The 72,089-nt window shown below is 38.3% G+C and overlaps 1 protein-coding gene, 1 non-coding gene and 1 pseudogene across 2 annotated transcripts; 2 read left to right on the top strand and 1 right to left on the bottom strand.

Annotated features, from left to right (window-relative positions):
- Positions 1-15,867: 15,867 nt before the first annotated feature.
- Positions 15,868-15,974, top strand: LOC122044629. Its single transcript, XR_006129660.1, has one exon. It is a non-coding gene; the product is annotated as a small nucleolar RNA R71 (small nucleolar RNA).
- Positions 15,975-20,476: 4,502 nt separating this feature from the next.
- Positions 20,477-49,170, top strand: LOC122043681 (annotated as a pseudogene).
- A 3,788-nt stretch (positions 49,171-52,958) lies between these two features.
- On the bottom strand, positions 52,959-55,105 carry LOC122039672 (protein NEDD1-like). The gene is made up of 5 exons (XM_042599166.1): positions 54,912-55,105; positions 53,729-53,986; positions 53,528-53,632; positions 53,355-53,420; positions 52,959-53,213 (listed from the first exon to the last, which is right to left on the bottom strand). Exons 1-5 carry the CDS (start codon positions 55,083-55,085, stop codon positions 52,965-52,967), a joined length of 852 nt encoding a protein of 283 aa, XP_042455100.1. The 5' UTR covers positions 55,086-55,105; the 3' UTR covers positions 52,959-52,964.
- Between the last annotated feature and the right edge of the window lie 16,984 nt (positions 55,106-72,089).

Genomic DNA, 72,089 nt, shown 5'->3' with positions numbered 1-72,089 from the left:
AGTTTGCCTCTCACTGAAGCATTTGGACTTCTGTAGTTCCTTGTAGAGTTCACCTTTAGCTGCATATTCCAGTATCAAGTAAACTCGAGTCTGTGATACAAAGGAGAATCTAGGTCAACTGAGGTGGCATAAACAAAATTCAGGTTCAATATGCCTACAATCTTTATAAGTCAAGATAGAGCCGAACCTGATCATAGAAGTAACCATAAAAGATATTTCAAATTTAATCAATAATGTAATTCTCTTACCCAGTTTAATCAATAATTTAATCAATAATGTAATTTAATCAATAATCTTTGGACCAGTATGGCTTTGGGTTTCAATTTTTACCGGTTGAACCTGACAATCTGGACAAATTTTGCAAACACGGGCATATGATCATGTACACAAATGTGGCATGGTATTGACTAATTCAGCAGTGTTTCCTAGAATAGATTAATTATGCTTGAAGCATGCCCCATTTCTAGATGAATTTATCATTCTAATACTCATCATCTAAAATAGAAGGGAAAAAAAAGGCCACATGCAGAAAGTCCACATAAGGAAAAAAAACCTAGCTAGAAAATATCAATACAACAGTTATAACTTTTCAATAGTTTAGAAACATTATAGACTAAACCCTGTTATGTCTAATTGAAACAAGTTGATCGGGAAGGTTAAAATAAGTTAATCAACTTTTCATATATGTTGGATTTACTATAGAAAACTTGCTGCATTATGCAGAAAAGACATTCAATTGCACTTTACAGTATCTTAAAGTTTTTCAAGAATAACAAAATACTCAACAAAAGACTATTGTATACATCATAAGTAACTCATATCATACACATACTAAGTGCATAATGAAAGTTGTTAAATTGTAGTTAGTCCAACAGAAATGGCTTCATAATTAGCATCAAGAAGTTCACCAAAACACAAATGATTAGGAAGACTAGCATATGAGGAATAGATTTAAATCATGAAACTTCTGACGCAGAAGGTACATGTTGGTTAGTTGTTAAAATAAGTGAGATGAAACGTAAAGCAAAAAAATAGTTATGTGCAGAAATACATGTAATAATAAAATCGCTGCATAATTGAACATGCCCAAGATACACAGGATGATGACTCACTAAAACGTTGATGTTGTTGCTCAAATGTTATAACACGAGGAGGAAGGAACCCAAAGCCATACATGATAAATATATAGAGCCGAACCTGATCATAGAAGTAACCCAAAGCCATACTATGCAATCTTAAACACTTAAAAGAGAAACATTTTATCACCTGTTTGAGACCAATAATGTAATTCTCTTCCATGACTTTATCCCAATCAAACCTCTCTGCCAAACCATTTAGCAAGTCTGTGATCTGCTCATAATTCATTGGGCGCAAAGTATCAACTTCAAAACCAAACTTTTCATGTTCAGTACCAATTCGGTTTCAGCAAAAAAAACATACAAGTCATCATAACAATATGACCAACGAGAGTGAAACGTCTCTTTAAACTTCAAAGATAAACAAAGAGGCATCCCTTCCATATGGATTAGAAAAAATGAAACAATTCAATAAGTACAAGGAAATTAATTTTCATAAGAAACAACATCGATAAACTATTGATTCCTAGAGGCCAGCTCCATGGATCTTTTCTCAACATTGAGCTCTATGCAAGGAAATGAATGGAAAAAAAACAAATTCATAAACAAGGAGCCTTAAATAAGGAAATAAAGCAGTTTATTCAGGGTACAATAAATGGACAAGATTAATTTGCAATATTAATACGAAGGAAAAAATCTTCTTTGTTCCTGTACTTCACAAGGATACTAGGACAATAACTAATACAACCAGCCAAGTCTTCCTCGACTTAGAAAATTAACAGGATATGTATTTAGTTCCTACAGAATTCCATATACTAATCATTCAAAGAAAACTTAAAAAAAAACATAATAATTGGAAAGGAGAAACAAAATCACATCAATAGAGATCCTGTATAAACTTCTGTACACCAAATGCATGATCAGAGGCAATCCATATTTATCCACCAACGATCCTAGGAAGGACTAGCAGGCATAGAAGAAAAGCCAGATGAAGAGTATATACCTCCATTTCTCCTTGGCCTTGCAACCCGAAGCGAGATACCTCACGAGATCGGAGTAGAAACCGACACCAAATTGACCAATCATGCTCACATCCACACCGGCTTGGAGTGCCTCCATGAACTCCTTGGTGCCAGACCGTGCGATAGTGCCCAAATTGTTCACCAGATCTCCTTGGTGACAGACCGTGCGATAGTGTCCGGTTTTAGTATTGTTCTTGATGAACACTTTCCATGGGCGGGTAGGGTGAGAGGAGGCCTACATTTTCAGTCACGAAAAGGTAAGGTTTGACTTCATTGAAAGCACAGAGGCGGAGGAGACGTCGAGAGGAGATGGGTGTTCAGGTCGCTGGGACGTGGACCGCCTCCACGACGCCGTCGCAGGCCGCCGTCTTCGCTGCCGTTGTCTCCACCGTTGGGTCCGGCAAGCGGAAGGGCATCGTGGGCTGCACGTTCCTTGGGGCTGGCGAATCGGCCATGCTACTGCGGACTCGGTCGATGGAGGTTGGGGGAGGCAAAGGAAGGCAGCCGCTTGGACATGGCTTTTTACGCCGCCGCGCCTTTGGCGCATGGACCGAGTGCTTCCCTTCTGGCGGCGTCGATGATGGTCGGGCGGAGGAGGATAATGTGGAGGAGTTTGCTCAGAGGTTGGAGGAATCGATTCTCGAGCTTCAGCAGCAACAAGGAAATGGAGGAGACGCATCCTTGTTCTTGCTTCCTTTTGCCTCAACACGAGCTCGCTGCCGTCGTTGAGCAAGCAAGAGCCTTCAACGGAGCCCCCGTGGGTGCCGATGAGGTCGGAGTCGCCGGACTAGCCCCGCCAGATCGTGCCGGCGAGCGTGGAGAAGAAGCAGGTGGTTTTGATCCTAATCGGGAGAGGAAGGGGCATCGATCCAAGAAGGGGAAGAGATCCAGGAAGGGGAAGAGGGAGATGAGGCTGAGAGAGATGGTCAGGAGGTTTAGGTTTAGGTTTAGGCTGAGAGAAGCGGCGCGATATTGGTTTAAGTTTGGAGGAACTTTGTGAAGTGTTGTAAATTTTAGCTGGTGGAAAAATTAAATTATTATTTTTGGTTCATTAACACCGGGTTTTAAAAACCGCTGTTAAAACCGGTGTCTATTAACAAAAAAAAATGCGCTCATAGACATCGGCTAAAAAATCGATGTCTATGAGCGAAAATCTGCGCTCATAGACATCGGTTTTTGGAAAAACCGGTGTAAAATACTCAAAGACATCGGTTTTTGCTTAAAACTGTTGTTGTTCCACCGATGTCTATGAGGGTTTTTCTTGTAGTGCATGCTACCATGGTTGTAGGCCAGCAGCCATGGGCTACCATCGTTCGCCGTTCATTGTTTGTTGTCCATTCGCCATCATCAGCAAGCTTTACAGGGACTTGAAAGGGGATCATTGGCTCGTCACCTCCAACGCCTTTACTACCTCACCTTTGCTACCATTGTTACGTCTTCGCAAGTGTACGGATACGTCGTCAGTAATACAAAAAGATATCGTATCCACAGGGACTGGTTATAATCACTAAAGATGTATCAAAATGAATTAGCTAAACAATCGAACAAGAATTACACGGACTAAAACCAAAACTAGAAAATAGAAATAGAAAGGTAATGCAGGAAACTAGGTCTTATGGAAGTTCTAGGAGATTTGGTTTCTTTGTGATACTTATCAATGTAATATGGTCTACCAACCTTATCCTCAATTGTCATGCGTTTGCAAGAAGTTGTCGGTTATCTTTTGCAGAAAACACCTTAAGAAACTAAATAGAATGATCCCTATGAAGTTTGTTAACGGGGCAACCCTATCATGACGCCTCTTGGTCATACAACATAGAAACTCATCACTAATCAATTCACATCAAGATATAGAGTACAGCGCATTCATCTATCCCTCTTCTTTGTAGATTCTTGCATCACCCTTCAAGGTGGTCCCCTAAATGTCCGTTAACGGGGCATCCCTGTCACAACACCCCTCGGTCATATAATCAAGAGAATTCCTCTACAAGATCCACAAGAATTACAAACAACCAATCAAGAATGGTAATTGATCCAAACACAACAATCCATATAAGATTGAATTGATACAAAACAAAACAACATCATTGAAATAAGAAGTTGACAAATCCATGAATTCATACATCAATTCACATCACAAATACTCCCTCCATCCTAGAACAAGGAGATCTACTCCATGAAACAAGAGAAAAGAACCGAAGACAAGATGATCGTAAACATTTCGATCTCAATCAAGAAGACAAAGAAGAAATGCTTATCTAAAGACGACGAGTGATCTTCGGAACCAATCCGTGCTACCGGAGTCGAATCTTGGATGAAAAACTCCTTGAAATCGCCAGATCAACACCCAAAAGGTGAAGGAAAGCCTCAAGGTTCCATCTCCCCAAAGGCAGAGTCTCCTCCTTTTCAAAAGAGGAGAAACCCTTATATAGAGTAGGGGTTTGGGCGCCACATGGCCCGTGGCATGGCCGTGTGAATCTCACATGGCCTTGCCTACTTCCCTCTCGACCAGAGTCACATGGATGTGTGACTCTCACATGGTCGTGCCATACTTTTAATTTGTCACTGGATGTCTTGCACAGCCGTGCAGATCCACACGACCTAGCAATGTTCTGCCTCTGGAAATATCACACGACAGTGTGGCACACGGGCAGGCAATGCTTGGTCTCTGGAAGGCTTACACGACAATGTAGATCCACACGACCGTGTTCTGGATTAGCTTCAAAAGTGACACGACTGTGTGGCTCTCATACGACCGTGCCATTCTCCTTCTCTGCTGAAGCTGCATGGCTAGCCAACTTCACATGGCCAAGGTCATTTTCCTTTGGCATGGCTGTGTGGCACTCATGGCTAGTGTCTTCTTCCTCCATTTGATTATTGAATTGTCCATAAACATCAATTCTTCTCCTAATTCGACCCCTGTTGATAAAGAAACCTTGTAAATGGATCGCCTTGAAATTCAGCTTGGGGAAGGGTATTGACGCCACACTCAAGCAAGATGAGAAGGTGAGTGATAAGTCATGGAGTTTTGATCGCCACAAGTTGCCTTGATAAGATCGAAATTAGTTCTTTGCCTAAGAACAAGAAGGAAGCTCTCACAAAAGAGGAACTCAAATTTTCATTCAAACTTACATGATTTGTCATACAAGAGTTCTCCTATTTAACATCCCTTAAGATCCCCTATGCACTAATTATGCAATAAATATCATGCTTGCATGCATGAGTTTTATTATCCACTAATGCAACCGCTAATCCCTAATACTATCTTAATGCAATCATGCATGCATGGTATTTGTTATACTAGCTTAGGAACTCTCAAAATTGCATTAAAAACCCACAAAGGACATCAAAAGTCACTTTAGAAAAACCCCCCCATGCATGCACACGAAAATGGTCCTCATGTTGGTCCAATTTCACTTTCAAATTGAAGGAATGTGATCCACTTAGTTGTTGCCTCCATTGTGTATTGATCCTCCTTTTCCTTGAGCCTCATTATTAAGCCTTCCAAAGCTTGCTTCATTCTCTTAGTCTTGGACCTTGTCATGGGTCTCCCAATTCCCTTCAATGCCTCTTCTTGGCTCACATCATTCCCTCCTTCTTTAGGTGAATTCGTCCTCGAATTTAGGTCATCATCACCTACATCAAAAGGACTCAAATCAGCCACATTAAATGTTGCACTAACACCATACTCACCGGGCAAATCAATTTTGTAAGCATTGTCATTAATTCTTTCCAACACTTGGAATGGTCCATCTCCTCTTGGTTGAAGCTTTGATTTCCTTTGGGTAGGAAACCGTTCCTTCCTCATATGAACCCACACCCAATCACTGGGTTCAGGGACAACTCTTTTTCTCCCTTTATTGGCTTGATTTGCATATTGCTCCATTATCTTCTCAATTTGAGCTTTAACTTGCTCATGAAGCTTCTTCACATATTCTGTCTTTGTTTTGCCATCCTTGTGAACTAAAGAAGAAGTGTTAGGTAAAGGAAGCAAATCAAGAGGTGTTAGTTGATTGAACCCATAAACAATACCAAAAGGAGAAAATTGAGTAGTAGAATGGACCGCCCTATTATAAGCAAATTCAACATGAGGTAAACATTCTTCCCAAGATTTAATGTTCTTCTTAATAATTGCTCTAAGAAGAGTAGAAAGTGTCCTATTTACCACCTCAGTCTAGCCTTCAGTTTGTGGGTGGCATGTGGTGGAGAAAAGAAACTTTGTTCCCAGCTTGTTCCATAAGGTCCTCAAAAAATGGCTTAAAAATTTGGTGTCACGATCTGAAACAATGCTCCTAGGCATGCCATGAAGTCTTACCACCTCTTTGAAAAACAAATCTGCCACATGAGTTGCATCATCCACTTTGTGGCAAGGTATGAAGTGTGCCATCTTGGCGAATCTATCAACTACCACAAAAATGGATTCCTTCACAAACCTCCTATAGAAACTTGCCAACCCATGGAAGCTCCTAACCTCACTCACAGTTTTAGGAGTTGGCCAATCTCTAATGACCTTAACTTTCCCTTCATCAACCTGCACTCCTTTAGAACTTATGACAAAACCAAGAAAAACCACATGAGTAGTGCAAAAAGAACACTTTTCCAAGTTAGCATATAGTTTTTCCTTTCTAAGGACATGCAAGACAGATTGGAGATGTGCAAGATGCTCAACAAAACTCTTGGAATATACCAAAATATCATCAAAGTATACTACCACAAATTTTCCAAGAAATTCTTGTAAGACATGGTTCATAAGCCTCATAAAAGTGCTTGGTGCATTAGTTAACCCAAAAGGCATTACCAACCATTCATACAATCCATATTTGGTTTTGAAAGTGTTTTTCATTCATCCCCTTCCCTTATCCTAATTTGATGGTACCCACTTTTCAAATCAATTTTAGAAAAGAAGCAAGCACCATGCAATTCATCAAGCAAATCATCAAATCTAGGGATAGGATGTCTATACTGAATTGTGATGTTGTTGATGGCTCTACAGTAAGTGCACATCCTCCATGTTCCATCCTTTTTAGGCACCAAAATTACGGGTACAACACAAGGACTTAAACTTTCTCTAACCCATCCTTTTTGCAATAACTCCTCCACTTGATTTTGTATCTCCTTTGTTTCTTGAGGGTTGCTCCTATAAGCTGGCCTATTAGGCAGAGAAGCGCCAGGAATAAGGTCTATTTGGTGTTTAATTCCCCTCATTGGTGGCAATCCGTGAGGTACTTCCTTGGGAAACACATCTTCAAAATCCTGCAAAATAACAACAACTTCACTAGGCAAAGAGTTAGTATTAGATTCCAAGCAAGTTTCCTTACACAAAAGAAGAAATATTGGTTGCCTTGTCAAATAAGCTTTCTTCACCTCACTTACTCTTGTAAACAAATTTTCTATTTTTCTCTCTTTCTTTTCCTCATTCTCTCTTTACTTTTGAATTTTGTCCTCAAAATCAAGTATTTTCTTTTTCACACACTCTTTCTTTTTCTTAAGCTCTCGCTCTTCTTTTTCTCTTTTCTCTCTTATTTTTATTTGATCCTCACAAACCTCCCTCGGTGATAACGGTACAAGTGTGACTTTGCGAGAATTGTGGACAAAAGAGAACTTGTTGGAGAATCCATCATGGTGAGCTCGCCTATCAAACTGCCAAGGTCTTCCAAGAAGAATGTGGCTTGCCTCCATAGGCACAATATCACATAGAACTTGATCTTCATATTTGCCAATGGAGAAATTAATCAACACTTGCTGGTTCACTACCAATTCACCACTATTACTTAGCCATTGGAGTTTATATGGTCTTGCATGTGGTGTAGTCTTGAGGTTGAGTTTGGTGACCAACCTAGTGCTTGCCACATTGGTACAACTTCCACCATCAATGATCATAGAGCATGTTTTACCTTGAATAAGGCAACGGGTATGAAAAATATTTTCTCTTTGGTCCTCCTCATGCTCCTTGGCTTGACTTCCCAATAATCTCCTAACCACCAAGAGATCTTCATCTTGTGCATAGGCTGCTCCATCATTTTCCTCATCGCTTGAGGAAGAGGATTGAGAAGTAATTTCTTCACTAGAGATACTCCCATTATCTCTCACCACCATAGTCTTCTTATTTGGGCATTCAGATGTAATATGACCTTTTCCCAAACACCTAAAACACTTGATATCCCTACTCTTAGAAGTGGAAGAAGAGGTAGTAGGAATAGGCTTCTTAGTGCTTGCTGCCTCCTTAGAATTTGAAGAAGAACCCTCCTTCTTTGGCTTGTCCTTCCAACTTGAAGAGTAGTTTGGAGAAGATGATTTCTTCATAATGCCCTTTCTCTTTAATTGTTGCTCTACTTTCATTGCTTGATGCACTAAGTCGTCAAGCTCCACATAATGTTGTAACTCCACAATGTCTCCAATATCTCGGTTTAGGCCATGGAGAAACCGAGCCATGGTAGCTTCCCTATCCTCCACAATATTGGCTCTAATCAAAGCCACCTCCATCTCCTTGTAATAATCATCCACGCTCCTACTCTCTTGGGTGAGTCTTTGCAATTTGTTGTGCAATTCCCTATGGTAGTGGGAAGGCACAAATCTCCTTCTCATCAAAGTCTTCATTTCATCCCAAGTGTTAATAGGATGCTCTCCATACCTTCTTCTCTCCTTTTGCAATTGATCCCACCAAATTAAGGCATAATCGGTGAACTCAAGGGCATCCACCTTTACTTTCTTTGCATCATTGTAATTGTGGCATGAGAAAATTTGTTCTATTTTCATCTCCCATGCAAGATATGTTTCAGGATCATTCCTCCCTTGGAAGGAAGGTATCTGGACTTTCACACCTCCTAGATCATCTTCTCGTCTATGGTCTCTACCTCCTCTTTCATATCTTATTCCCCCTTCATGCCTCCTTCTTTCTCTTGGTGAATCATAGAATGGTTCACTTTGATGAAATTCTTCATGATTAGAATTGCCCCCACGGTTGGAAACTTTTTCTCCTTCAAGTCGGTCCATCCTTTCATGTATTTCTTCAAGTTGTCTTTGAAATATTCTCTCAAATTGTTGAGTAAGTGCCTCCATTTGAAGCCTATTAACATCTCGCCTAGGGGAATTAGGTGATTTTTCCCCACTCATACTTGCAACAAAAGAAGATGACAAGGAAAATTATAAAAGAAATGTTATACGGACCTCACCACTCTACTCATGCGGTTGCTCTCAGATTTATCCACTCAGCTTCCTTTATAAGTTCTTAAGGAAAGAACCTTATCAATGTCTTTCTCAAGACAGCAAGTAGACAATCAAGTGAACAAGAAACCAACAAGAGAAATATGAGTAGAACAAGAGAAATAAACGGATAAAACGAGAAATTCAGCAACGATCAAGAGCAATGAAAGGAATATCTTTTGAATTTAGATTTCACAAAAAAAGAATATTGAGTCCTTTAAATTCACAAATCCTCCTATTTTTTTTATATATTATTTTTATTTTTTTTTTCAATCAGAAACCAATGACTAATGGTTCCTTTTTTTTTCTTTTTTTTTTTTTCGAATTTTCCTTTTCCTTTTTTTTTTTTAAGTTGAGGACCCAAATAGTGAATAGAAATTTGCGACAGATAGGGATGGATAGATCAACAAAGATGGACAAGAACGAAGATGAAAACAAAACACAAACCTGAAAATCAAGGAGCCAAGGCTCTGATACCAAATGATAAAGAAACCTTGTAAATGGATCGCCTTGAAATTCAGCTTGGGGAAGGGTATTGACGCCACACTCAAGCAAGATGAGAAGGTGAGTGATAAGTCATGGAGTTTTGATCGACACAAGTTGCCTTGATAAGATCGAAATTAATTCTTTGCCTAAGAACAAGAAGGAAGCTCTCACAAAAGAGGAACTCAAATTTTCATTCAAACTTACATGATTTGTCATACAAGAGTTCTCCTATTTAACATCCCTTAAGATCCCCTATGCACTAATTATGCAATAAATATCATGCTTGCATGCATGGGTTTTATTATCCACTAATGCAACCGCTAATCCCTAATACTATCTTAATGCAACCATGCATGCATGGTATTTGTTATACTAGCTTAGGAACTCTCAAAATTGCATTAAAAACCCACAAAGGACATCAAAATTCACTTTAGAAAAACCCCCCATGCATGCACACGAAAATGGTCCTCATGTTGGTCCAATTTCACTTTCAAATTGAAGGAATGTGATCCACTTAGTTGTTGCCTCCATTGTGCATTGATCCTCCTTTTCCTTGAGCCTCATTATTAAGCCTTCCAAAGCTTGCTTCATTCTCTTAGTCTTGGACCTTGTCATGGGTCCCCCAATTCCCTTCAATGCCTCTTCTTGGCTCACATCACCTGTAGATAGAAAACACACAAGAGTAGATCTCCGAACAAACAAGAGTTAATATGCTAAAAGTAAGCAAGGAGCATGATAATGCATAGATAAATCATGCATAAAATATAGTAATGTGCATCAAAACATGCTAAACAAGTGTACACAATCTACGCACATCACACCCCCAGACTAACTTTGGCTTGTCCTTAAGCAAAATGTCGCAATCTAGATTCATATGTTCTATAATGCATCATAATCCCTAATGCACTTTCCTATCTCTATCCAAAAGTTTCATTGATAAGCATGATCACGGAAATAACTCAAGTATGGCTTAAGCATAAGTCTCTTTGTGCACAGTGCAAATAAGTGACCCAAACCCTTCAAGTTTTAATCTTCGTCCTAGTCAAGTCGTCATTCAATTGAGTTCCTATTATTTCCAGTGATAGACACTTACCTTCCACACACTTGATTCATATTTCTCTATCAACCCAAGGTCTCAAAGGCCTACTTGATATCAAGAGAATCATAGAAGTTATTTCCCCAGTAACTTAGCTCAGTATCAAAGGGGTAACTTGCTAGTTTCCACTCATGACAACTATTTTTTATATCCCTTATTCAACATTTTTTTTATTTTCACTTTTTTTCCATTTTTTCTAAGTGATTGCAAGGTGCAACACTTAACACATATTTACATAAACACAAATGTTGGGATATTTTGATTTTTCCAAATGAGCTTACATGATTCGAGCCTCATCCAGTAACCAAAATAAAGTTTGAGAAATCACCATGGAAACCAAGTATTAAACAAATTGGATAAATCATGACTATTTCAATGATATCAACTATTCAAGCTCAAGTAAAGTGAAAGTAAGATCCCTAAGGTTAAGCCAAATCTCAAACTTATCTCCATACGATACTTAGCTCATATCATGCTACTTAAGATAGAGAAAAGCGGTACACTAAATATACTAGCATCATTTACTACATCATGAATCAAGATAAAAACGTGCTAACCATTTTACTTAAAGACAAGAAAGCATAAAAGTGAAGATTGATGTTCTCAATATGTATGCCACAATGTTTCAAAACACAATAAAAAACAAACTCAAGAAACCAAAAAAAAAAATGCATAATGAAATAGAAAAACTGAAAAATGCAAAGAAAAATCAGGTTGTTGCAAACAACCCCCCCAGACTTAAACTTTTCATCGTCCTGATGAAATCAATATGGTGGTGGAGGAGGAGGTGGGGGTCTACGTGAACGACCGATAGGAAAACCTGGAGTCTCACTCAGGAACTTATGATATTCATAGAGGGCATCCACTTGTTGACAAGTAACACTCATGCCCTGCATGAATTCTCTCATCCTAGCTTGATCAATATCATAGTCCTGAACAAACTCGGCCACTTGACTTTGAAAATTTCTCGTAAACTTAAAATGATCTTGCACCTCTCTAAACTAATCATATGATAAAGTAAAGCGACCCTCCAACATTACTCGTTGGGCCTCCAATTTCTCATGAAGTGAGTCTAGAGATCCACGAAAATCAGAAAAATCAAACCTGGTCTGACCCGTACCATAGGCGAAAGAATGCCTAGCAAGTTCCAGATGTCTAGAGGGCTGCGGGTGTCCAGATGACGAGGGCTCAATGTGGGGCTCAGTATCCTCAAATAAAGAAGGAACATTCTCAGGATCTACTTCAGTGATTACCCAATTAGTAGGGTTGTGAACCGAAGTCCGCTCGGGATAAGGAAGGGGTAGTGGAAAACCATCCCTCCTAGGAAAAGCAAAGCCATTCTCATCCCGACAAATCATTTTCATAGCAAGACATGTATCAATATCAATCATATTATTGCCATGAATGATCTCTAGTTCATCTATATCACAACCCAAACTTATAGCTACTTGAGTAATCAAACCACCAAAAACAATCGATCTTGAGGATGCCTTCCCATCTCTCACCAAGGTTTGCAAGAAATGGAAATCGAAATCAAAATCAACCTTATGTAACATAGCCCACAAAGCATAAAGTTCAACTTTTCTAACAACTCCATCGCTTTCCTCTCTACCAAAAATAATTTTATTCATAACTCGATGTAAATACCTAAAAATGGGGGTTTGCATATGGGAAGCTTTAGCTCTAGAAGGCTTATAGGGTTGATCCAATCCAGTAATCGAATTCCAAAAATAATTCCAATTGAATCTAGAGTCAAACCTACGAGAGCTACCGGTGGACAATCCGAAATAATTATTGAATTCACTAAATGTCCACTGAAATTCTTGGTTCATTAATCTAAAAGTTATTTTGCCAACGTAGTCATCCTCATTAGCAAAGTGAACATCTAGTGAACTCAAAAACTCAAGTATAATGTGAGGATATGTAGGTAGATGTGTGTACATGATATCATTCCAATCAAGAGACCCAATCATCCAATCTACATCATCTCTAATTCCTAGAATATTCAAAACAATTGGGTCCATATAATGTGTACACACAATCTTTCTATTGACAAGAATATCAAATCTAGATTTATGATCTTCATTTCTAAAAATAATATTGAATTCATTGTCGTTACCTTCATCGCGTGAAATCCTCTTTCCTTTGCCCTTTGTGACCTTTTCCTTTCCTTTTTCCTTTGTTGGCTCCCTTCCTCCGCTTGATCCACCGCTTCCTTTATGAAGTTTCTTCAAAAGATTAGACATGATGTGAAGTTCAAAGCAGGGAAAGGCTTTGTGATTTGAGAAGTAAGATCTCAAGAGAATAGATCTCAAGAAATGAGATCTTAGGAATGGAGATAATTAGATCTTGAAGATAGGAGAAGAAAATTACTATTTAGATCTAGATCTGAGATAGTTTGTAGAGAAAAATAGAATAGAGATCTAGATCTGGGAGTTTGATGAAGATAGGTTGATGATTAGAAAGGGTTGAGAGAGGGGGTGTGTAGCTGACACGACCCAGACACGGCCTTGTCTTATAGACAAGACTAAGGTAGGGTTGCTCCACACGACCGTGTAGATCTACACGGCCCAAGGTGCCTCCTTCTCGGGTATGTCCACACGGCCGTGCCAAATGGCACGGGCAATGCAGGCTTCCTCTTGGCTTCTTTTGCACGATCGTGTGTGATGCATGTCCGAATTCTTTTCCTTCTTGATTTAGCCTCACACAGCCGTGTCTAAGACACGGACGAATCCTTCTTCTTCTCGGGAATTCTTACATGGCCGTGTATGGGACACGGGCAGTGCATCTTTTTTCATTAGAATCTTCACACGACCGTGTCTGATACACGACCGAGAATGACTCCTCCTTGGGTAAGTTCACACGGCCCGTGTATGGCACACGACCGTGTACTCCTCCTCTTCTGTAGACTTAACACGGCCGTGTCTGAAACACGACCGAGCTCTGTTTAGCTCAACTTAGATGATTTTCTCCATTTCTGACTTCTCCCATGCTTCCATGCCAATGAATTAATCATGGCCAGCTCATGGAAACAAAATACAACCTAAAAACAAATAACAACAACGAAATAAAAATACTAACTAATGAAAAGAAAACATGAATTGAAACTAACTAAAGAAACCCTTGGGTTGCCTCCCAAGAAGAGCTTGTTTAAGGTCTTTAGCTTGACTAATCCCCGTTTTCTTTTCATTTTCTTGCCCTCGAAGGGCAGATGTCTTTTTCATTTTTTGTTGGGAGGCCTTCTCCCAACATCACTTGCTGGATCATGTACCTCGTCCGACAGCCTCCCATGAGGATGGAAATTTCAATCCTCTAGCTCATAAGCGTCCACCCCACTGCAAACACTTACTAAAAGACAAGAGACATGGTTAGAAGAATTAGATAAATCATACTCCAACCTTTCCTTACTAATTACCAATGAAAGCTTTTTTGACATCAATTATTGCTCCAGTTGTTGCAAGAAAAGGTCTTCCTAATATGATTGGGATCTTTGGGTCTTCAACCATGTCGAGTACTACAAAATCTGTGGAAATTATGATCCCACCAACTTCTACTGGCACATCCTCTATAATACCCATAGGATACCTGCAAGAATGGTCAGCTAATTGTAGTGTCATGGTAGTAAGTTTAAAGTTTTTGAGACCTAATTTATTACAAATTGAATATGAAATGAGGCTAACACTTACCCCCAAATCACAAAAAGTTTTTTCTATAAATTCAGCTCCTATATTGCAAGGAATATAAAAGCTCCCTGGAGTTTTAAGCTTTGGGGAAGTGTTCTTTTCAAACAAAGTACTACATTCCTCGATTAGAGCAATGGTCTCAATGTCTCCTCTTCTTCTTTTATTTGACATGATGTCCTTCAGGAATTTGCCAAACTTTGGCATTTGTAAGATTGCATCAATTAAAGGAACTTCAACACAAATCTCCTTAACTTTTTCCAAAAATCTGTCAAACTCTTCATCTTTTTTCAGCATAACTAATCTTTGAGGAAAAGGGACTACTTGATTTTGTGGATTAAGTGGAAGAGTCTCTTCAACCTTATTGGTACTCTCCTCTTCATCTTGAATTTGAATAGGTTCAAGTGCTGAAGGAGAGAGTTTTTCTTCAGTTTTCATCCCTTTTGGAACTGTCACTTGAGGATCCCCCAAGGTCCATCCGCTCCTAAGTTCAATTTGATTGCAGTGCTCTATAGGATTAACATCAGGTTTTCGAGGAAATTATCCTGGTGCTCTTAAAGATGAAGAATCTAACTGGGTAATTTGGCTATCTAAAATTTTCTAATGCTTGTTAGAATTATCCATTCTCTGAGTTAACTTCAAGATATCTTGCTTCATTTCATTTTGGCTGGAAATAATTTCCTCAAGCATTTTCTCAATTATAGAAGATTGATAGCCTTGAGAAGGTAGTTGTTGTTGGAAATTTTTGTTGCCCAGGTTGGAAACTTGGCCTTGCCCCCATAGATGGTCCTTGTTCTTGATTGTTTCTATAGGAAAAATTAGGATGATTCTTCCACCTAGGGTTGTTTGTGTTTAAATATGGATTGTTCTGTCTCTGATTATAGCTCATGATAGTATCACATTGTTCTAATTGATTGATTTGTGCTGAGATAGCTCCTAGAGGACATGAGCCTTGAGCATGATCAGAACTCCCATATGTTTCACAACAACATACAATGGCATTGACTGTACTAGTACTTGTTCCCATATTTTCTAGCTTCTTTGTAAGAGCATCCAGTTTTGCAGACATCATAGTGATTGCATCTACATGAAATTTCCCTGATGCCTTTGTTGGGTTTGAATAAGAATAGCCTCCACTTCTTTCAGCTGCCCATTGATGATGATTCTGTGCTACACTTTCAATTATATCTTCAGCCTCATCTAAACTCTTACTCATAAGTGCCCCTCCAGCAGTTGAATCTAGGGACACCTTAGTATGGTAGTTGATGGCATTATAAAATGTGTGCAACACTAACCACTTCTCTAATCCGTGATGTGGGCATTGTCTGAGCATATTATTGTATCTATCCCATGCTTCAAATAAGGATTCTGAGTCTGACTGTCTAAAGCTTGCAATAAGATTTCTTATATGAGCTGTCTTACTTGGAAGATAGAACTTGTCTAAGAATTGCTGCTCACATTGCTCCCAAGTGGTAATGCTATTTGGAGCTAAAGAATTCAACCATTGTTTAGCTCTATCTCGTAATAATCTCACTGCTTCTGAAGGTACACCATTCATTTTCATGGTACCGCAGATTTCATAGAAAACTTCCAAGTGTTGATTAGGATCTTCATGCGATCCTCCACCAAATTGATTTTGTTGCACCATAGTGATTATTGCAGGCTTTATCTCAAAATTATTGGCTTTAATAGATAGTCTATTAATACTTGAACGAAGCCCTCTAGCATATGGTGCTGCATAATCTTTAAGTGGTTTGTTCGCCATGTTTAAGTGTTCTTGATCTTCTTGTTGTCTTTGTGAGGTTTTCATTCTATGAAAGGTTCTATCAATTTCAGGATCAAGAGGAAATAAATCTCCTGCAAAATTAGATCTTTGCATACACAAGAACAAGATTGCAAAATTTGATTTATAAAGAATAAAGAACCAAAGAATTTGATTCACAACAAAAACAATAAAAGAATGTAATAAAAGAATGCAAAGAAAAATTAAAGAACAGAATTAGAAAACTAGTTACAAGTTAGATGTAAGAAAAACAAAGAAAAGTTTAGTTTAACTTAAATGATAATCTCTAATGTTATAGACGCAGTCCCCGACAATTACGCCAAAAACTTGTTACATCTTTGCAAGTGTACGGATACGTCATCAGTAATACAAAAAGATATTGTATCCACAGGGACTGGTTATAATCACTAAACAACCGAACAAGAATTACACGGACTAAAACCAAAACTAGAAAATAGAAATAGAAAGGTAATATAGGAAACTAGGTCTTATGGAAGTTCTAGGAAATTTGGTTTCTTTGTGATACTTATCAATGTAATATGGTCTACCAACCTTATCCTCAATTGTCATGCGTTTGCAAGAAGTTGTAGGTTATCTTCTGCAGACACCGGCTAGGGACATTAATCTACACCTTAAGAAACTAAATAGAAATGATCACTATGAAGTTCATTAACGGGGCGGCCCTGTCATGACGCCCCTCTGTCATACAACATAGAAACTCATCACTAATCAATTCACATCAAGATATAGACTACGTCACATTCATTATCCTTCTTCTTTGTAGATTCTTGCATCACCCTTCAAGGTGGTCCCTTAAATGTCCATTAACGGGGCAGCCCTATCACGACTCCCCTCGGTCATACAATCTTGAGAATTCCTCTACAAGATCCATAAGAATTACAAACAACCAATCAAGAATGGTAATTAGATCCAACCACAACAATCAACACAAGATTGAATTGATACCAAACATAACAACATCATTGAAACAAGAAGTTGGCAAATCCATGAATTCATACATCAATTCACATCACAAATACTCCCTCCATCCTAGAACAAAGAGATCTACTCCATGAAACAAGAGAAAAGAACCGAAGACAAGATGATCGTAAACATTTCGATCTCAATCAAGAAGATAAAGAAGAAATGCTTATCTAAAGAAGACGAGTGATCTTCGGAACTAATTCGTGCCACCGAAGTCGAATCTTGGATGAAAAACTCCTTGAAATCATCGGATCAACGCCCAAAAGGTGAAGGAAAGCCTCAAGATTCCATCTCCCCAAAGGTAGAGTCTCCTCCTTTTCAAAAGAGGAGAAACCCTTATATAGAGCAGGGGGTTTGGGTGCTACATGGCCCGTGGCATAGCCGTGTGAATCTCACACGACCTTGCCTACTTCCCTCTCGGCCAGAGTCACATGACCGTTTGGCTCTCACAGGGACATGCCATGCTTTGTCACTGGATGTCTTACACGACCGTGTAGATCCACACGATTGTTGTGCATAAATGTTATGATGGTTTATGCATATTTTTACACATATTCACTTGCTTTATATGTATGTATTCTTTGTATGATCGCCTCTTTAATCATGTATTCATCATATATACTCTTTTGTATGGATATCTGGTCTTTATTTGATTTTATGTTGATAGGGACAACTTTCGGAGTGAAAACAACGTTTGTCGACGCACCGGAGCGAGCCAGAGAACACGATCGTGTAAACCTTGCATGGTCGTGTGGCCAAACAGAAGAGAAGAAGTGCATGGTCGTGCGGCTAAACCAGAGACAGATCAGAACACGACCGTGCAAAATTGCACGGCTGTACCCCCCATGACCGAGACCAAGTAGCACACGGCTGTGCAACCCTACACGGCCGTGTCCCCAGAAGCCGAGTCCCAACATCACACGGTCGTGCCAATTGGCACGGCCGTGCAATGCATCTAGAGCCAAGAAATGGCACGGCCGTGCCATCCTTGCACGGGCGTGCTGCCGCGCCGCACCCTAGCCTATAAAAGGGGTTTTAACCCTTTTTCCATGGGCCGGGAGGCGAGCCGTCAAGAGGAGAATCACTCTGGTGCCGTTCCATGCCGTCCAGAACATCGATCCAGCGACCTTTTCATCACCACATCAACTCTAGAAGTAAAGGATTGGATCCAAAGATCACTCATCGTCATTTGATAAGTATACTTCTTCTTTCTCTCTTAGCTTTTGAGGATTGTATGTTTAGATTTACTATGTCTTCGGGTTTTTCTCTAGCGTCTATGGAGTAGAGTCCTTGTTCTAGGACGAGGGAGTAATTATGGATTGGTTTTGATGTAAAACTCATATTATGTTTATATTCATTGGATGATTTCACTTGCTTTGTTTCGACTACTCGATCTCTTTGTCGTGTTGATTGATTGTATAGGAATTGGCAACCTCGTAGAGGGAATACCTTAGATCGTACACCTGAGGGACCCTAGTGACAGGGGTAACCCGTTCACGGACATTTAGGGTACTTCCTTGAAAGGAGAGGCGACTCCTTCAAGGAAGTAAGAGACCAAACTAAGCTTCTTAATTCTATCCTTGATTACATCAGTAAGAGTCATGTCCTTGTGATCTACCGAGGCGCTCTAGTGACAGGGTTAACCGTAACAGGATTTCGTAAGGATCGTCTTTGTCTGGTGCTCAAAGATAGTTGCTTTAGCTTCTGGGATAATGCATGACGATGGACAATGAGTATAGGATAGTATGAGACACATCAATACCACCATAATGAAACTGAACTCCTAGAACTTTTCATTAACCAGGTTGATTTCTTCTCGTTGCTAGTTCTCATTCTCCGCTTTCTAATATATTTTCTTAGATTACTTACAACCATCGATAGTGTAGCAATCCTAAGTGTGCCATCACTAGTGCTTATAATCAATCCCTGTGGGTTCAACAATCTTTTATATTACTGATGATGAATCCGTGCACTTGCAAAATTATAACAAGTTTTTGGTGTCGTTGCCGGTGACTGCGTCTATAACATTGGTGATAGTTATACTAGATTAGACTAGACTTTGTTTTTTTTTCCTTTATCTTTCCTTTAGTTTGCATTTAGAGATAAATAATTTTACTCTTGTTTTTCTTTACATTCTACATTTTATTCCATATATTGTTTTTGCATTCGAAGCTAACTTTGCAGGAGATTCAATTACCCTGCATGTCTGTCTGCTTCGCTCTCCTGGTCTTTTCGGATAGGAAATGATGTTAAAACCCTTAAAGGATTATGGAGCACCGAAGTCTGCTAAAGAGCTGGGCCCATTGTGTTTCCAGAAATCCCGACGAAGAATTTTATGCTCAGACCATCATTTATCTCTAAGGTGCAGGAAAATTAGTTTGGGGGATTAGATTCAAAGAATCCTTACTTGAATCTCCTAGATTTCCACAGCTATTGCAACACACTAAGAGTTGAGGGGGTTCCGGCTGATTCAATACAACTTATAGTTTATCCATTCAGTCTCAAAAGTAATGCAAAGGTTTGGTTCAATACTCTACAGCCGAGAAGCATCAAGATGTGGGATGAATTAGAGAGAAAATTTCTAAATAGATACTTTCCTCCAAAAAGAACTCCTCAGTTGAGAGATCAGATTCTGCACTTCAAGCAATGTGATGAAGAGGCATTGCATTAAGCTTGGGATAAGTACCTATCAATTCTATATCAGTGCCCACATCACGGTATTGAGAGTTGGTTGGTTCTTCACATATTTTACATTGGACTCTTGTTCCAGAATAAGAGCCTCCTGGACACAACAGCTGGGGGGGGGGGGGGGTACTCATGAAAAAAAGTTTGGATGAAGCACAAGAAATAGTTTATATGGTGGTGTCAAATCTCAGCGATTGGTCAGGACAAGACGTGCTAAACTTATCTCTACACCCGATCAAAGCAGAAGAGGATAAGGGAGTGTTGATGGATGAAAATAAATCAAGACACATAAAGAATGAGGTTCAGGTAGAATTAGAGGAGTCCATCAGTATGCAATCCAAGGATGTACAAAAAATGTTTCCTTGGCGTGGAGAGGTCTTACTAAAATCACCGAGAGGTTTGATATCTACCTCAGCATCATGTGTAGAGGAGGACTTGGATGATGACGATAATTTGAGGGAATGACTCAAGAAATCGAGGGAGCATCAGAAGAAGTCGTGGCAAATGAAGAAATACGGTTATTAGAACAGGAACCAGCATTGCCTGAGATTGCACCACCTCAAGTAGAGTTAAAACTTCTGCCGCCTAACCTTAAATATGCGTTCCTTGGTCCAGATTCCACCTTCCCAGTAATAATTAATGCAAATTTGACTAAGATGGAGACACCGAGATTGATCAAGGAGCTAAGAACACACATAAAAATAATCGGATACACCATTGATGACATAAAAGGGATCATCCCTTCAATCTGCATGCACAGAATTATGCTCGAAGAAGGATATAAAAATTCATTTGAGCATCAAAGAAGGTTAAATCCAAATTTGAAAGAGGTGGTGAAGAATGAAGTATTGAAACTTCTTGATGTTGGGATCATTTATCCTATATCAGATAGTGAATGGGTGAGTCCAGTCCATGTGGTCTCCAAGAGGGGGGGAATGACTGTGGTTAGAAATGAAAATAACGAATTGATTCCAACAAGAACAGTCACAGGATGACGGATGTGTATTAATTACAGGAAGGTAGGAAAGATCATTTTCCCCTACCATTCATCGATGAAATGTTGGAAAGATTGGCAAAGCATCCCTATTTTTGTTATCTGGATGGGTATTCTGTTTTTTTTTACAAATTCCAATACATCCCCTAGATCATGAAAAGACCACCTTCACATGCCCTTTTGGTACCTATGCTTATCGATGAATGCCGTTTGGACTCTGCAACGCACCAGCTACATTTCAGAGATGTATGATGGCAATATTCTCAGATTTCACAGAAAAGATTAAGTATTCATGGATGATTTCTCAGTATATGGGAATGACTTCGATTCTTGTCTTCTGAACCTTTCCAAAGTTATTCAGAGATGTGAAGATGTGAATTTAGTTCTAAACTGGGAGAAATGCCACTTCATGGTCAAAGAGGGAATTGTTTTAGGACACAAGATTTCAGAACGAGGAATTGAGGTAGATAAAGCCAAAATAGAGACAATTGAGAAACAACCTCCACCTCTTAACGTAAAAGGGGTTAGGAGCTTTTTAGGGCACATTGGATTTTACAAGCGTTTCATCAAGGACTTCTCAAAAATTTCCAAGCCACTAACCAACTTGTTGATTAAAGATGCTGAATTCTGTTTTGACGATGACTGCAATGAGACTTTTAAGAAAATCAAGAGTGCTCTCATCTCAGCTCCCGTAATTCAAGCTCCAAACTGGGAATTCTCATTCGAAATCATGTGCGACTCTAGTGATTTTGCAGTGGGTGCGATTTTAGGACAAAGAAAGGATAAAGTACTACATGCAATCCACTATACGAGCAAGACATTGGATGCATCCCAAATGAATTATTCTACCACCGAAAAGGAATTATTGGCCATAGTATTTGCAATCGACAAGTTCAGGTCTTATCTAGTAGGCTCAAAAGTGATAGTGTATTCTGATCATGCTGCCATAAGATATCTGCTTAATAAGAAAGATGTCAAACCCGGGTTGATCAGGTGGATCTTGCTTCTTCAATAATTTAATCTGGAAATTAGAGACAAAAAGGGGTTGAGAATGTTGTGGAAGACATCTATCCCAAGTATGGGCGAATGGGCAAAAAGATGTAGATTTTCATCTGGCCATAAATGATGTTTTCGCTGACGAGCATTTGTTGGCAGTAAATTCTGATAGAGTTCCTTGGTATGCGGATTTTGTTAATTACCTTGCAAGTGGAGTACTTCCCCTAAAATTCACCTGGCAGCAGAGGAAAAAGTTTTTCTCAAACATCAAACACTACATATGGGACGAACCACTACTTTTTAGGAAATGAGGAGATACAATTTACCGAAGATGTGTACCAGAAGACGAAATCAAGGACATTTTATTTCACTTCACTCATCATCTTACAACAAAAATTTTACAAGAAGGATTTTTTTGGCCAAGACTATTTAAAGACACAAAGAATTTTTTGCAGTCCTGCTACCAATGTCAGAATACCGGGAACATCACTAGAAGAAATGAGATGCCACTGAATTGTATCCTCGAAGTAGAATTGTTTGATGTATGGGGAGTAGATTTTATGGGACCCTTTCCTTCATCATGTGGAAACAATTATATCTTGGTGGTGGTGGACTATGTGTCGAAATGGGTGGAAGCCATAGCTTCTCCTACTAGTGGTGCCAATGAAGTAATTAAACTGTTTAAAAAGGTGATTTTTCCACGATTTGGTGTACCTAGGGCAATTATTAGCGACGGGGGTTCGCACTTCATTGAAAGAGTTTAAAAATTTGCTAAAGAAATACGGAGTTAGCCACAAAGTAGCAACACTCTACCATCCCCAGACCAATGGACAAGCAGAGATTTCCAACCGGGAGATAAAAGCAATATTAGAAAAGATAGTGTCTAATTCCCGAAAAGACTGGTCATTGAAGTTGGATGATGCTTTATGGGCATACCGTACTGCTTTCAAGACTCCAATTGGTATGACCCCATTCCGACTTGTATACGAAAAGCCGTGTCATCTTCCAGTAGAATTAGAACACAAGACTTACGGGGCAATAAAACAACTTAACATGGATCTAAAGCTAGTAGGAGACAGAAGGAAACTCCAATTAAATGAGCTTGATGAATTGAGGATGGATGCCTATGAACATGCCAAATCCTACAAAGAGAGAACAAAGAGATGACATGATCAACATATCATGTGGAGAGAATTCGAGGAAGGGGACTCAGTGCTGCTATTTAATTCAAGATTGAAACTTTTTCCTGGGAAGTTAAAATCGAGATGAACAGGACCATTCCAAGTCAAAAAGGTCTACCCATTTGGAGTTGTTGACATTTGGAGCATAGGGAATTTAAAGTAAACGAGAAGCATTTAAAAAAATACCTCCACGATGTGCCGGCAGAGGAAGATATGCTGATAGACTTCTCAGATCCACGTCCACCTGAATGAGTTAAAATAGGGTCGAGCTAAAGACCTAAAACAAGCGCTTCTTGGGAGGTAACCCATGGATTTTCTTTAATTTTAGTTCATCATTCCTTTTGTCATTTTATTTCTCTAGTGAGTTTAAGTCGAACACTTTTATTATTTCTTTATTTTTGGGTATTTGCTTTCAGGATGTGCTGAGCCTTCGTGAGCTGGTCGTGAGCATTTTTGGGTATTTGCTCTTTCGGTTCCTCTGACGTCGAAATGCTCACGGCGAGTCACCGTGAGCCTAAAGGAGTCGGCGGTGTGATCCCACAAGGCCATGCGAAGCCAACAGAAGGATGAAGGCCATGGGCCATGTAGCCCTGCACGACCGTGTGGCCTGTGCAGAGAGAGGAAGGACACAAGCCATGCCAATTGGCATGGCCGTGTGAGACTGCCAGAGAAGGAGAAAGCTCAGGCCGTGCCAATTGGGACGGTCGTGAGACAAGACCAGAGAAGGGGAAGGACTGGGTCGTGCCAATTGGCACGACCGTGCAACTTCGGCCGAGTGGAGAAAAGATGGGGTCGTGCCAATTGGCACGGCTGTGCCATGGAGGGGTCGTACAACCCTACACGGCCCGACCCACACCCTTGATTTATTAGAGCACGGGTGTGCGGAGGCTTGTACGTCTGTGCTGCCGTTTTCACCTTCTCCCCCACACCTCCCTTCTCTCCTCTCTTCCTCCAACTTCCCAAGGTGTTACCACTCCGCCCCCATGTTCATCTCATTCCAATCGATCATCCGTGATGTCAAACATCGCAAAATGGAACTCTCGTCAAAGGAAAGGAAAAGAAGTGTTGGTCGTCTCAAAATAGGAGAATGCACGCTTCGAAGGTATATCAAACAACTTTGGTATTACTTTCTCTAATGGTGATCAATTGCATCGTTTTCATTCTTTATCTAAATGTCCCATTCTAAGCACTAGATTTATGGATCGAGAGACCTTACAAGCATTGGGGTTTGGAAATGATATTGATTGGTTGCTTGATAGAATAGGTTGGTCTAGCATAATGACCCTAAGGTACCCAACTTACCCTTGTATTGTCTTGGAAATTTTAAGCTCCATTTCTGTTGATAATGTTCAAGGAGGAGGAAAACTAAAATTTCGTTTATTTAATGATGACTATGAATGAAGTCTTGAAGATTTTAATATATGCTATGATTTGCCTAGGGACGGAGCCTACATAATCCTGCCTGTTTTTGAAAAATTCAAATTTGTGGGAGCAAATTGGTGGAAAGTCTGGGTTTAATCCACATGTTTCTAATGGTAGTAGTATCGTTAACCCAATCTTTTGATATGCCCATATGATGATGAGAAATACGATATTTGGAAGGGGTGGTAAGGATGGAATTGTAAGGCTTTCGGACTTGTATTGTTTATGGGGAATGGTAGAAAATGCTATCTATTAATTCAGGATATTTCTTTTTGAAGCACTTGGTAAAAATAGGGAAAACTTTCTCCCCTACCCCCATTGTTTTAGGTGGATTGCTTACTCACATTGCAGTAGTATTGAGCTATGACTTGAGTGGTCCTGAAATGATTGATGATGTTTCTCGAATGTATCTAAATTTTTGTTTAACCACTCGTTTGATTCGCCAGGAGGAATTTGGGTATAGTCTTGTGATTAAGGATAGTTTTCCCCTTAGATTGCCCAACCCGGCTGTGACTATGATCCATGTTAAGGAGAATTGGCGTTTGATGTTAGCAAGGCAACAGATTAGGCCACCTCCAAACTCCCTTCGTGAAGATGTGCCTTCGGTTAGTCGGGATGTTTTGCGATTTGATTTTCAAGAGTTTAGCCCTATCATTGACTCTCTTCATCATGATCTTGAACAAAATAATGGATTGCTTACTAGGAATTTTACATGGAGGACGAGCAGTTTAAACAACTAAAAGACTATTTTAAGAGTGAGAGAGAGTTATGCACACGAATGCTTGAATTTATGGAGGCTCATAGAAAGAGAATGGTTTGGAACGAAGATTTTAGGTGGTATATGAGGAACTTTCAGAGTAATATTGATGATTTGTTTGCATATCATAAACAGGTAAGGGATCTGAGATGGGTGGTTAAGACTTATCCTGAGCTTCCAGATCTTCCCGACATTCGGCCTCATCGACCATTTTGATTTCATTGGGATGATGAAAAGTCTAAGTCTGGGGGTGTTGTGTCTGTCTGCACAACCTGAGTCGAGTTTTTGAGTTTTCTTTTCTTTTTGCATTTTCTTTCTGCTTTGTATATTTTCATTTTTTAGTCTGTTTTGGTTATCTGCATTTTTCTAGTTTCATGTTTTTATTTGCATCTCATTTGAACTTTGCTTTGTTTTTCGCATTTCTGATTTTGAGGCATATTTGAGAACAACAAACCTTCAACTTTTTCTTCTACTTGTTCGATAGCAAAATGACTAGCATTTTCTTAGTTTATGAGTTGTCAAGATAGGGTTAGTATGTTTAGTGTATCTCCTTTCTCTATCTCTAGTAGCATGAAATAAGCTAAGTATTGTACGGAGTTTGGTATAAGTTTTTGGCCTAACCTTAAGGATCTTATTTACAATACACCTAAGTACTTAAGCTTGAATAGTAGAAATATTTTTGGAATAGTTATGATTCATCCAAATTGTTTAGTACTGTTGTTCCCATGGGGATTTCTTATTTATATTTTGGTTACTGGATGACCTTGGATCATGGAAGCTCATTTGGAAAAATCTAAATCCCAACATATGCATCCCGCATGTGTGATTAGGCTACACAACACCAAATAATAATAATAATAATAAAGGATAAAAAACAGTTGTCGTGAGTGGAAACTAACAATTCACCCCTTTGAGACCGAGTTAGGTTACTGGGGAAATGAATGTTATGTTTCTCTTGATTCAACGTAGTATCCTTTGAGATCTTGTGTAATTTAAGAAAAATGAACCAAGTGTGTGGCAGGTAAGTGTCTATCACCGAGAACATTAGGAACTCAATTGTATGACGACTTAACTTGGACAAAGAATGAAAACTTGAAGAGTTTGAGCTACTTATTGCACCAGCATAAAGGACTTATGCTTAGGCCATACTTAGGTAACTCCACAATCATGCTTATCAATGAAACTAGTTGATAGAGTTAGGCGAATGCACTAGGGATTATGAAACTTTGTCATGCGCTCATGAACATAGTTTGTAGCGTTTTGCCTTAGGACAAGCAAAGGTTCAAGTCTGGGGGTGTGATGTGCATAAATGTTATGATGGTTTATGCATGTTTTTACACACATTCACTTACTTTATACGTACATATTCTTTGTATGATCGCCTCTTTTATCATGTATTTATCATATATACTCTTTTGTACGGATATCTGCTCTTTGTTTGGTTTTGTGTTGACAGGGATAACTTTTAGAGCAAAAACAGTGTTTGTTGATGCACCGGAGCGAGCCAGAGAACACGGGTGTGCAAACCTTGCACGACCGTGTGGCCAAATAGAAGAGAAGAAGTGCACGACCGTGCAACAACCTAGCAATGTTCTGCCTCTGGAAATGTCACACGACCGTGTAGATCCACACGGTCGTGTTCTGGATTAGCTTCAAAAGTGACACAACCGTGTGGCTCTCACACGGCCGTGCCATTCTCTTTCTCTGCTGAAGCTACACGACCAACCAGCTTCACACGGCCAAGGTCATTTTCCTTTGCCATGGCCGTGTGGTACTCATGGCTAGTGTCATTTTCCTCCATTTGATTGTTGAATTGACTACGAACATCAATTCTTCTCCAAATTTGACCCCTGTAGACAGAAAACACACAAGAGCAGCTCTCCGAATAAGAAAGAGTAAATATGCTAAAAGTAAGCAAGGAGCATGAAAATGCATAGATAAATCATGCATAAAATATAGTAATGTGTGTCAAAACATGTTAAACAAGTGTATACAATCTACGCACATGAACCACCACCAGCCGCCAAGAGGCCAACTCTGCTGTTGCCAGAGAAGAAACGATTGATTAGGGTAAACCTTGATTTAATCCATTTAGAATTTTAATTGAGGTAATTTAATTAATCTGAGTTTAACTGATTAATCTCTATTAATTAAGATTATGTTAGAATGTTGAATCTGATAGAGTTGTTTGATTGAATTAACTAAGTTTGATTTAGTGATTCATTGGTAGATTAATAGAATGATTAATATTGATTAAGTTAAGTTGATTAACAAATCTGATAGAGTTTTTCTCCTACACGCTGCTCAATAGACAACTCTATGATGCCCAAACGTTGCTCCGACAACAACTACGCTCATCTCTTCTTCTAAGTCGTTGGTATTTCTTTTATTGTTCAAGTTACTTGTACATAAATTCAATTATATATGTAACTTTCCGATTGATTAATGATTATCTAACGAAAGTACTCTCATGTATGGGCTTTAGAGTAGGAGCCAGCACATACACTGAACCAAGTAAAACTTGGTGTTGTGTTAGCGTTGTTTGTTTTCCTTTGCTTTTAATTTCGTTGAGTTTACTCGATCATTTTATGAAAAACATCAAAATCCACAAGCTCTATTCACCCTCCTCTAGCGCAACGATCCTACAATTAGTATCAGAGCGGGAGCACTTTGAATTGGTATAACTACCATTTGAGCAATCTTTTTTCTTGTTTTTTCATTTGATTTTTGGTAAAATATTCTTATGTATTTTTTTCTATTTTTAAATTTTCTCCAAAAGTAAGAATTAGTCTAGTTGTTAGTATTAGCCCTAAGAGTCAACTATGAAATGATTAGACTTATTGGGTTAATGGTTAATCTAATATAATAATCCAACCCATTAAGAGGAAAACAAAGAGACGTTTAATATGAATTAGACTCATTGAGTTAGACTCAATTAGATCTAATTATTGGATTGAATCTAATTCAAATAAGATTCATGGAGTCAATTGAGATTGATAAGCTTCAATGAGTGAGACTCATTGGGTGAATTTGAATTTACCAAGGAAGAGAAAAGATCTTTTACATGATTTGATCATATAAAAGAAGAAGACTAAAAGAACCTTCATAGAAGATGAAAAGCCTCTTCAAGAAAGATGATTAAGATCAATTCTTGAAGGAAGATCAAAAGACACAAGAGGGTTAATGCCCATTAATAGAGTTTAATGGATCATTAATCAAAGGAAGACAAAAAGCCAAATGACCTTTGATATTCCTTGGATGAGTACACAAGGTTTGTCTCATTCATTTTCATTAAGAGAATTGGTCTTCTTCTCCTTCCTCCTCTTCTTCCTCTTGGCCAATCCTTCCTCATGGCCGAATCACCTTGTGTGGCTAGCACCACAAAGTTGGTTCTTCTCTAGATCGAGAGTTCTTGAGATGAACGGAACATGTTCGTGTGGATACCATAGAGGCGTGGATGCTTGATTGCACTGAGATCTATATCTAAAAAAAGTTGCTGTCAGGATTGCGAAGGGCACGCTACAAAGGTATACTTCTCATGTGAAACTTACTATATGTAATTTTATCCTTTGCATGGATCTTCTAGGAGAGGATCTAGTTAATTTTTTCGCTACACTTTCTGCGTGTTTAGTGCACTAGATCCCTACATTAATAACCTCTCCTAACAAATTTGTTAATTTTGCAAAGTTTCTCAAAATTGGTGCATCACCACTCGAGCGGTTTTTTTTGCCTTTTCTACTCCCGCACTACTAATCCAAGACCAAGTCTTGGAACAAGTTTCATTGGTTTTTTGTGAGATTTTCACTAAATGACCCATCAAAAAGGCTACACTATCACACGCATACTCCTCTTCTTCGGCAAGGATTTCGAGTAATAAAAAAATTAGATAGAGTACCACTTAAGGACCCAGGAGAAAATATGGTCCATAATCCAAATTGGATTCATGCTCCCCACCAAAGATGGAGTACTACTTGCCCGCGACAAATGCGACGAACCAACACAGAGGAAGATTGAGGTCGATGCTAAGGTGACTCTAACATTACTATGTGGTTTGACCAAAGAAGAATTTAATCGGGTCAGACCTTTCAAGAGTGTCAAAGAGATTTGGAAGAAACTAATCGAGCTACATGAAGAGACTTCCAAAACTAAGGCTTTGAAAGTGATGCGATCTGAATCTTCGAAAGAGTTGGATTAAGAAGAACAAGCTTGAGTAAACTACCTTGCACTATCAGTACAAGCACAAGTGGCTGAGACTGAGTCTGAACCCGAATTCGAAGCTAAGCCCAAAGCCGAGATGGCAATAATCAAGGGGGAGAATCCTAACAAGGATTCAAAAGGTAACCTTGTAAGTTTAAAATTTAAAAATCATATAATATGTTTTGAATGCAGTGAAAGAGGGTATTACAAAAGTAAGTATCCTACTTACAAAACTCGATCCACACAACCGGAGGTAAAGGAGAAACCGACACCAAAAGTTTGGAAAGGGAAGGAACACATTAAGTTCTTCAAGTACCAGAAGTTCAAACATTACAAATGATAATGTCCAAAAATAGGACCCAAGGATCCAAGGAAAGCAAACAAGGTAAGTAAGTTTATATTACATGAAAATCCTATCTTTACTACACATGCTAGTAACTTAATCATTATTGGTCTAGCTTTGATTTTCTTGAAAAAATAGATATGCATGCTCAATTAATTAATTCAAGTAATTCAATTAATCAAGTTTGTTCAAGGTTTAAAAATTCAAAGTCAAGTTTTAGAAAATTAGAAAAGTAAAATAATATTTTAAAAAATAAAATTGATAAATTAGAAAAGTTAATTAATAATTTTATCAACTCACAAAATCTAGACTTGGGTTACAAGTCTAAGTTAAATTTGAATAAAAAACTTAAATCCCATAAACCAAGTTAGTATCCTTCAATTATGAAACTAATCAATAAAATTAAAACTTAAATCTTAAAACTTACTATAATATACCTTATAAGTATGGAACAAATTGCTTAACTTGGCTGATCCATGCATAATTGCCATGAACATGCATATGCTTAATTAATCTATATTGATAAATGTCATGTCATTCATGTTTACTAATTGCTTAATCTAGAATGGTTAGATAAGGACTTAGGCTTGAATGACACTTGATTAGTTAGACTAAGGATTCTCAGAAAGAAAGTTAAATATTCAATTTCCTTAAAAGACTTTGTCTAGAAGTGGTTGTTGCTCTAATACTCAAGAAGATCTCGTGTCTCACCATAATTTGGAAGCCAATTATCGAAATAAATATATAACCAACTAACTATTAAACCTAAGTCTAACTTAAATGTAAATCAATCTTAAGATTTTAAATTAAATTAAAAATAAAATTAACCATCTCACAAAATCCATAAGGTTTCATGTTTAAAAATCTAGAAAAGGGTGAGACAAATTTAGTTTAAAATTAAGAATTAATTTAATCAATCTTAAATTAGACTTAACTCAACCCTGATCAAACTCAAATTGAACCAGATCAAACATAAATGAAACTAGATCAAGCTCAAATCAAACCAGATCAAACTTAAATCAAATCTGATCAAGCTCAAATCAAACCAGATCAAACTTATATCAAATCTGATCAAGCTTAAATCAAAATAGATCAAACTTAAATCAAACCAGATCAAACTTAAATCATATTGGATCAGTCTCAAATCAAACCAGATCAAACTTAAATTAAGCCAGATCTAACTTAAATCAAATCTGATCAAACTTAAATCAAATCTGATCGAACTTAAATCAAATCTAATCAAACTTAAATCAAACTAGATGAATCTTAAATCAACTCAAATCAAATTCAAATAAATTGTTCAAATTTAAATCAACTTTAATATAATTCCAACTTAACAATTCTTTAAAATTCAAACATGATTATGTTCCACAAATTTAGAGATAATATTCTTAAACTTAAAATCATCTTTAAAATTAAGATTAATTTAACTCCATCTCACACCAACTCATAAGTTTAACATGTTTCATGTCATTTTGAGCTCACTAGGTACCTCATAGGAACTCATAGAAACTGGTTTCATGTTATTTCGAGCTCACTAGGTACCTCAACTAGCATGAGAAAGTTTATATAAATATATATATAATCTGTGACGAATTTCAAAATTCATTACAGATTATGTGATGAATTTTGAAATTTGTTACAGATTGTATTTTTTTAATAAACTTTCCAATACCGGTTGAGGTACCTAGAGAGCTCGGAATGAGATGGAACCAATTCTTATGGGTTAAAATAAATCCCCTAATCATATAAATACCATCAAATATCAAATTTACCTAATATATTGCGATCATTGATTTTATGAACGCGATTAATATTTTTCAGACACCTTCACTGTAAAAAAATCACCGATTTGGTAGAATTAGTGATTGAGGAGATTTATAAAATCAAAGGATTTATAGGAACCCATAGGAACTGATTTCATATCATTCCAAGCTCTATAGGTACCTCAACCAAACTTGAAAATTTTAAATTTATATATAAAAAAAATCTCAAATCTACGATGAATTTTGAAATTTATCATAGATTCTGCAATGAATTTCAAAATTCATCGCAGATTGTTATTTTTATTTTTTAAAAAATAAATTTTCCGAAGCTGGTTGATGTACCTAGAGAGCTAGGATGACATGAAACAAGTTTGTATGGGTTATAAACTCCCTGATTATAAAAATGCCCTTAAAAATAATTTGACCAACTATTTTTTTTTCTTAAATTGCTAAATCAGTTACGTGCATATAAAACTTAGTTAAATTTCTATAAGAAGTTGTAATTTAATAGGTCACACTTATTTTAAAGTATCTAAAAGATGGTCAAAGTACCTAGAGAGTATGAAATGAGATGAAACCAGTTTCTATGAGTTCCTATAAATCCCTTGATTATATAGGTGCCCTCAAATATTAATTTTACCCAATATATTTAGTTCATTGATTTTATGAAGGTGATTAACATTTTTCGACCGCATTTGTAGTAAAAAAATCACTGGTTGGGTAAAATTAGTGGTTGATGAGATTTATAAAATTAGAGGATTTATAGGAACTGATTTCATATCATTATGAGTTCTATAGGTACCTTAACCGACCTCAAAAAGTTTAAATTTATATATATATAAAATATCAAATATGAGATGAATTTTAAATTTCATCACCGATCTGTAACAAAATTTGAAATTTGTCACAGATTTTGAGATGACTTTTGAAATTTATTGCAGATTCTGCGACAAATTTTGAAATTTATTGCAGATTCTGTGACAAATTTTGAAATTTGTTGCAGATTGTAATCTTTTTTAAAAAATAAAATTTCCAATGCCAGATGAGGTACCTAGATTGCTCAGAATGAGATGAAACCAGTTCCTATAGGTTCTTATAAATCCCTTGATCATATAGATGTCCTCAAATATCAATTTTAACTAATATATTAACATCATTGATTTTATGAAGGCGATTAATATTTTTCGGGCATCTTCATAGTAAAAGAATCACCAGTTGTGTAAAATTAGTGGTTGATTACATTTATAAAATTAGGGTACTTATAGAAACCCATAGGAATTAGTTTTATGAGCTCTCTAGGCAACTCAACCGACCTTCGAAAGTTTAAATTTATATATAAAAAATATCTCAAATCTACGAGGAATTTTGAAATTCATCATAGATTGTTATTTTTATTTTCTTAAAAATAAACTTTTTGAAGTCAGTTAACGTACCTAGAGGGTTCTGAATGACGTGAAACAAGTTCATATGGGTTCCTATAAACCCCCTGATCATTAAAATGTGCTTAAAAAAAATAGTTTAACTAACTGCATTTTTTCTTAAATTACTAACTCAGTTACGTGCATGTAAGACTTAGTTAAATTTCTATAAATCCCTTGCTAAACCCACGTTACAATCACTTTCTTATCCACTAGCTGGCTTGCAGCTCCCTAAACTGCCATCGAACATATAACCAACACTGGTTTTCTTAGCAACCCTCTCCATTCTCTATTCTCCATCGTAATCCTTTCCACTCCATTGTCTATTCTTGCTTTGTACATTAATTTTTAGTCCTGATAGATCCTACAATGCACAAGCCCTAGCTGCTTTCTTACCAGTTTTTTTCTTATGTAATTTGTAGGGAAATTGTCAAACATCAATTTCCACATTGAATAAATAAATGGTAATTCATTTCATTTTAAGTTGTATATTAGAAGGAAGGAAGGATTCATGCTACAATGTACAAGGCTGACGCTTGCTACAAATGCTTGTAGTGGCACCTTTGCTTAGTAGCTACTTCGATAGTTAACTGCTACACCTTTCTAACTATCTATTTTAGCTATTTCATTTTAAGTTGTAATGCCCTCTATTCCTATTATATATCGTTTATACATGATTTCTCTTTATTGGATGTCTCGGATGTTAAATTGTTAATTAATTCCATAGCTAGTTGCTACAACATTGTAACAGTTACTTGGAAGGTTAGCTGCTATAATACTGTAGTAGTTACTTGGAATGTTAGCTACTACAACACTATAATAGCTAATTCGATAGTTAGCTGCTATAATGTTATACCAGTTACTTGGAACGTTAGCTGCTATAATGCTGTAGCAGCTAATTCAACGGTTAGTTGCTACAACATTATAGAAGTTCCTTGGAATGTTAGCTGCTACAAACTGTAGCAGCTAATTCATCGAGATTGTAGCAGCTACTTGGAATGATAACTGCGACAACGCTATAGTAACTACTTGGAATGATAGCTGCTACAACAATGTAGCTGCTAATTCGTCGGTCAGCTGCTACAATATTGTAGCAGTTACTTGGAATGTTAGTTGCTACAATGCTATAGTAGCTAATTCGACGGTTAGCTGCTACAACATTGTAGCAGTTCCTTGGAATGTTAGCTGCTACAACACTGTAGCAGCTAATTCATTGGTTAGTTGCTACAACATTGTAGCAGCTACTTGGAATATTAATTGCTACAATGCTGTAGTAGCTACTTGGAATGATAACTGCTATAACACTATAACAGCTAATTCAATGGTTAGATGCTACAACATTGTAGTAGCTACTTGGAATAATAACTGCTACAATGTTGCAGTAGCTACTTGGAATGATAGCTGCTACAATGTTGCAGTAGTTAATTTAATGGTTATCTACTGCAGCATTGTAACAACTACTTGGAATGTTAGCTGCTACAACATAGTAATAATTACTTGGAATGTAGGTGCTACAATGTTGTAGCAGCTAATTCGATGATTAGCTGCTATAATGTTGTAGCAGTTATTTGGAATGTTAGCTGCTACAATGCTATAGCAACTAATTCATTGGTTAGCTGCTATAACGTTGTAGCATCTACTTGGAATGATAGCTGCTATAATGCTGTAGCAGCTACTTGAAATGATAGCTGCTACAACATTACAATAGCTACTTGGAATGATAGTTGCTACAACATTACAATAGCTACTTGGAATGATAGCTGCTACAACGTTGTATCAGCTAACCGTCGAATTAGCTGCCACAACATTGTATTAGCTACCTTGACACTCCAAACCTCCATTTCTTACAATTTTTTTGTTATAAATTTGCAAGAAACATACCAAACATCATTTTCCATAAACCATTTGATGGTAATTTCAATGTAGCTACTTTGATGATACTATACTAAGTAGGCAGTAGACATTTATATTTGTATGTGTTTTAATTTTTTATGATTTAAGTTGTAACTGCTACAACATATATCAACTTTCAATTAGGTAACTGTAACACCTTATATCAGCTATCCGACAGTAGCTGCTACAAAATATAGCAGCTAGCCTACATTAGCTACTCCATGTTATAGCAGCTACCCTACAATAGCTGCTCCATGTTATAGCAGCTATCATACAATAACTACTACATGTTGTAGCAGCTACTTTGACTCTCCAAACAAACTTGTCTTACAATTGTTTTTATGTAGTTTGTAGGAAACTTGTCAAACATGATTTCCCACAAACCATTCGATGGTAAGTTTTTTCAATATAAGTTGTAAATCCCTCTAATCTTAATAGATATTATCTTGCACGGGCGGAGAAAGAGAAAATATATTGTACAATTACCTTTTTACCCTCATCAGATAAAGTTTTAACCCCTAAACTTGTTGTGTGACAAATATTTTGAAAGAATTTCATTGATAGTAGATCGGTGCCCCACGGTATCTTAGTCAACCAATGATACGAACCCCACCAATAAATGTGATGGAACCCGAAACAAAGGTGGATAAAACCCCAAGAACTAAATGACAAGAGTGTGAGCCTTGACCCGTAACCAAGAATTGACAAGAACCAAGCCTTCGAAGGAAAGAAACGCCACACCTAGGGGTGAAAAGTTTCTATGGGTTGAATGCCACGAGAGTAGACTCGATAAGTTCAGCAAGTTGTTTCAAGAACTAAGAGAGCACGCAATCTCACCAAAAACTAAGTTGCTTCATACTAAGATGTCCCTCCCTTATATAATGGGAGTGAACAAGGAAAAATACAAGATAAGTACATGCACAATTAGAGTCCCAATGTTGCATGCCTCATGCAAGCTATCTAGAAACCCAAAACAAAATAAATGCATGCACAATTAGAGTCCCAAGTCGCATGCTTCATTAAACAATCTAAAATACTTAAGTCTTCATGCATGAACGAGTTCCCATGCTTCACATGCTTATTAGCGTTCTTCCGTTAAGCGCGGCCAGTCATGGATGGTTATACCCGATTACGTGGATTAGGCCACGACTAGTAGTTGAGATTATATTGGTTTCTCCTTGTTCATAGTCCTCCCAATGTTTTTTGATTAGCCCATTTAATGCTTCCTTGAAACACTTTGCCCGTAGTCTTGTAATTGGGCCTTCCGGAAGTGATAACTGATCTCTCCTATCTTCAGCCCTTGGGCATACATCATTCTCCCCTTCTTGAAAAGGATTTGTCCTCAAATCATGACCTGCATCAAACGTGGATAAGTCAGCAACATTAAAAGTGGAATGTACGCCATACTCACCTGGTAGTTCAAGTTTGTTGGCATTATCATTGATGCGCTCTAATACTTGAAATGGGCCGTCCCCTCGAGGTAGAAGTTTAGAACGACGTTTGTCCAGAAATCGCTCCTTTCGGAGGTGCAACCAAACTCATTCTCCTGGTTCAAACATAATTTTCTTGCGCCCCTTGTTAGCTTGTTGCATGTATTGTTGAGTTCTTTTTTCAATATTCAGTTGTGCTTGTTCATGAATCTTCTTTACAAATTCGGCCTTCTGCTTACCATCTAAGTTTATATGCTCACTTATAGCTAAAGGAATCAAATCTAATGGTGACAAGGGATTGAAACCATAAACAATTTCAAATGGAGAAAATTTAGTCACAGAATGTATGCTCCTATTGTAAGCAAATTCAACATGAGGTAGATAATCTTCCCATATTCTCAAATTCTTGTTAATGACCGCACGAAGTAAAAAGGACAAGGTTCGATTGACCATCAGTTTAGGGGTGATAAGTAGTAGAGAACAACAATTTAGCTCCTAATTCCCCCCCACAAAGTCTTCCAAAAATAACTCAAAAATTTTGCATCCCTATCAGAGACAATGATCCTAGGCATGCCATGCAACCTAATAACCTCTTTAAAAAATAATTCAGCTATATGCGATGCATCATCAGTTTTATGACATGGAATGAAATGCGCCATTTTAGAGTATCTGTCTACCACAACAAAAATCTAATCTCTCCCCCTCTTGGTCCAAGGTAATCCCAAAACAAAGTCCATTGAAATATCAGTCCAAGGTTCACTAGGTATAGGCAAAGGAGTATACAAGCCATGGGGTTTCAATTTAGATTTAGCTTGTTTGCAAGTGATGCACTTCTCATAAATTCTTTCCACGTCACGTTTCATATGAGGCCAAAAGAAATGATCCTATAAAACCCCTAAAGTCTTAGTAACGCCAAAATGACCCATCAATCCATCACCATGTGCTTCCCTAGTGAATAATTCACGTAACGAACACATAGGCACACACAATCTATTTTCACGAAATAAAAACCCATCATGCCTATAGAACTTACCAAATGCAACCTTATCGCATGCTTTGAACACATCAGAAAAATCAGTATCGTTAGTATATAAATCCTTGATATATTCAAATCCAAGTAACTTCGTATCTAAAGTGGACAGTAAAGCATACCTTCGAGATAGTGCATCAGCAACTACATTCTCCTTTCCTTGCTTGTATTTGATTACATAAGGAAATGTCTCAATGAATTCTACCCATTTAGCATGGCGTTGGTTCAGATTATGTTGGCTCTTCAAATGCTTTAGAGATTGATGATTTGTGTGAATCACGAATTCTTTTGGCCATAGGTAATGTTGCCATGTCTCCAATGCTCTCACCAATGCATACATTTCCTTGTCATATGTGGGATGTTGAGAGTGGATCCACTCAACTTCTCACTGAAATAAGCAATGGGTCTCATTTCCTGCATTAGCACAGCACCTATACCAACACCAGAAGCATCACATTCGATTTCAAAGGTTTTAGAAAAATCTGGTAGGATTAGTAAAGGAGCAGAACTTAGCTTTTCTTTCAAAGTGTTGAAGGCCCTCTCTTGCTCCTCTCTCTACTTGAATGACTCATTTTTCTTGATGACTTTAGTAAGAGGAGCTGTAATATTGCTAAAATCATGAACAAACCGTCGATAGAAGCTGGGCAAACCATGGAAACTCCTCACTTGGCTAATTGTTGTCGGTGTTGGCCACTCTTGGATTGCTTTCACCTTTTCCTCATCCATCTCAACACCTTTAGTACTAACAACAAAACCAAGAAACACAACTTTCTCTGTACAAAAGGTGCATTTATCGAGGTTAGCAAAAAGCTTTTCTTCTTTTAGCACACTCAAAACTAACCTTAAATGTGTAACATGCTCTTCTAAGCTTCTGCTAAAAATCAAAATATCATCAAAATACACAACTATAAATTTTCCTAAGAAAGCACGCAAAACATGGTTCATCAAAAAAGTGCTAGGAGCATTAGTTAAGTCAAAAGGCATTACTAACCATTCATATAAGCCATGCTTAGTTTTAAAACCAGTTTTCAATTCATCACCTTCCTTCATCCTAATCTGATGATATCCACTCCTAAGATCAATTTTTGTGAACACACAAGAACCATGCAATTCATCAAGTATTTCATCAATTCTAGGAATTGGATGGCGATACTTTACCGTGATGTTGTTGATGGCTCGACAATCCACACACATCCTCCATGTTCCGTCCTTCTTGGGAACTAGTAACACAGGCACGGCGCAAGGACTCATGCTTTCTTGAACATACCCCTTTTCTAATAATTCATTAACTTGTCTCTGAAGTTCCTTTGCTTCCTCCGGATTACTTCTATAGGCAGGTCGATTCGGAATGGATGCACCAGGTATGAAGTCAATTTGGTGCTCAATTCCTCTAATGGGAGGTAAACCATGCAGAACCTCTTCAAGAAAGACCTCCTCGAATTCCTGTAAGGGAGAAACAATAACACTAGGCAAAGAATCGTTAAGGTTGTTAGTGCTCAGGAGTGCCTCCTTATACAAAAGGATAAGGGGCAGCTGATTTGAAAAGAAAGCTCGTTTAATCTCACTTTTTTTTTTCATAAAAACTATTTTTCTTTTTCTCTCCTTTTTTTTCCTTGCCCACTCCTTTTGTCTCTTTCCTCTCATCTTCTTTCCTCTCATTTCTCTTTTCCTCTACTTCTTTTTTCTCAATTTTTTTTCTCTCAATTTCTTTTCCTCTCTTCTTTTCATTTTCTTTTTGTAATCTCAACTGGTCCTCCTTAACTTTTCTTGGAGTCAATGGTACAAGAATAATAGGTTGTCCCTTCATAGTAAAAGTATACCTATTTGTGAGGCCATCATGTGTTACCTTTCGTTCGAATTGCCAAGGTCTCCCTAATAATAGATGGCATGCATGCATGGGAACCACATCACACAACAACTCATCTTCATATTTTCCGATGGAAATTGCTACCAAGACTTGTTTTGTTACCTTGATTTCTCCGCAATCGTTTAGCCACTGGAGGCGATAAGGTCGCGGATGTTTCAGAGTTGGTAGTGACAATTTCTCCACCAAATCAGTACTTGCCACATTGGTGCAACTCCCCCCATCAATAATAACACTGCAAACCTTGTTATTGACAAAGCAACGGGTATAAAACAAGTTTCCCCTTTGATTACCTTCCTCCTCCTTAGCTTGTAAATTGAGAACTCGTCGGGCCACAAATAAGTCTCTGATAGCAGCATGTTGTTCATCATCACTGTCCTCTTTTTGTGGTACTTCTTCAACTATTTCATCCTCATCTTCCGACTCAAGTTCACCTTGGCCGTTTATTACCATCATCCTTTTGGTCACACATTGACTAGCTATATGACCATTCCCTTGACATTTAAAACACTTGATATCACGAGTTTTGGAGGAAATGGGCTCGCGATTACCTTGAGTAGTAGATGGTGTAGGTTTGGGCTTCTTGAAGTGTTCAAACTTTCGCTTATTTTGAGGTTTTCCTCCTTTCTTGGAGCTATCTGCCATGTGGCGTGAGTAGTCATTGGTTGTCCCTTCCTAGCCAATCCTCTCCTCTTGAGTTGTTCTTCCACTTTTTGTTCTTGGTGGACCATGTCCGATAGCTCAACATAATGCTACAATTCAACAATATCAGCAATTTCTGGGTTTAAACCATGTAAAAACCTGGCTATAGTGGCTTGCCGATCTTCATTGACATTAGCTCGGATCATGGACAACTCCATGTTCTTGAAATATTCATCCACACTTTTGGAGCCTTGAGATAACCTTTGAAGCTGCTGATATAATCTTATATAATAATGGCTGGGTACAAACCTCCTTCTCATGAGTACTTTCATCTCCTCCCAAGTGGATACAGGTTGCTCTCTATTCCTTCTCCGAGTCATCACCACTTGATCCCACCAAACAATAGCGTAATCAGTGAATTCAATGGCAGCTAACTTTACCTTTTTAAACTCTGAGAATTCATGATAGTCAAATACCATTTCCATCTTAGTTTCCCATTCCAAGTAAGCTTCTGGGTCATTTCTCCCTTGGAAGGTTGGAATCTTCATCTTAATCCCTCCTAAATCATTATTTCTTCTAGTTCCATTTCTATCTCCTCGATATCCAATCCTGCTCCGATTTTAGTTTTGCTCATCATAGTCTTCCACAATAACCTCTTCATCTTGTTCGACATCAATCCCTTGGGCATGTTTTCGTTGTGGTCTAGTAATACGGTCTTGTTGATGTCTTCTTGGTGTCCCATCCTCCACCCGATCCAACCTCTCATGGATAGATTCTAATTCCTCCCTCATCATCCACTGCATCTCCCCCATCAATGCTTGCAATTGCAGGTTCGGAAGTGGCCTAGCCCCCTCAGTTGCTCCATCCTCCTGGTTGTTGGACATGGCTTCAAAATGAAAGAAAAACCTCACAAGCACTCAACTCACGTTTGGGTGGTAGCTCTCAATTGATGATGTCTCTTAGTTCTTAAGCAAACTCTAGAACAAATTAGAATATCACGTAGTAATTCAAAAGATACCACCGAAACTTATAAAGGCAGAATTTTTAAGAGAAAATGAAAGAGTAGAAGTTTGAGAGTAAGGAAAACAAGAAAGGGATTGTTGAAGACAATTTACTTCGATTCACACAAGCAATTTTTTTTCTGCGCTTTCTTCTTCTTCTTCTTTTTTTGTCTTTTCGTTGCACGCTCTTTTTTTTCACGATTTTTTTTTGCTTTTGACTGAACAACAAGTAAAGATAGATTTGCACTTTCCTTTGAACCGAAGCTCTGATACCAGATGATACGAACCCCACCAATAAATGTGATGGAACCCGAAACAAAGGTGGATAGAACCCCAAGAACTAAATGACAAGAGTGTGAGCCTTGACCCGTAACCAAGAATTGGCACAAACCAAGCCTTCGAAGGAAAGAAATGCCACACCTAGGGGTGATAAGTTTCGATGGATTGAACGCCACGAGAGTAGACTCGATAAGTTCAGCAAGTTCTTTCAAGAACTAAGAGAGCACACAATCTCACCAAAAACTAAGTTGTTTCATACTAAGATGTCCTTCCTTTATATAATGGGAGTGATCAAGGAAAAATACAAGATAAGTACATGCACAATTAGAGTCCCAATGTTGCATGCCTCATGCAAGCTATCTAGAAACCCAAAACAAAATAAATGCATGCACAATTAGAGTCCCAAGTCGCATGCTTCATTAAACAATCTAGAATACTTAAGTCTTCATGCATGAACGAGTTCCCATGCTTCGCATGCTTATTAGCATTCTTCCGTTAAGTGCGGCCAGTCATGGATGGTTATGCCCGATTACGTGGATTAGGCCACGACTAGCAGTTGCGATTATCTTGATTTCTCCTTGCTCATAGTCCTCCCAATGTTTTTTGATTAGCTCATTTAGTGCTTCCTTGAAACGCTTTGCCCGTAGTCTTGTAATTGGGCCTTCCGGAAGTGATAACTGATCTCTCCTATCTTCAACCCTTGGGCATACATCAACCAACCTCACTGCGACAACTTATTTCTCATCCAAAGCTTCGTCTCCATCATAAGTATTATGTTATGCTTTAAAGTTTTGATTCTTCTCATTTTATTTAGGGGTTTAAATTTTTAGGGTTTTAATTCATCTCCAAGCTGCTACAATGGTGGTTAATGATTATAGGTCTTTGGATTGAATATTTACTTAGAGTGAATAGAGGGTAAAAAATGGTTTATCTTTATTGTAGCTGCTAAGTGACAACAGGTGCTATAACGTAGTTAAACTCTAATGATTGATACAATGTGGTTAAACTCTATAGTCTCTATTGGCTTCTCATTATTGTAGCAGCTACTTGACTCTAACTGCTACAACATGATCAATAGCTATGTTATAACAGCTACTAATCACGTTGTAGTACATAGGAGAAATTATAGACATTGTAATGTATCATATTATGGTTAAAAAATAATAGTGTAATGTATCATATTATGAGTGAAAACTAAGTACATTATAATGAGGCCAAATGATTATCACTAAGATCTTATGTATTTGTTTGATAGAATTAAATGGCAAGCTAGAGAACTTCTGCTTCCCATGCATATCGTAAGACAGTGCATTAAAAAAGTAATTACCCTCACTTTATGGGTTTTTTTTTATTATCACTACACATAAATGACCGACAGATGGAGTTGATAAATGGAAGCTCATTTGCTTGGGCCGTAGAAATGCCTAAAATTGCAAATATCCAAAGCCTTATACAAAATATGTTCAACAATTGGGACTTTGAAGCCAGATGTTTCATCTTTCATAATAAGAAAATTAGATTCACAAGGCAAGATGTTTCACTGCTTCTAGGACTCCTCGACCAAGGCAAGGAAGTAAATTTATAGCAGAATGCAGCCACCACTCCACTATTTCTTCAACACTTTAGTAATATGGAGTGTACACAGATGGAACTAGAGAACAAGATGATCAACCTTAGAAAACAACCTTCATCTGCAGAATCTGATACTCTCTTTTGCCAATTTTTAATATTATATTTCTTTGTTTGTATTTTATTTACTACTACTAGCAGTATATCTAGATTACCAGTACAATAATTGTTAGTATTAACCCTAGTACCAATTATGAGATGATTGTAAAGAGCTCATTTTGTATCATATTTCATTATTAATAAAAGGCAAAGTTGGTTATTATATTTATTTCAGTTCAGTATCGATTGAATAAGTATAATAATGTCGTTGGGTAGTAGGTTCTTATCTACAACATATCAATTGGTTGAATTGATAGTGAGATATTGTAGATATACATGGAACACTACTCTTAACTATTCCTAGTAAGCATTAATATATAAGGATAATATTAATGCGTTGAGAATAACATGTAAGTCAACGGATGACTTGATCTCACAAGTCATGGATATGAGATATCAGGTTAACTATGGATATATATGTTGTATGCCTAAGGACTGAAGATAGGAGAGATTAGTTATCACTTCCAGAAGGCCCAATTACAAGACTACGGGCAAAGCGTTTCAAGGAACCACTAAATGGGCTAATCAAAAAATATTGGGAGGACTATGAGCAAGGAGAAACCAAGATAATCGCAACTGCTAGTCGTGGCCTAATCCACGTAATCGGGCACAACCATCCATGACTGGTCGCGCTTAACGGAAGAACGCTAATAAGCATGCAAAGCATGGGAATACGTTCATGCATGAAGACTTAAGTATTTTAGATTGTTTAATGAAGCATGCAACTTGGGACTCTAATTGTGCATGCATTTATTTTGTTTTGGGTTTCTAGATAGCTTGCATGAGACATGCAACATTGGGACTCTAATTGTGCATGTACTTATCTTGTATTTTTCCTTGTTCACTCCCATTATAAAAGGGAGGGACATCTTAGTATGAAGCAACTCAGTTTTTGGTGAGATTGTGCTCTCTTAGTTCTTGAAAGAACTTGCTGAACTTATCGAATCTACTCTCGTGGCGTTCAACCCATCGAAACTTATCACCCCTAGGTGTGGCGTTTCTTTCCTTCGTAGGCTTGGTTCGTGCCACTTCTTGGTTACGGGTAAAGGCTCACACTCTTGTCGTTTAGTTCTTGGGGTTCTATCCACCTTTGTTTCAGGTTCCATCACATTTGTTGGTGGGGTTCGTATCATTTGGTATCAGAGCTTCGGTTCCAAGGCAAGTGCAAATTTATCTTTACTTGTTTTTCAGCCAAAAGCAAAAAAAAAAAAAAAATCATGGAAAAAAAAAGAAAAAAAAAAGAGCGCATCGAAAAGACAAAAAAAAGAAGAAGAAGAAAACGTAAAAAAAAAAACTTCTTGTGTGAATCGAGTAATTGTCTTCTACAATTCTTTTCTTGTTTTCCTTATTCTCAAACTTCTACTCTTTCATTTTCTCTTAAAATTCTGCCATCATAAGTTTCGGTGGTATCTTTTGAATTGCTACGTGATATTCTGATTTATTCTAGAGTTTGATCAAGAACTGAGAGATATCATCAATTGAGAGCTACCACCCAAACGTGAGTTGAGTGCTTGTGAGGTTTTCTTTCATTTTGCAGCCATGTCCAACAACCAGGAGGATGGAGCAAATGAGGGGGCTAGGCCACTTCCGAACCTACAATTACAAGCATTGATGGGGGAGATGCAGTGGATGATGAGGGCGGAATTAGAATCTATCCATGATAGTTGGATCGGGTGGAGGATGGGACACCAAGAAGACATCAACAAGACCGTATTACTAGACCACAACGAAGACATGCCCAAGGGATTGATGTCGAAGAAGATGAAGAGGTTATTGTGGAAGACTTTGATGAGCAAAACTACAATCGAGGCAAGATTGGACATCGAGGAGATAGGAACGGAACTAGAAGAAATAAAGATTTAGGAGGGATTAAGATGAAGATTCCAACCTTCCAAGGGAGAAATGACCCAGAAGCTTACTTGGAATGGGAAACTAAGATGGAAATGGTGTTTGACTGTCATGAATTCTCAGAGTTTAAAAAGGTGAAGTTAGCTGCCATTGAATTCTCTGATTATGCTATTGTTTGGTGGGATCAAGTGGTGATGACTCGGAGAAGCAACAGAGAGCAACCTGTGTTCACTTGGGAGGAGATGAAAGTACTCATGAGAAGGAGGTTTGTACCCAGCCATTATTATAGAAGCTTATATCAGCGACTTCAAAGGTTATCTCAAGGCTCCAAAAGTGTGGATGAATATTTCAAGGACATGGAGTTGTCCATAATCCGAGCTAATGTCAATGAAGATCGGGAAGCCACTATGGCCAGGTTTTTACATGGTTTAAACCCAGAAATTACTGATATTGTTGAATTGCAGCATTATGTTGAGCTGTCGGACATGGTCCACCAAGCACAAAAAGTGGAAGAACAATTCAAGAGGAGAGGATTGGCTAGGAAGGAACAACCAATGACTACTCACGGCACATGGCGGACAGCTCTATTAAAGGAGGAGCAACCTCAAAATAAGCCAAAGTTTGAACCCTTCAAGAAGCCCAAACCTACACCATCTACTACTCAAGGTAATCGCGAACCCATTTCCTCCAAAACTCGTGATATCAAGTGTTTTAAATGTCAAGGGCATGGTCATATAGCTAGTCAATGTGTGAACAAAAGGGTTATGGTAATAAACGCTCAAGGTGAATTGAGTCGGAAGATGAGGATGAAATAGTTGAAGAAGTGCCACAAAAAGAGGACAGTGATGATGAACAACATGCTGTTATTGGAGACTTATTGGTGGCCCAACGAGTTCTCAATCTACAAGCTAAGGAGGAAGAAGGTAATCAAAGGGAGAATTTGTTTCATACCCATTGCTTTGTCAATAACAAGGTTTGCAGTGTTATTATTGATGGGGGAAGTTGCACCAATGTGGCAAGTACTGATTTGGTGAAGAAATTATCACTACCAACTTGGAAACATTCACGACCTTATCGACTCCAGTGGCTAAATGATTGCGGAGAAATCAAGGTAACAAAACAAGTCTTGGTAGCAATCTCCATTGGCAAATATGAAGATGAGCTGTTGTGTGACGTGGTTCCCATGCATGCATGCCATCTATTGTTGGGAAGACCTTGGCAATTCGATCGAAAGGTAACACATGATGGCCTCACAAATAAGTATAGTTTTACTTTGAAAGGGCAACATATTATTCTTGTACCGTTGACTCCAAGACAAGTTATGGAGGACCAGTTGAGACTACAAAAAGCAAATGAAAAGAAGAAAGAAAAAGAAATTGAGAGAAAAAAAATTGAGAAAAAAGAAGAAGAGGGAAAGAAAAATGAGGGGAAAGAAGATGAGAGGAAAGAGACAAAAGGAGTGGGCAAGGAAAAAAAAAGGAGAGAGAAAGAAAAATATTTTTTATGCAAAAAAAAGTGAGATTAAGCGAGCTTTGTTTTCAAATCAACTGCCCCTTATCCTTTTGTATAAGGAGGCACTCTTGACCACTAACGACCTTAACAATTCTTTACCTAGCGTTATTGTTTCTCTCTTACAGGAATTCGAGGAGGTATTTCCTGAAGAGGTTCCGCATGGTTTACCTCCATTAGAGGAATTGAGCACCAAATTGACTTCATACCTGGTGCCTCCATTCCGAATCGACCTGCCTATAGAAGCAATCCGGAGGAAGCAAAGGAACTTCAGAGGCAAGTTAATGAATTATTAGAAAAGGGGTATGTTCGAGAAAGCATGAGTCCTTGTACCGTGCCTGTGTTACTAGTTCCCAAGAAGGACGGAACATGGAGGATGTGTGTGGATTGTCGAGCCATCAACAACATCACGGTAAAGTATCGCCATCCAATTCCTAGGATTGATGATATACTTGATGAATTGCATGGTTCTTGTGTGTTCACAAAAATTGATCTTAGGAGTGGATATCATCATATTAGGATGAAGGAAGGTGATGAATGGAAAACTGGTTTTAAAACCAAACATGGCTTATATGAATGGTTAGTAATGCCTTTTGGCTTAACTAATGCTCCTAGCACTTTTATGCGTTTGATGAACCATATTTTGCGTGCTTTCTTAGGAAAATTTGTAGTTGTGTATTTTGATGATATTTTGATTTATAGCAGAAGTTTAGAAGAGCATGTTACACATTTAAGGTTAGTTTTGAGTGTGCTAAAAGAAGAAAAGCTTTTTGCTAACCTCGTTAAATGCTCCTTTTGTACGGAGAAAGTTGTGTTTCTTGGTTTAGTTGTTAGTACTAAAGGTGTTGAGATGGATGAGGAAAAGGTGAAAGTAATCCAAGAGTGGCCAACACCGACAACAATTAGCCAAGTGAGGAGTTTCCATGGTTTGGCCAGCTTCTATCGATGGTTTGTTCATGATTTTAGCAATATTGCAGCTCCTCTTACTAAAGTCATCAATAAAAATGAGTCACTCAAGTGGGGAGAGGAACAAGAGAGGGCCTTCAACACTTTGAAAGAAAAGCTAAGTTCTGCTCCTTTACTAATCCTACCAGATTTTTCTGAAACCTTTGAAATTGAATGTGATGCTTTTGGTGTTGGTATAGGTGCTGCGCTTATGCAGGAAATGAGACCCATTGCTTATTTCAGTGAGAAGTTGAGTGGAGCCACTCTCAACTATCCCACATATGATAAGGAAATGTATGCATTGGTGAGAGCATTGGAGACATGGTAACATTACCTATGGCCAAAAGAATTCATGATTTACACAGATCATCAATCTCTAAAGCATTTGAAGAGCCAACATAAGTTGAACCGATGCCATGCTAAATGGGTAAAATTCATTGAGACATTTCCTTATGTGATCAAATACAAGCAAGGAAAGGAGAACATAGTTTCTGATGCACTATCTCAAAGGTATGCTTTACTGTCCACTTTAGATATGAAGTTACTTGGATTTAAATATATCAAGGATTTATATACTAATGATACTGATTTCTCCGAGGTGTTCAAAGCATGCGATAAGGTTGCATTTGGTAAGTTCTATAGGCATGATGGGTTTTTATTTTGTGAAAATAGATTGTGTGTGCCTATGTGTTCGTTACGTGAATTATTCACTAGGGAAGCCCATGGTGGTGGATTGATGGGTCATTTTGGCGTTACTAAGACTTTAGGGGTTTTGCAGGATCATTTCTTTTGGCCTCATATGAAACACGGTGTGGAAAGAATTTGTGAGAAGTGTGTCACTTGCAAACAAGCTAAATCTAAATTGAAACCCCATGCCTTGTATACTCCTTTGCCTATACCTAGTGAACCTTGGACTGATATTTCAATGGACTTTGTTTTGGGATTACCCCGGACCAAGAGGGGGAGAGATTCAATTTTTGCTGTGGTAGACAGATTCTCTAAAATGGCGCATTTAATTGCATGTCATAACACTAATGATGCATCGCATATAGCTGAATTGTTCTTTAAAGAGGATATTAGGTTGCATGGCATGCCTAAGACCATTGTCTCTGATAGAGATGCAAAATTTTTGAGTTATTTTTGGAAGACCTTGTGGGGGAAATTAGGAACTAAATTGTTGTTCTCTACTACTTGTCACCCCCAAACTGATGGGCAAACTGAAGTGGTCAATCGAACCTTGTCCTTTTTACTTCGTGTGGTCATTAACAAGAATTTGAGAATATGGGAAGATTGTCTACCTCATGTTGAATTTGCTTACAATAGGAGCATACATTCTGCGACTAAATTTTCTCCATTTGAAATTGTTTATGGTTTCAATCCCTTGTCACCATTAGATTTGATTCCTTTAGCTGTAAGTGAGCATATAAACTTAGATGGTAAGCAGAAGGCCGAATTCGTAAAGAAGATTCATGAACAAGCACGACTGAATATTGTGAAAAGAACTCAACAATACATGCAACAAGCTAACAAGGGGCGCAAGAAAATTGTGTTTGAACCAGGAGAATGGGTTTGGTTGCACCTCCGAAAGGAGCGATTTTCGGACAAACGTCGTTCTAAACTTCTACCTCGAGGGGATGGCCCATTTCAAGTATTAGAGCGCATCAATGATAATGCCTACAAACTTGAACTACTAGGTGAGTATGGCGTACATTCTACTTTTAATGTTGCTGACTTATCCCCGTTTGATGCAGGTGATGATTTGAGGACAAATCCTTTTCAAGAAGGGGAGAATGATGTATGCCCAAGGGCCGAAGATAGGAGAGATCAATTATCACTTCCAGAAGGCCCAATTACAAGATTACGGGCAAAGCGTTTCAAGGAAGCGCTAAATGGGCTAATAAAAAAACATTGGGAGGACTATGAGCAAGGAGAAACCATGATAATCGCAACTGCTAGTCGTGGCCTAATCCACGTAATCGGGCATAACCATCCATGACTGGCCGCGCTTAACGGAAGAACGCTAATAAGCATGCAAAGCATGGGAATTCGTTCATGCATGAAAACTTAAGTATTTTAGATTGTTTAATGAAGCATGCAACTTGGGACTCTAATTGTGCATACATTTATTTTGTTTTGGGTTTCTAGATAGCTTGCATGAGACATGCAACATTGGGACTCTAATTGTGCATGTACTTATCTTGTATTTTTCCTTGTTCACTCCCATTATAAAAGGGAGGGACATCTTAGTATGAAGCAACTCAGTTTTTGGTGAGATTGTGCTCTCTTAGTTCTTGAAAGAACTTGCTGAACTTATCGAGTCTACTCTCGTGGCGTTCAACCCATCGAAACTTATCACCCCTAGGTGTGGCGTTTCTTTCCTTCGTAAGCTTGATTCGTGCCACTTCTTGGTTACGGGTCAAGGCACACACTCTTGTCGTTTAGTTCTTGGGGTTCTATCCACCTTTGTTTCAGGTTCCATCACATTTGTTGGTGGGGTTCGTATCAATATATTTGAGAATATATACTAAATGACCTACCATGAGAATGTTTCATGGATCTTTATATGAGTGTCATAAACATTCTCATGTGACTATTGGTATGAATAATCCTTAGACCTGAAGTCACTACGGTTCCCTACATAAAGAGTTGTGTATTTTGGTATCGACAAACGTCACCTATAAGAAGGTGGGCAATAAAGTAGATCACTGGGTATGCAATGAATTATGTGGAGGGATGTGAGTGATGTAGATGGGATCTATCCTTTCCATATGACGGAAGTGATATTTGTGGGCCCCTTGATTAGTAGGACACAAGAAAGCATGACCATGCGCAAATAAGTCAATATGAGATATTGAGCTTATTTGATTGAGTGTGATTACTTAGAGATCAAGAAACACAAACGGTTGATAAGAGGATGACACGATCTATACCTCATTGATCAATCTAGATATCAAGGATAGAGGGACCAAGTCATACAAGATAATAGCCACGGATAGGTTAGGTCGAATCTCGACTTTCTCGTCACTTGGGTAGTAATGATGCCTTGCTAGATGCCACTCATTGCTTATGTATCTTAATGTTGATTTAGATGCATTGCCAATGTTACGAGAACCTATTGGGTCACACACAAAAAACAAGTAGATTTGGAGATGGGTTCATATGATGAATCATTGGATTAAGTCTAATCGAAATTGGACATATTGAGTTTGACTCAATTGGATCTAATATTGGATTGAGTCCAATTCAAAATACACTCAAGGAGTCAATATGAATTAATGAAATATTGATTCATTATATTTGAAATTGCATGAGATCAATTGAGAAGACTCAATTGAATTGGACTTGAGTTAGACTTAAGTGGATTAGACTTGAGTTAGACTCAAGTGAATTCATTCACTAAGAGGATTAATGGAGATTAATTTATTGAATTTTGAAATTTAATGAATCATTCAATTTTCAAAATTGAATTCAAAATGAAGAGGTTCAAATATGGTCCTTAATGGAGTGCAAATATTCACTAATGCTCATTAATTGAATTAATGCTCATTAAGTGTTTTCATTGGATGAAGATTCTTAAGCATTTTTTCTCTCACTTTTTTGTACTTCTGAAATCTGCGAAGATGAACACTGGTTCCGATGAATGATGATGACCTTCAATGAAGATGAACTTCGAAGATTTGAAGAGACTCCTCAACTCTGCTACGCACAGTGAGACGAGCTAACAAAGTGTTAGTGAGCTAAGACCGGGGTGGGGATCCTTGGCTAGGCCCTCCGACGCTCAAGTCAGTTCCTCTCAAAGATGAAACACTACAACAAAAACCCTCATAGACATCTGTTTTCCACCGGTGTCTATTTCATTTTCGACCGATGTCTATGAAGCCGATGTTAAAAGTCTGCCATTTTAGACATCGGGTTAAAACCGGTGTAGTATCACTTAACGACACCGGTCTTCGAATCGGTTATTAACCGGTGTAGTATCACTTAACGACACCGTTTCATCAACGGTGTAAAACCGATGTAATATTGTATGTTAATAACACCAGTTTTGGCAGCGGTAAATGACCGATGTAATATTATTTAACAACACCAGTTTTGCAACGGTGGAAAACCGATGTAATATGTATATTTTTTAACAGCACAAATTTAATTTCCGAAACAATGAAAAACCGACAATAATAAAAAAAATACACAAATATTCACAAATTATACAAATATTCTTCATTCAACAATATCCATAAAATACATAAATATTCACAAATTATATAAATAATCTTTTTACAACAGTATCCATAAAATACCCAAACATTCTTTTTACATCAAAAGCTAGCTAATAGATATCAAAATCAAGGTAGAACATTCTTTTAACAACACATCAAGGTAGAACCGCACTTCAAATGTAATCTAGCATGCATTCAGCCCACTCGAACCGCACTTCATCAATTTCAACTATGGAGTACTTTAGATTTGTAAACTGTAAAAACACATAAATAATATATTAGTAGGCATCATACAACAACTTACTAGGCATAATACAACAACTTACTAGGCATGATAATGGTTGAACAAAGAAATATGACTACACAACAAATCCAGTGAAGCATAGAAGAGCAAAGCTACCTCTGATGAAGCTTATAATTGCAGGGAGCAGTGTTGTCATTTTTAGTAAACTTCTATAAAATCTTCTACCATTGTTGAATGTATGTTTGTAGGACATAAACAATGTTTGTAGGTTCAAGCCGAAATAAATAAATGCTTAGGACATATTTGAAGGAAACCATCAAATAGCAAAAGATGAGATTATACTATGTATAGCCAGCCGTGGTTATATTTCTTCAAATTTATTAACATATAAAGCAGTGGTATTCAAATTGTTCACACATGCTATTAGTCTGCCAAGAACATCATCAAATTTTAGTAATTCTTTTGCAACTTTAACAGAAGCATCAATTGCTTTAGAACTCAGTTGTATTTTTCCTTCTCATGAATACATCAAGTAAATTAGTTGTGTTTTAGAACTGTGGGAAACAACACCCAAGGTGAGACATGCATAAGACTTACAGAAAAGACATACTGTGGTTGCAGAGCAATCATCTAGTAGAAATCAATTCACTAACAATTATTGAATTGAATCAGAGATGTAAACCAAAGACACGCAGGTCACTCTAGAATAATCATTAACAGTGGTTGAACTGAAGAAAAGATGTAAACCAGAGAGACGGGGAAAAAAATGATTTCTTTATTTATTAAACTTTTGATGAATACCCAAAATCACAGTGAAAACACTTCTTTAAATATCACAGAAATATATTGTATCTGTTCTCACTTATAATTTGTTTCACAAGGCTAATCAAGCATCATAACAGGTATCAATAAACTAGCACAGATGTAATTTTCAATCAATCTTTATTTAAAAAGATAGATTTTTTTTATCTATGTGCACTGCCTGTGATCTAATAATCTAAAACCCAAACGTGTGATTTTCTCAGATTACTTGATGAAATTGAATCTAAATCTGTCATATGAGATCAAATAAACTAATAAAAACCTTTGCAGCATCTATATGCTTGCATGTTCTGCATGACCTGACAGGATTGTTTAGCATAAAAAGAACAAACATGACTATGAAAGGCATGCTATCATCAGCATATAAATAGACTATTTAATGAAGCAGTGAAAAAAAGAATCAAGATGACTATGAAATACATGCTATTCTTGGCAGATAAGATATCTTACCTCTGAACTACTGTATGCACGAAGAACTGTGAAAGGTTGAGGTTTCCCTCGAACATCATAGAATACTACACGTCCATTATTTGTCCCAGCAGCCAATAGATTACCATCATCACAGTATGCCAGCGATGAGAAGGGTGCCTCAAAAGGCATGCAATATGAGGGTCTTTTTGTTCCAGAATCAAACATATACAACTTTTTATCAAGACCAACTGTAACAATAATCTACAGGGAAAACAAGTCAGGATATAATGGCCATTGATTTTCTATAGAACAAGCACCTCCCATCCAACAAAACTAGCCAAACCATGTATAATTATCCACCAGAAATCCAAATCATTTAATAGATTCCTAGGAAGATAATACCTTGTCACTTGATGGAGAGAAGCAAATACCAGTTGTTGGGGCAGAATGCTGTTTCAACCAAGAAACCTGACACCAAGAGCCAGAGTGAATGGAGATCAATTTTTTAGTGAATGCAGGGAACAAATACAATTTCTCCTTCATTTTAGCAGATTAAGAAATATTATTTTACTAACCTTTGGTCTGCGACCAGTTGTATCCCAAATATGAACAGATCCATCATCCCCAGCTGTTGACAAAAGATGTCGACTAAATCGAGAATAATCAAGTACTCTTAGTACCTGAAATCGCATCACCGATACAGATTCATGTTAAACCAAAAAAGATGTTAGTAGAGCGAAAGTTTGGAATTTTCAAAATATTTGACAGCCAATAACCTGCCCATTTGGATCCTTGAGTTCAGCCCGTGTTCCGGAAGCAAGATAATGAAGTATGAGATCCCCCTTCTCGTTGATGGATGCTAAATGTTCATCTTTGCAGTTGTACATTACACCTGTAATTGTGTCAATATGACCACTCAACCGTTTGATGCACCTTTTCCTCTGCAGGTCCCATATTTTGACAATATGCCCACTTCCTCCAGAGCAAAGATATCTAGAACTTTTATTACTAAAGCTGATACAATTTATGGATTCCTACAAAATAGAGAAAAGTAAAAAAATCTTTAAAATGTTTGATATATTATGCACTCATAATTACACAGATAAGAAGTGTTTTTATTACTTAAACCCATGGCCATATTGTCATTTAGGTCCTGTTAGGCATCAATCAGAATCGGTAAGCTTACTAAAAAAATACAGGTATAGTCACCCAGACTGCGAGTATGCACTAATTTGTCCCTAATCACAACAAGGGGAAACAAGGCTCAGGAGCGGTACTTAGCATTACAATGAAACATACAAAAATAACGTAAAGGATTCATATTATTACAATTGCAAATATCGAAACACGGCACAGTCATAAAATTTCTCTTAATTTTTACCATCAAGTGAAAACTTGCAGAATAATCAAGCTGTACTCATTCTATGTTTACAAGCAACATTTTCCATGCTCTGCACTCAAACGCAAAGAAAAAAAAAACTACCTGGAAAAGGAGAAAATCTAGCTTTTAAGTCTCTTATTTCTTCAATGTGTAACATCAGAATAAGCAATTTTTGCAAAGTCATCAACTGTAAAAGTCAAAGTCAGACTTTGCTATATTGGCAGACATTGCTGTACAATTAGATGAAAAGAAATAACCTACCTAGCAAAAGAGATATGCTAGCTATTTTCTTCTTATTTGTTCAACATGTATGCTAAAATTCATAAGGGAGTCAAACGAACAATCACCATTGTTCGAAGAAAATATTGATGGAAGAAAATACCCAGACACAACATAGCAAGAAGGTGGCAATTTCTATCGTGCCAACAGTTCCAGTGCTTTTCTTCCAAGAGAGACAGAGAGACAGGGGGGAAAAAATGCAGGCAATGATTTGAATGGCATCCGGGCATCTGTAAATTTCCAGAAAACCAGATGTATTGATCACAATAGAACAAATTAATGAGCAAACAATGAGCTACCTCAATGTCATCAGCAAGGTCGCTGCCGTGAGAAGGAAAGGATCCCATACTTTGGCCATTTTTATTCCAAAGTGATATCTTTTTATCGTCACCAGCACTAGCAACCACTAGGTCTGCACGAACATAAAGATTAACCTTTAGTAAGATTTTCCCACCGTAAAAGTCAGCCACCATCCGCTGGATTAACAAAATTAACTAAGTTATACAAGATACAAAATAAATTTGAATGATGAGTCATGGGAAAATTAAATTCTGACGGAAAAATTCCAATTCGATCATAATCAATGATAGCAATTAGTATTACCTCTCCCTTTTGCTTCATTCTGAATCACTCTCCATGGACATGGCCTTTAATCCTCTTCTCCTCTGCGAATTATGGAACAGGAAACAAAAGAACATGAGATGTGAATGGGATGCAGGAACGAGACGAGCAAATTAGTCGAAGGTAGAGAGAGAATTTCTACCTTTCTTGATCCCTTCTTCTCCTTGAATACATACCTCTCCTGTGAGAGATCTGACAGCCATGCTCCAGGACTCACCAACTAGATCGAGTTTGTCAAAGAAATTAGAGGAAAAAATTAGTTTTTTCGACTGTTTGATCTTAAAAATCGGATTTTTGGAGGGAATGGAAGCGTACGAGTATGCATTTTTGGACAAATTTGGATCTCTTCTTGGGTCGCTGCGGCAGCTTTCACCCCTTCATCACCATGAAGTCCTCCTCCTTCTCCTTGTTCGACAGTGAAACGAACAATCGAGGTAGAGAGGCTGCCGAGGCTCTTTCGTCGGCGTTCTCGCCCTCGCATACCAACGCCGCCGATCCCTTGGTCGTGTAGCAACGGTCATCCTTATCCGGCGACGACGAGACAGATCGGGAGTTATGGTTCTCGCTCCCGGCCGATTCCGACCTCCTGTGGATAAATCCGAGCAGTGGTTACTTCCATATCTCACCGCCGACACCTCAAACTAGATCAAACCCTAACTTTTCCGGATCAACCTCCGATCTATTACCTGAGGGGATAAAGAGGCGGGTGCAGGGGGGACTCTTGATCTGCGATGCGGCGGACATTCCGAGACGCGATTCCCCTCCGGATGCCAGATTTTGCGGTGGATCCTTTGTCCCTGACCTTGATGCGGCGGAGGCACTTGCGGCACCCCCATTGCAGAGTGATGCGAGGACCGTTGCAGAGCCCATCGCGGCGGAGGAGAGATTGTTTTTGTTTTTTCCTCCTCCTTCTTCTTCTTCTTCTTCTTCTTCTTCTTCTTCTTTCAAACATGTAAAGGAAAGTGCTGCAAAATCTAAACTCGAGAGTAAAGAAGAATACATAGAAAGCAACCACCACTCCAGCCACGTAATCGGAGGGCAGTTTAATGGAGGCACTAAAGAATCCATGGAGGTAGAGATCTTGCGACGCAAATGCAGCACCTGATCACAGAACAAGGTAGGTTCAAAGATGCCCCTTTCTTTTTAAAAAAAAAATCTTTTAACAGAACCTATTCGTTGGTCGAGGGAGAGGTGGACAGTCCGGCCGTCGCCGTGAAGCATGAGGTTGGAGTCTTCGAACAGTTGGGTGTAGCCTTCCTCAAAGGAGATAGTGGCGAGGTTGGGCAACTCCGAGAGGAAAGCAGCCTCATGGGAAGGGAGCAGAACCGAACACAAAAATAGGAGGAAGTAGAAAGGAAAAGATAAAGTATGGACTACCAGAATGCGAAGAAGGCCTCCTCTTCTCAACCAAATGGAGGAGTTGGAGGAGATGCGGTGTGGTTGGACGGAGAAGCAAGTTCGTCGTGTCTTGATCCTGATCGGGAAAGGATCTAGGAAGGGGGAAGAGGGAGATGAGGCTGAGAGAGATGGTCGGAGGTTTAGGTTTAGGCTGAGAGAGATGTCTCGGTTTAGGTTTACGCGAGAGAGATGGTCGCGCGGAGGAAGGGGCAGGATAAAGATTTAGGTTTGGAGGGAACTTCACAGTGTGCAGATTTTGGCTTATGGGGAAATTAAAGTATTTTATTTTGGTTCATTAACATCGGATTTTAAAAACCGATGTTAAAATTGGTGTCTATTAACGAAAAAAAGGGCGCTCATAGACATCGCATAAAAAACCGATGTCTATGAGCTAAAATCTGCGGTCATAGACACCGGTTTTTAGAAAAATCGGTGTAAAATACTCAAAGACATCGGTTTTAGCCTAAAACCGTTGTTGTTCCACTGATGTCTATGAGAGATTTTGTTGTAGTGAAAGAAGAAGAAGAAGATCAATAATTGAAGTGAAATAGAGAGTTAGATGTCAACGGAGAAGATCCCCCTTTTTATACCACCTCACGTGACCTCTATAGTCATGAGGTGGTCTCCGGTTCATTAGGATTTGTTAGGAGATGAAATCATCTTCTATACTTCATGTAATAATCCTTTAAAAAAAAATTTTGTACCCCAAATGCACCCATTTTGTCATTTATGACTTGTATTTAAAATAGGGATACATCATCATAATTGAAGAAGCTTCTTGATGCGAACCTCGACGAACAATGTCGTGAGACCCAGCAATAATAAGATTGGAACTAAGTTTCGGGATCATCCAAAGGAGGTTTCGGAGGGATGGAATATTGAACCGTTGATTATAGAGAATCAAGAACCAATATTATGAGAACAATGGAGAATATCGACCCAATGATTATAATAAAACCAAGAACCGATATTATAAAAGTGCTGAGAATTACAAGTGCTCACCCGTAATCCCTACAGAGTTGCTGAAGAACAACAAGGAGGAAAACTCTCTCAAAATATAATGTTTTCTACCCCCTTTGATATCTACTCAAGACATTATATAGAACTGAAAATGGTAGTTTCCATGGCATGGAAAGAGAAGATAATGAATGCAAGTCTTCATGCACACTCCCTTTCTAGCAAATGGTAGTTTCCAATGCATGGAAAGAGAAGATGATGAATGTAAGTCTTTATGCACACTCCCTCTAGCTGTCCTCCAACTTGAGAATTCGTCCAAAATGTAGGTGGCATTAAATGGCACACCAATTCCAACCAGAATGGTGCGTTTTCCCACCATTCTAGTATGGTATTTGGCTAGGAACATGTTGCATCATGATATTCCATTCTTCCGCAGCTAATTGGCCCATTTTAGTGTCGACTTGTATAAAGTTGATCATTCGGCATGGCATCGGCTGTAACTCCATAGCCTGCCCTTCCAAGATACGAGATGTCAATGCTTATACAGCATGTTGAACTTGCTTGACCTCTATTTTCATTATCAGCTCGACTGGCATGTACAATTCCTCTTTATGCTCCTCGTGGTTCGGGACGTACATCTCGACTTGCAGTCCTGTCTCATTGGCTTGGAACTGATCTGGAGTTGTATCATCTTCCCCTTCCTCAAAAGGATTCGTCCTCGAATCTTAAATAACAAAAGGGGAAAGATCAGAAACATTAAAGGTTGAACTCACTTGGTACTCACCTGGAAGATCCAACTTGTATGCATTGTCGTTGATTTTCTCCAGTACTTGAAATGGTCCATCACCACGTGGGTTCAGCTTGGATTGCCTTCATTTTGGAAATCGCTCCTTTTGAAAATGAACCCAGACCCAGTCTCCAGGTTGAAAAGTAATCGACTTTCGTCCCTTGTTGGCACGGGTTTCAATCTGCTCATTCCTCCTCAGCTTGCCTTGTCATGGATCCTTTTAACCAAATCAGCCTTCGCTTGACCTTCAAGGCTAGCAATCTCATCCACAGGTAATGGAATTAAATCTAATGGAGTTAATGGATTAAAACCATAGACAATCTCAAAAGGTGAATACTTAGTAGAAGAATGTGTAACCCTATTGTATGAAAATTCAATGAATGGTATGCAATCTTCCCATGCTTTCAAATTCGTCCCAATGACAGAACACAACAAATTTCCCAAGGTTCAATTAACGACCTCGGTTTGCCCATCAGTCTGTGGGTGACAAGTGGTAGAGAATAACAACTTTGTCCCAAGTTTCCCCCACAAGACTCGCCAAAAATGGCTAAGGAAATTCACATTTTGATCACTAACAATTGTTCGAGGGCCCCATGCAAATGGACCACCTCCCTAAAGAATAAATTTGCCACATGTGTAGCATCATCAGTTTTATGGCAACGGATAAAGTGTGCCATTTTCGAAAATCGGTCCACAACCACAAGAATACTATCTCGGCCATTCCTAGTCCTAGGCAAACCTAACACAAAATCCATTGACACATCAGTCCAAGGGTGGCTAGGCACAGGCATATAAAGTCCATGTGGTTGCACCTTAGACTTGGCTTTCTTACATGCAAGGCACCTAATGCAAATCCTTTCAACATCTCTTTTCATATGAGGCCAGAAGAAATGTTCTTTCAAAATGTCCACAGTTTTCACAGCTCCAAAATGCCCCATTAATCCACCCCCATGTGACTCCCTAACAAGCAACTCACGCAAAGAACTTTGGGGAATGCAAAGTCTATTTTCTCGAAATAAGTAACCATCATGCATATAGAACTTATCAAATGCACCCTTTTCGCATGCTTTAAAGATATCAGCAAAGTCAGCATCATTCACATACAATTCCTTCAGATGCTCAAATCCAAGAAACTTTGACCCTAAGGTAGAGATAAGGGTGTACCTGTGTGACAAAGCATCTGCTACCACATTATCTTTTCCTTGCTTGTATTGGATCACATAAGGAAACATTTCAATGAATTCATACCAATGAGCATGTCTATGATTCAATTTACCTTGGCCTTTCAAATGCTTCAGTGACTCATGGTCCGTGTGAATAATGAACTCCTTGGACCACAAGTAATGTTGTCATGTCTCCAATGCTCGCACCAATGCATAGAGCTCTTTGTCATATGTTGAGTAGTTCAACGCTGCACCATTGAGCTTCTCACTGAAGTAGGCAATTGGCCTCTTTTCTTGCATAAGAACATCACCTATACCAATACCAGAAGCATCACATTCGATTTCAAAAACCTTAGAAAAATCTGGTAGAAGTAGTAAAGGAGCAGTACTTAGCTTTTCTTTTAATGCGTTGAAGGCTTTCTCTTGTGCCTCTCCCCACTTAAATCCAATATTATTCTTGATGATTTCCGTTAAAAGGCCAGCGATGGTGCTGAAATTTGGCACAAACTGTAGGTCCCTTTGGAGGCCGGCAAGAGGGGAGGGGTGAATTGCCCTACAAATTAAAACACGAACCTTTCTCGGATTTCAACTATATAATGAACACTTGTAATAAATAAATAAAAGAGACTAAGTAAAGAAAACAGACACCAGAGTTTTACTTGGTTTGCAATCAGGGGATTGCTAATCCAAGGAATGTAAGCGCACTATCTGATTCTCCTCTGGGCGGAGTAGCCTCTTACAGCGTTGAACGTACAAGAAGAAAAGTAAAACACACAGAAGTTGATTACAAGTTCGTTGTTCTGATCAATTGATTTGCTTCTGGACCAAAGCTATATTTATAGCCTTGATCGGGGCGCCTGGAAGGGTTCCGGGCGCCCTGGGGGGATAAAACTTTATCCCCCAACGTTCAGATCGAGTTTGACTCGATCTGGTCAAAAACATCATTCCGGGCGCCCCGGATGGTTCCGGGCGCCCCGGAGGGGTCCGGGCGCCCCGGACCCCAAAAGTCAACTCTGGTTGACTTTTTCCGTCTGGTCGCTCCGCTTCGGTTCAGCTCGTCTCGGTCCGGGTCTTCTGTTCCGGCTCCACTAGCTTGGGTGATCTCGGCCATCTGGAATAGGGCTCACCCGAACCCATGTTCCGGCCTTCTCCTCGAGCAGCCTTCCTTCCCGGTTTCTCGTCCCTCGAAAGCCGCGCACGTTCTTCTCGTCCACCGGTGTACTCTTCCGCGGACACCTCGTCCCTCGGACGCACCGAGCCCGTCGGCTCTCTCTCGTGCCGTCCTTCTCGCTAGCCGCGTCTTCCGCTCGACTTCCTGTGTTCCTATGTTCCTGCACACTTAGACACAAGGGTTAAACAACGCAGGACCTAACTTAACTTGTTTGATCACATCAAAACACCTCGGGGTTCCAACAATCTCCCCCTTTTTGATGTGAGCAACCCAAGTTAAGCTAGGGAAAACCAGATGCAAGAAAAACAATTTATTTGTAATTAAGTCCAAAGATATTTCATAAAAAAGTTTATATACCTCCCCCTAGACTTAACATTCTTCTCCCCCTTTGATCACATTAAAAATAGGGGTTCTTTAAACAAGTCTAATGTAAAAAAAAAAATTTAAGTGAATTTTCATAAAACTTTCTAAGGCAATTAATATTAATTTCTAAGGCAATGTTTCAAAAGAGAATATTTAGTAAAAAAAATTCTAAGTCCATATTCAGAAAATTTTAACGTGAATTTTTATAAAAGATTTCTAAGGCAATTTTCAAAGGAAAATGTCTAAGACAGTATTCATAGAAAAATTCCTAAGTTAAAAAAAAAATATCTAAGTTAATTTAAAAAGATTTAAGTCAATTTCCAAAAAGAATTTCTAAGTCAATTTTCAGAAATTTTCTAAGTCAATTAAAAAAAAATTTAATTTCAAAAAAAATTATTATAAATTATATAAATTGAATAACTCTTTTAAAGCATTAGGTAAATTAAATTAATGCTTTTTCAGTTAGTCAATTAAACTTTTCATTTCGATACTTGGCTTCCAGGTCGTGGCGAGGCACTAGGCCTTCTTGGTTTTTGGAGCAACAACCACTTCCTTAGACAAAGCCTCATAATGAAATTAGTCGTTTAATTTCCTTGCTGAAAATACTAAGTTAAATTAAACAGGTTTTTGGAACCCAGTAGAGGTTCCTACCTACAGGGTTAACCAAGTATTTCCTAGGTACATAGATTTTTGATATATTTCTAATTTGACTTTGATGAAATCTATAATACCAATTTAAACCTCTATAATTTCTAAAAGTAGAAATATTTGAACTTTTATATTTTTTCAATCTTTCTATTTCTTCTTTTAGTTTTTCATTGTGAATTTTCAATTTATCAAAATCCTCTATTAGACATGATTTTGCTAAAATTCCTTTTGTTTCCAAAATTTCATTTTTTAATTTGGCATTTTCTTTTTCTAATTTATACATGGATTTAGTCATTGCCTTAATGCCGGTAAAGTTGATCAGGGGTAAGAGGCATACCTCACTTACCATGTTAGACTTAAAGCCTGAATCTCCCCCTGCTTCGCTGCCTTCATCCGAGGTCGCTCCCTCTTCATCGTTGCTCGATTCTGATATACTTTGTCCATCGTAGCTTGCCATCAGTGCTATCCCGGTGTATTCTTGAGCTTCTGATTCAGATGAAGAAGTGTCATCCCAAGTTGCTTTTAGGTTGTGTTTCTTGGGAGACTTCCTTTTGTCCTTTTTGAGTTCTGGGCAGTCTTCTCTTATGTGTCCCTCCTTCTGACACTGGTAGCATCGTACCTTTCTTCCTCCTTTTTGATTCTTTTTATTCTGCATTTTAAATTTATTAGACCTAAAGAATTTTTTAAAATTTCCTACCATGTGCGCTTCTTGATCGTCTTCGGAGTCTGACTCGAGTTCATCCTTCTGAGTTGTGTTCAGCGCTATAGTCTGGGTTGTATCCTTTGTCGTTCCTGCACATCTAGTTTCGTGTAATTCAAGAGTAGAAAAACATTCCTCTAATGTACTTACCTCCAGGTCCTTTGAGATGTAGTAGGCGTCGATGATTGACGTCCACTCTGGAGTTCTGGGAAAGGCGTTGAGTGCGTAGCGTAAGGCGTCCCGATTTGTTACCTTTTCACCGAGGTTCTCGAGACTAGTAACTAGTTCTTTTACCTTTGCATGTAGACCGGCTACTTTCTCACCTTTCTCCAAGCGGATGTTCATTAGTTTGTTTCGGAGGATGTCCCTTCTAGCGAGCTTCGCTTCGGATGTGCCTTCGTGGAGTTCTAGAAACTTCTTCCAAAGTTCTTTAGCTGATGAGTAGCTTCCGATGCGGTTTACTTCCTGAGGCGGTAATACGCTTAGCAGGTGATGTTCCGCACGGCTGTTTGCTATGAACTCATTCTGCTCTTTTTTTGTCCAATTGCTTTCTTCTTTTTCTTCACCGTTCTGATTTGTTGGAGCTACAAAACCGTATTTCATAATAAAATAAATTTCAATCTCGGTTTTTAGAAATACCTCCATACGACGCTTCCAGTCTGTGAAGTTCCCCTCGAATTTTGGTGGAACGATGCTTGGTCCGGCCATCTTTGTTGCTTCGATCGGCGGTTAGTCCTCCTGAAGCGTCCTCGCTCTGATACCACTTGTTGGTCCCTTTGGAGGCCGGCAAGAGGGGAGGGGTGAATTGCCCTACAAATTAAAACACGAACCTTTCTCGGATTTCAACTATATAATGAACACTTGTAATAAATAAATAAAAGAGACTAAGTAAAGAAAAACAGACACCAGAGTTTTACTTGGTTTGCAATCAGGGGATTGCTAATCCAAGGAATGTAAGCGCACTATCTGATTCTCCTCTGGGCGGAGTAGCCTCTTACAGCGTTGAACGTACAAGAAGAAAAGTAAAGCACACAGAAGTTGATTACAAGTTCGTTGTTCTGATTAATTGATTTGCTTCTGGACCAAGGCTATATTTATAGCCTTGGTCGGGGCGCCTGGAAGGGTTCCGGGCGCCCTGGGGGGATAAAACTTTATCCCCAATGTTCAGAATGCATTAGACGCGTTTTGGTCAAAGATGCTGGTATGGCTCCGGAGGGGTCCGGGCGCCCCGGATGGTTCCGGGCGCCCCGGACCCCAAAAGTCAACTCTGGTTGACTTTTTCCGTCTGGTCGCTCCGCTTCGGTTCAGCTCGTCTCGGTCCGGGTCTTCTGTTCCGGCTCCACTAGCTTGGGTGATCTCGGCCATCCGGAATAGGGCTCACCCGAACCCATGTTCCGGCCTTCTCCTCGAGCAGCCTTCCTTCCCGGTTTCTCGTCCCTCGAACGCCGCGCACGTTCTTCTCGTCCGGACATCTCGTCCCTCGACGCAGGCCGTCGGCTCTCTCCCGTGCCTTCTCGCTAGCCGTCTTCCGCTCGACTTCCTGTGTTCCTAAGTTCCTGCACACTTAGACACAAGGGTTAAACAACGCAGGACCTAACTTAACTTGTTTGATCACATCAAAACACCTCGGGGTTCCAACACAAACCTCCTATAAAACCCGGCTAAGCCATGAAAACTCCTTACTTCAGTGATGGTGCTAGGGGTAGGCCATTCCCTGATAGCTTTCACCTTCCCCTCATCAACTTCCACGCCTCTGGAACTAACAACAAATCCAAGGAAAACAACCCTATCTACGCAAAAGCTGCATTTCTTAAGGTTAGCAAACAATTTTTCACGCCTCTAAGCTTCAAGCACACATTTCAAATTATCAATATGGTCATGTAAACTCTTGCTATAGATCAGAATGTCATCAAAATAAACAACAACAAATTTTCCAATAAAGGCACGTAGCACATGGTTCATGAGACGCATAAATGTGCTAGGAGCATTCGTCAATCCAAATGCCATCACTAACCATTCATATAACCCCTGTTTTGTCTTAAAAGCTATTTTCCACTCATCCCCTTCCTTAATTTGAATTTGATGATACCCACTCTTCAAATCAATCTTAGAAAATATAGTGGATCCATGTAATTCATCAAGCATGTCATCTAAACGAGGAATAGGGTGACGATACTTTACCGTTATCTTGTTTACAGCTCGACAATCCATGCACATCCTCCAAGTCCCATTTTTCTTTGGAACCAGCAACACCGGCAAGCACAGGGACTCATACTTTCACGAACATGTCCTTTGGTCATAAGTTCTTCGACTTGCCTTTGAAGCTCTTTGGTCTCTTCTGGACTACTTTGATAAGCTGGTCGGTTTGGAATGTAAGCTCCCGGAATGAGATCAATCTGATGCTTGATTCCTCTTTTGGGTGGTAACCCAGGTGACGTATCCTTGGAAAAGACATCCTTAAAATCTTGCAAAAGAGACATCACAACACTAGGCATATGGTCAGCCAAAGAAAGATAGGCCTCCTTGTATAGAAACAAGATCATCGGTCTATCGAAGTTAAAAGCACTTTTGATCTCTCTTTCTTTTGCATAGAAGCTCATTTTTCTTTCTTCTTTCTTTTTCAAGCCTGAACTCTCAATCTTTTCTTTTTTTCACTCTCTTTTTTTATTCTTAGTCAACCATCTTTTTTTCCTTTTTCACTCTCATTTTCTTTTTCTATCTCAGCCACACCTTTTCCTCTTGCTGCAACGGACTTTTTGATCTGGAGTTCCTCCTCAATGTTAGCCTGAATCATGGCTATCTCCATCTCCTTGTGGTAGTCTTCCACACTCATGGACCCCTGCTTCAGACTTTGCAATTTCAAATGTAAGTCCCGATAATAGTGAGATGGAACAAACCTTCTTCTCATAACGACTTTCATGTCCTCCCAATTGTCGATGGGAAGCTCACGGTTCCGACGTCTACTCAGGGTCAGCTGATCCCACCATATAATGGCATAGTTGGTAAAAGCCACTGTAGCAAGCTTCACTTTCTTCTCCTTCGAGTAATTGTGACAATCGAATACCAGCTCAACTTTCCTCTCCCATTCAATATAAACATCAGGGTCATTTTTACCTTGAAATGGAGGAATGGACAACTTGATGGTGCCCATGTTACGATCTACAGTTTTCCTTTCTCGGTGTTGCCTTTGAACATGCCTTGGCCTTTTGAGTCTGATAGCCCTAGCCCTCCTCCAAGTAGCATTGGAGACCACTTCATTGCTCGCCCCATCATCATAGTCATCATCTGGGACATTTGGAGCAAAATGTGGCCGCTAGTTGGGTCTCCGATGCCTAGGTAATGGCTCTTGTTGAAGTTGTTCAAGCCGATCCTCATGTCTATCCAACCGATCTCGAATCTCATTGAACACGACATTCATGCGCTCATATTGTTACTGCATAGCCCGGATGAGCGTAGTTTGATCAGCCCCTCCTCCATCACTTGGATCAACCCTGCAATTGTGCTCTCGAGACATAGTGAGCTACAACTGAAATATTATGAACAAAGGAGGATCCTCACTCACTCCCTCAAGTATTTGCACTCAGTTGGGTGTCACAAAAACACTCGTGTTTCACTCAGAAAATTGAGTTCTCTCTGCTCACTTGTTTTCCTCCAAAAAGTTCTAGAGAAACTAAGCAAGTCAAAACAAGCAAACACTTATTCAACCCAATAAACTCAGAATACCGATTCTAGGCTCAGTTGGATCGAGGTTACAATGTCAATCAAGGAACGATGGAAAGAAGATATGAAGCAAACAGAAATGATGATATGATGAAGTAAAATAGAATTGATGATAAGATAGAGAAAATCAAATCAAAGCAGCACAATGGAGATGGTAAACGGAGTTGAAAAGAAACATGCAAATGGAAATGGAATCACAGCAGCCACAGATGGCACTAGATGTATATCATGAGATGCAATCAAAACAAATCAAACGATCTTTGTTCTTCCTTTTCTTTTCTGCTCTCTTTTTTTTGTTTTTCTTTTCTTTTCTGTTCTTCTTTTTTTTTTGTTCTTCCTTTTTCATATTTTCTTTTTTGCAACAATACTAGAAAGTAGATGAAGATAACAAGATGAGTATGGACTGATTGTGATGATAAAAACAAAATAAACACTAGGAAAGATAGATAAACCTGATTTGGAACTTGGGTCTGATACCAAAGATGATGCGAACCACGATGAACAATGCCGCGAGACCCAGCAATAATAAGATTGGAACTCAGTTCCGGGATCGTCCAAAGGAGGTTTCAGAGGGATGGAATATTGAACCGTTTATTATAGAGAAACAAGAACCAATATTATGAAAATAATGGAGAATATCGACCCAATGATTATAACAAAACCAAGAACCTGTTGGAGTGTATACTAAAAGCCTAGCTTTTGTAAACATTTATTTTTGAAATAAAAGAATCACATTGGTTAATATCTATATTTATTTGTTAAATATAATTGTTTAATTAATTTATATAGTAGACAACATGGTGTGTGGTGTCACACACAGAAGATCATGTTGTCGGTTCTTTATAAATTATAAACAGTTGCTCATGATAAGATGGAAAGGAACAAACCATCGGAATTGTCATAGTGTAATTAAGTATTAGTTTATCTTGATTAATAAATTACACTGGTACACTCTAAGTGTATTGAGTAGGACCATTTAAGTAAGTTCATTTTGTACTGACTTAATAAAAGAACTAAATCTTAGTTATTATGGAAGTGTGTGCTCTTAATGCTACTATAATAAGAAACACATATATTTAATATTTATTTCTTTGACTTATCAAAGGGTAAGGTTTAGCTCGATAAATCAATATGTCTGATAAGTTGGGAAATGATATTACTTATAGTATGTGTTGTTGATTATAGAAGGAATCTGTGTCCTATTTATCTAGATTGAAAATATCCCTAAAAGGAGCTCATAAGAATTGTCATGTTAAACCCTGCAGGTGGACTTAGTCTGACATGACAATGAAGTTGAGTGGTACTACTCTGGAGCTAGATATTAATTAAGTGAGTTGTCAGTAACTTACTTAATTAGTGGACATTTGTTATCTTAAACACGGGGAGACTAACACACTCATGATAAGAAGGAGCCCATAATGTAATTTGGGATTGGTGCGGTAGTGAGATAATAACTCTCTAGTGGAATGAGTTATTATCGATGAACTTGAGTTGTGTGTTCGGGGCAAGCACGGGATACGCAAGCTCATCGGAAGGCCAAAACCAATTTCTCCTATGGGTCCCTGTCATAGCCTCATTATAGCCTCAAGTTCATATAAATGTAAGGCTCTTCTTGGTGTCCAAGAAGGGGGCCGGTCCAATGCTTGGTGACCAAGCAAGGGCCAGCCACATCCTCTTCTATAGGGGCCGGCCCTATTGCTTGGTGACCAAGCTAGTAGGAGCCGGCCACAATATTCAAACAAGGAGGGTTGTTTTTGAATTTTTAAAATCTTCTCTTTGTAAAAAACTATAAGTTTTAAAAGAGAGATTTTAATTTTTAAAAACATTCCTTATTTGATTTAGGCCACAAGTTTTAATAGAGAGTTTTAAAAGTTTTAAAACTTTCCTTTTTTAACCATCCTCATGGTTTAAGAAATAAGGAAAATAAGTTTTAAAATTTAAATTTTCTATCACCATGTTATAAAAGGAAATTTTATAAGAGAAGTTTTAAATTTTAAAACATGGTTTTAATTTTTAGAACTTTCCTTTTTTAACTCCTACTTTAGGAAAGAAAGCTTGTAAATTTTATAAGAATTTTTCTTCTTGTAAAATTTTATAAAAAAATTAATTATTTCCTTCCTCTTATAAGGACCGGCCACCCTTGCTTGGTGCCCAAGCAATGTGGCCGGCCAAAACAAAAAATAAAATCATCATCCAAATTGATTTGGTGATTGATTCAATCAAGAGAAAAGAAAAAGGGAAAATAAAAGGGAAAAGGAAAAACTCTTGAAAGATTTTAATTTTTGTAAAAATTCTTCCCTTATTTGCCTTGGGCAAGTATTATAAAAGAAGGGGTGAGGAGGTTTCATGAGACAATTCTTATTCTCTTGCTTGGAGAACCTCAAGTGGCCGACCCACTCTCTCCCTTCTCTTTTCCCTTTTGCTCTCTTCTCCTTGGTGGTGGTGGTGGCCGGATTTTAGAAGAAGAGGAAGAAGCTTTTGGGTGGTGTTCATCATGGAGTATCGTCGCCCACACGACGTCCAAGGCGAGGCGAGGAATACGGTCGAAGATCTTAAGGTCATTAGCTTACAAAGAGAAGGTATAACTAGTAGTTTTCTTCCGCATCATACTAGTTATTTTCTTTGTAAGAATTCTAAATACAAGATGCAATTATATCTAGTTTATCGAATTTATTTTTCGAGATTGTGTTTTCTTCTTTTTTGAATTTGTGATTCGATTGTTCTTTTTCGTTAACCTAGAGTTATTTAAGGAAATTAAATATTAGCTTTCCTTAAAAGGCTTTGTCTAGGCAGTGGTGGTTGCTCCCATATCCAAGAAGGTCATGTGCCTCGCCATGCAGTCCTGGATGCCAATTTTGGAAATTAATATTTAATGGAATTAATAACATAGGTGGATTTGAATCAATAGTGTTAAGTTCCACTTACGATTCAAATTTAAACCATTAAGAACAGATAAGTTAAATTTGGAATCAATGATGTTAAGTTCCATCTGCGATTCCTAATTTAACTTCTAAAGAACACAATAGGTTATTTAAGGAAAGGTTCGACACTTGTACAAAAATTTTTGTACAGTGGAACCTGTACGTTTTCTTAGGACTAACCAACAATTGGTATCATATCTAGAGTTTGCCTCTGTGTGTTTAGAATTCAAATAGGTTATGCACATGTCATATATAATTTAGGCAGGATAATAGTAGGATGTGCTAACTCTTTGGTTGCAGGCTTCAACTATTATGACATTTAGATATTGTGTGTGATTGGACCCTTGGACATGTCAAGGGCATTATTTTGTGTGCATGATTGTGTGTATCAAATATAGCAGGAGCTGTATTATTTTTAGAATTTCATTTTTGTTCGATCTTGAATACATGTACATTCCTTTATGGAATATAGGATCGATATTTGTAAAATTCTATATTTGTCGCGGATCGTATCTTTGCGAGGCATGGTGCTATTGGAGGACTAGAGGCACAACAGAATAAGAAGCAAGATAGATGCGACAACTCTACCCGATGGCGGTGGCTAAAGATGGCAGAAGCTAGGGTTGGAGAATACTGAAGACAGTGAAGGAAAAGGTCATAATAGTTAGAAAATTAATTTCCAAATTTATTGCTTTTATTTACTGTGATATTTATGTACATGTGATGTATGCTAGCATAAGTTAAAATTCTCATTTTTAAATAACTAAGTGGGAGAGGGATTGTAACGCCCGCCCTCCCTGCTATCAATAAGGGACGGGGCTACGATACTCTACGTATGTATTACAGCGGAAGACTTAAAATTATTTTTCTTAACTTAATTAAAACCGAACTACACTAACATGGTTTCATAACATGATAACAAAATAAATACAAACTTAACATCAAGTCACCCATATTGTATTACATTTCACAAAACCAAAGCATAGTTCTTAAAGGTTTTAAAGCAGGTTCTTAATTAGTTGCCTAGCCACCGCCACACACATCTTCGTTGCCCCTCCTGCTGCTCCTTTAACTCATCCAGCTTTTTCCTTTATCTGTGGTACAAGGAAAGTAAGCTATCAGCACTCATGGCTCAGTAAGTTCCTTTCCTACTCACTAAAGCCAACAATCAGCACATAATCAAATAATGTCTCAACTTAACATGATCTCAACTAGTCATGGCATAACATATCATACTCTTTAAGCATATCATGCAACATAACAAACATTATAACTAGTCATGGCATATCATCTCTTAAAGCATAGCATGAAACATAACATAATCATATCATGGCATATCATCTCTTAAAACATAGCATGAAACATAACATAATCATATCATGGCATCTCATCTCTTAACACATAGCATGAAACATAACATAATCATATCATGGCATATCTTAAATCATAGCCTCAACACAACATAATCATAGATTATATGCATCATGATTTTAAAAACATGTATCCGAAAAACATGTGTATGTCTCATGATCTTTTAAAATCATTTTCTTCTTACATATATATATACTTGAACATAATATCAACATATTTAGGGCCCCGGCTTGTACCATACATACATAACATAGATGCGCGCGTCCTAAGTATATCCAAGGTAGCAAGTCTTGAATCATACTAGGAACTAGGTCAAGATCACAAAGCATGGCCTAGGGGCATACTTGAAGAGTCCATCCCTTATTAGCCTAGATCACAAAGCAAGGCTTAGCCTAGATCACAAAGCAAGGCCTAGGGGTGTACTAAGGAGCCCATCCCTTATTAGCCTAGATCACAAAGCAAGGCTTAGCCTAGATCACAAAGCAAGGCTTAGGGACTGATTAGGAGTCCACCCTTGGTACAAGCCTTACAAAGTAAAATAGCATGTATAAAAATGCATCATTTAGTCACATAGCATAGCATAAAAGTATGCATCACTTAGGCATACATCATGTCATAAAAGTATGAATCACTTAGGCATACATCATGTCATAAGAAAGTATGCATCACTTAGGCATACATCATATCATAAAAAGTATGCATCACTTAGGCATACATCATGTCATAAAAAGTAGGCATATTTTAAACACATAGCATATCATTAAAGCTTGCATATTTCTAAGCACATAGCATATCATTAAAGCATGCATATTTCTACTCACATAGCATATCATAAAAGCATGCATATTCTAAGCACATAGCATATCATTAAAGCTTGCGTATTTCTAAGCACATAACATATCATTAAAACATGCATATCTCTATCCACATATCATATCATAAAAAAAAGTATAAATCACAAGCATACATGGTTAAGCATAAGGGTATATCATGTGATTATACTATCATAAGAAACATGGTAACATAGTTAACTTGGGTTCTAAGATTCCTAAACCCTTGGGTTCCTATCATGGCCGAACCCCCTTAGGTCTCAATTTAGGTAAAAACAACCTCCAAGCATGTGAAACCTAAATCATCATCACATAAATTTCATAGGAAGCATTATAAGCATGATTAACTTGGTTTCTAAGTTCTCCAAGTCCTTAAACTCATGTGGCCGAACCCTATCAGTATATAAACAAGGTCCCAAATGTCATGAAAGCATGGAAACCTTAAACCATATTTATAGCATTTTTTTCCAAGTAGCATAGTAATCATATTGAGCTAGTTCCTAAGTCCTTCAAGCCCTTAACGTATGTCTTGGTCAAACTTTTAACAAGTATTCATTAGGGCTAAAAACAAACATACAAGCATGTGAACTTGAACTAACATCATGTATAAATTCATAACAAGACATCATACAATAGGTATGGCCAAAACTTACCCTAGCCTCATTTAGGTCACTAAACAACATATAGTATGAGAACTTTGGTTTTCTACTTATCATATTTCATGTAGAGTGACATAAGCATATTTAATTTTTGTTCTAGGGTTTCTAGGGCATTTATCCCTTCATGGCCGAAACACACAATGATCCATTTAGGTCATGGAGAAATTA

The sequence above is a fragment of the Zingiber officinale genome, chromosome 2A (genome assembly GCF_018446385.1).
Source record: "Zingiber officinale cultivar Zhangliang chromosome 2A, Zo_v1.1, whole genome shotgun sequence".
Taxonomy (NCBI): domain Eukaryota; kingdom Viridiplantae; phylum Streptophyta; class Magnoliopsida; order Zingiberales; family Zingiberaceae; genus Zingiber; species Zingiber officinale.
This window is presented reverse-complemented; position numbering and strand designations above follow the sequence as displayed.

Coding starts and splice junctions, on each gene's coding strand:
- LOC122039672 (XM_042599166.1), bottom strand. CDS start 55,085: ATGGTGGCTGACTTTTACGGTGGGAAAATCTTACTAAAGGTTAATCTT. Junction 53,633..53,728: donor TCAAGGATCCAAATGGGCAG/GTTATTGGCTGT, acceptor ATGCGATTTCAG/GTACTAAGAGTACTTGATTA. Junction 53,421..53,527: donor CAACTGGTCGCAGACCAAAG/GTTAGTAAAATA, acceptor TCTTGGTGTCAG/GTTTCTTGGTTGAAACAGCA.